At 36.6% G+C, this 72,089-nt stretch overlaps 1 protein-coding gene across 2 annotated transcripts; it reads left to right on the top strand.

Annotated features, from left to right (window-relative positions):
* The first annotated feature begins 33,060 nt into the window (after positions 1-33,060).
* CYP2C93 (cytochrome P450 family 2 subfamily C member 93) lies at positions 33,061-60,825 on the top strand. 2 transcript variants are annotated; one of them, NM_001245956.1, is given in 9 exon segments: positions 33,120-33,303; positions 34,538-34,700; positions 34,862-35,011; positions 37,242-37,402; positions 38,976-39,152; positions 50,577-50,718; positions 53,939-54,126; positions 57,197-57,338; positions 59,364-59,591. In NM_001245956.1, coding segments are annotated over 9 exon segments (1,473 nt in total). In that variant the 5' UTR covers positions 33,120-33,135; the 3' UTR covers positions 59,546-59,591.
* The last annotated feature ends 11,264 nt before the right edge of the window (positions 60,826-72,089 follow it).

Raw genomic sequence — 72,089 nt, 5'->3', positions numbered from 1 at the left:
CCATACAATAATAATGGGAGACTTTAACACCCCACTGTCAACATTAGACAGATCAACGAGACAGAAAGTTAACAAGGATATCCAGGAATTGAACTCATCTCTGCAGCAAGCAGACCTAATAGACATCTATAGAACTCTCCACCCCAAATCAACAGAATATACATTCTTCTCAGCACCACATCGTACTTACTCCAAAATTGACCACGTAATTGGAAGTAAAGCACTCCTCAGCAAATGTACAAGAACAGAAATTATAACAAACTGTCTCTCAGACCACAGTGCAATCAAACTAGAACTCAGGACTAAGAAACTCAATCAAAACCGCTCAACTACATGGAAACTGAACAACCTGCTCCTGAATGACTACTGGGTACATAACGAAATGAAGGCAGAAATAAAGATGTTCTTTGAAACCAATGAGAACAAAGATACAACATACCAGAATCTCTGGGACACATTTAAAGCAGTGTGTAGAGGGAAATTTATAGCACTAAATGCCCACAAGAGAAAGCAGGAAAGATCTAAAATTGACACTCTAACATCACAATTAAAAGAACTAGAGAAGCAAGAGCAAACACATTTGAAAGCTAGCAGAAGGCTAGAAATAACTAAGATCAGAGCAGAACTGAAGGAGATAGAGACACAAAAAACTCTCCAAAAAATCAATGAATCCAGGAGTTGGTTTTTTGAAAAGATCAACAAAATTGACAGACCACTAGCAAGACTAATAAAGAAGAAAAGAGAGAAGAATCAAATTGACGCAATTAAAAATGATAAAGGGGATATCACCACCGACCCCACAGAAATACAAACTACCATCAGAGAATACTATAAACACCTCTACGCAAATAAACTAGAAAATCTAGAAGAAATGGATAATTTCCTGGACACTTACACTCTTCCAAGACTAAACCAGGAAGAAGTTGAATCCCTGAATAGACCAATAGCAGGCTCTGAAATTGAGGCAATAATTAATAGCCTACCAACCAAAAAAAGTCCAGGACCAGATGGATTCACAGCTGAATTCTACCAGAGGTACAAGGAGGAGTTGGTACCATTCCTTCTGAAACTATTCCAATCAATAGAAAAAGAGGGAATCCTCCCTAACTCATTTTATGAGGCCAACATCATCCTGATACCAAAGCCTGGCAGAGACACAACAAAAAAAGAGAATTTTAGACCAATAACCCTGATGAACATCGATGCAAAAATCCTCAATAAAATACTGGCAAACCGGATTCAGCAACACATCAAAAAGCTTATCCACCATGATCAAGTGGGCTTCATCCCTGGGATGCAAGGCTGGTTCAACATTCGCAAATCAATAAACATAATCCAGCATATAAACAGAACCAAAGACAAGAACCACATGATTATCTCAATAGATGCAGAAAAGGCTTTTGACAAAATTCAACAGCCCTTCATGCTAAAAACGCTCAATAAATTCGGTATTGATGGAACGTACCTCAAAATAATAAGAGCTATTTATGACAAACCCACAGCCAATATCATACTGAATGGGCAAAAACTGGAAAAATTCCCTTTGAAAACTGGCACAAGACAGGGATGCCCTCTCTCACCACTCCTATTCAACATAGTGTTGGAAGTTCTGGCTAGGGCAATTAGGCAAGAGAAAGAAATCAAGGGTATTCAGTTAGGAAAAGAAGAAGTCAAACTGTCCCTGTTTGCAGATGACATGATTGTATATTTAGAAAACCCCATTGTCTCAGCCCAAAATCTCCTTAAGCTGATAAGCAACTTCAGCAAAGTCTCAGGATACAAAATTAATGTGCAAAAATCACAAGCATTCTTATACACCAGTAACAGACAAACAGAGAGCCAAATCAGGAATGAACTTCCATTCACAATTGCTTCAAAGAGAATCAAATACCTAGGAATCCAACTTACAAGGGATGTAAAGGACCTCTTCAAGGAGAACTACAAACCACTGCTCAGTGAAATCAAAGAGGACACAAACAAATGGAAGAACATACCATGCTCATGGATAGGAAGAATCAATATCGTGAAAATGGCCATACTGCCCAAGGTAATTTATAGATTCAATGCCATCCCCATCAAGCTACCAATGAGTTTCTTCACAGAATTGGAAAAAACTGCTTTAAAGTTCATATGGAACCAAAAAAGAGCCCGCATCTCCAAGACAATCCTAAGTCAAAAGAACAAAGCTGGAGGCATCACGCTACCTGACTTCAAACTATACTACAAGGCTACAGTAACCAAAACAGCATGGTACTGTTTTGGTACCATGCTGTTTTGGTACCAAAACAGAGATATAGACCAATGGAACAGAACAGAGTCCTCAGAAATAATACCACACATCTACAGCCATCTGATCTTTGACAAACCTGAGAGAAACAAGAAATGGGGAAAGGATTCCCTATTTAATAAATGGTGCTGGGAAAATTGGCTAGCCATAAGTAGAAAGCTGAAACTGGATCCTTTCCTTACTCCTTATACGAAAATTAATTCAAGATGGATTAGAGACTTAAATGTTAGACCTAATACCATAAAAATCCTAGAGGAAAACCTAGGTAGTACCATTCAGGACATAGGCATGGGCAAAGACTTCATGTCTAAAACACCAAAAGCAACGGCAGCAAAAGCCAAAATTGACAAATGGGATCTCATTAAATTAAAGAGCTTCTGCACAGCAAAAGAAACTACCATCAGAGTGAACAGGCAACCTACAGAATGGGAGAAAATTTTTGCAATCTACTCATCTGACAAAGGGCTAATATCCAGAACCTACAAAGAACTCAAACAAATTTACAAGAAAAAAACAAACAACCCCATCAAAAAGTGGGCAAAGGATATGAACAGACATTTCTCAAAAGAAGACATTCATACAACCAACAGACACATGGAAAAATGCTCATCATCACTGGCCATCAGAGAAATGCAAATCAAAACCACAATGAGATACCATCTCACACCAGTTAGAATGGCGATCATTAAAAAGTCAGGAAACAACAGGTGCTGGAGAGGATGTGGAGAAATAGGAACACTTTTACACTGTTGGTGGGATTGTAAACTAGTTCAACCATTATGGAAAACAGTATGGCGATTCCTCAAGGATCTAGAACTAGATGTACCATATGACCCAGCCATCCCATTACTGGGTATATACCCAAAGGATTATAAATTATGCTGCTATAAAGACACATGCACACGTATGTTTATTGCAGCACTATTCACAATAGCAAAGACTTGGAATCAACCCAAATGTCCATCAGTGACAGATTGGATTAAGAAAATGTGGCACATATACACCATGGAATACTATGCAGCCATCAAAAAGGATGAGTTTGCGTCCTTTGTAGGGACATGGATGCAGCTGGAAACCATCATTCTTAGCAAACTATCACAAGAACAGAAAACCAAACACCGCATGTTCTCACTCATAGGTGGGAACTGAACAATAAGATCACTTGGACTCAGGAAGGGGAACATCACACACAGGGGCCTATCATGGGGAGGGGGGAGGGGGGAGGGATTGCACTGGGAGTTATACCTGATGTAAATGAAGAGTTGATGGGTGCAGCACACCAACATGGCACAAGTATACATATGTAACAAACCTTCACGTTATGCACATGTACCCTACAACTTAAAGTATAATAATAATAAATTAATTAAAAAAAAAGAAATATATAATACTTTATTGTTAACTATAGTCACACTACCCTGCTGTGTAACAGAGCTTATTCTTCCTATGTTTGTATCCGTTAAGCAACCTCTTTTCATCCTGCTCCACACCCATACAAATTTCCCAACCTCTGGTATCTGTTATTTTACTTACTATCCCCATGAGATCAACTTTTTTTAACTTTCACATATGAGTGAGAACATGTGGTTTGGTCTTTCTGTCCCTGGATTATTCCACTTCATGTAATGTCCTCCAGTTCCTTCCATGGTGCTGCAAATGACATGATTTCATTCCTTTTTAAAGGTACATAGTATTCCATTCTTCAGATATTCCATTGTGTGTATTTTCTTTATCCATTCATCTGTTGATAGACCCAGGTTGATTTCATATTTTTGTTATTGTGAATAGTATTTCAATAAACACAGGAGCACATACTGATTTCATTTCCCTTGGATACATATTCAGTAGTTGGATTGCTGGATTATATGATAGTTCTATTTTTAGTTTTTTGAGAAATCTCCATACCATTTTCTATATGGCTGTACTAATTGATATTCTCATCAATAGCGTGTAGGAGTTCCCCTTTTTCCACCTCCTCACCAGTATGTTTTTTGTCCTTTTAATAATAGCCATTCTAACTAGGGTAAGATAGTACCTCACTGTGGTTTTGAGTTGCATTTTTCTGATGATTAGTGATATTGAACATTTTTTCATATGCCTGCTAGCCATTTGTATGTCTTTTTTTTTTTTTTTTAAGAAATGCTTATTCATATCTTTTGCCCAATTTTTGATGGGTTTTAAAAATGTTATTTGAGTTTCTTCTATAGTCTGGATACTAGTCCCTTGTTGGGTGAATAGTTTGCAAGTGTTTTTCCCAATTAAACAGATTATCTCTTTACTCTGTTGATTGTTTCCTTTGCCATGCAGAAGCTTTTTAGTTTAATATAGTCCCATTTGTCTTTTTGCTTTTGTTGCCTGTGTTTTACACGTTTTATCCATAAAATCTTTGTGTAGACTAATGTCCTGAATTTCACTATGTTTTCATCTAGTGCTTTCATAGTAATGGGTCTTATGTTTAAGTTCTTAATCCATTTTGAGTTGATATTTGTATATTGTGAGAGCTAGGGGTCCAGTTTTATTCTTCTGCATATAGATATTCATCTTTTGCACACCTTTATTAAGGGGTGTATCCTTTCCCGGATGTATATTCTTGTGCTTTTGTCAAAAATTAGTTAGCTTTAAATATGTGGATTAATTTCTGTGTTCTGTATTCTGTTCCTTAGTCTGTGTGTCTGTTTTCATACCAATACCATGCTGTTTTACATACTACAGCCTTATATATTTTGCAGTCAGGTAGTGTGATGCTTCTAGCTTTGTTTCTTTTGCTCAGGATTGCTTTGGCTATTGTGGCTCTTTTTTGACTCCATAGAATTTTAGGGTTTTTCTATTTCTGTGAAGAATGTCATTGGTATTTTGATAGCAATTGCAATTAATCCATAGATTATTTTGGCTATATGAGCATTTAAGCAACATTATTTTATCCAATTCCATGAGCACGGGATGTCTTTCCATTTGTTTCCTCTTTAATTTCTTTCATCAATATTTTGTAGTTTTCCTTGTAGAGGTCTTTCACCACCTTGTTAAATGTATTCCTATATATTTTATTTTTTGTATCTGTTGTAAATGGAACTGCCTTTTTTATTTCTTTCTCAGATACTTCATTAATGACTTATGGAAAAGGTACTGAGTTTTGCATGTTGATATTTTTTCCTGCAACTTTACTGAATACAGTTGTCAGATCTAAGTATATTTTTGTGGAGTCTTTAGATTTTCTAGCTATAACATCATGTCATTTGTGAGGAGGGACAATTTGCCTTTCTCTTTTCTAGTTTGAACGACTTTTATTTCTTTCTTTTGCCTGAATGCTCTGGCTAGGACTTTCAGTGCTATGTTTAATATAAGTGGAAAAAGTGAGTGTTTCTGTCTTTTTTCAGTTCTTAGAGGGAACTTCTGTATGATGTTAGCTGTACATTTGCCATATATGGATTTTATTATGTTATGTGCCTTCTATTCCTAATTTGTTGACACTTTTTATCATGAAGCAATGTTGAATTAAATTTTTTTTTTCTGCATCTATTGAGATGATTATTTGGTATTTGTCCTTCATTCTGTTGATGTGGTGTATCACATTTATTGATATGTGTATGTTAAATAATCTTGCATCCCTTAGTAAAATTTCACATGATTATTGCATGTTATCTTTTTGATGTGCTGTTGGATTAAGTTTGCTAGTAATTTGTTTTGAGTTTTTGCATCTGTGCTCATCAGGGATATTTGCCTCTAGATTTCTCTTTTTCAGTTGTGTCTTTTTCTTTTTTTTTTTGAAATGGAGTCTTGCTCTATCGCCCAGGCTGGAGTGCAATGGCACAGTCTCGGCAATCTCAGCTCACTGCAACCTCTGCCTCCCAAGATCAAGTGATTTTCCTGCCTCAGCCTCCTGAATAGCCAGGATTACAGGCATGCACCACCACACCCAGCTAATTTTCGTGTTTTTTTTTTTTTTTTTTTAGTAGAGATGGGGTTTCACCATGTTGGTCAGGCTGGTCTCTAACTCCTGACCTCATGATCTGCCTGCCTTGGCCTCCCAAAGTGCTGGGATTACAGGTGTGAGCCACCATGCCCGGCCTCGGTTGTGTCTTTTTCTTGCTTCAGTATCAGGGTAATGGTGGTCTTGGAGTTTGAATTAAGGTTGATTGTTTCCTCTTCAATTTTTTTGAAATAATTTGTGGAGAGTGGTGTTAGTTCATTGATTTTTTTTTTAAATGTAATTAAGCAGTAAAGCCATCTAGTCTTGAACTTTTCTTTGTTAAGAGTCATTTTCTTACTGATTATCTTCTAATATTGACATGTCCTTTCTATTTTCCAGTTGTCAAAAGTCTGTGACTCCATTTTCACTGTGTATCTTGGAATGAAGCCCATTCTGCTATTGCATGGATAGGAAGTTCTGATTGATGTGGGCAAGAAGTTCTCTGGAAGAGGCGGTTTTTGGAAGAGGAAATGATAGAAAAATTTAATAAAGTACTTGGTAGATGTGTATGTGCTTGTATGAGCATTGGTAGTGGGGGTGGGAAGAATGAGAGATAGAGACTTGTAGAGCTCCTTAAACAGCATGTGGCCTATCCATGTGGCTGTTCAGCTCCTATTTCCTTGCCTAAATTATTTCTCCTAGTTTCTGCCCCACTTCTATTAGGATTCATTTTCAACAATGGAAAGAGATGGATGGCTATCCAGCACTTCTCTCTCACAAACTTGTGGAGTTTGGGGTAGGGAAAAAGGAGCACTGTGGACTATGTTCAAGAGGAAGCCCACTGCCTGGTTGAGAAGTTGAGAAAAATTAGGGGTGGGTGACTCTTTACTCTGTGTCACTGACTTTAACAGACTTCATTCTTGTCTAACAACATCCTTGAAAACATATCAGGGGTAGCCAGGTCTTTCATAATAGGTGGTAGTTGTGAGTCCTTAAGTCAATGAGTGAAGTTTAAAGCAGAGAGCCAAGGGAGCTTTAGAGCACTTATGATTGTTGTGTTGTACACAATGACTGCACATACAATGTGAATTTAGAAAGATCATTTAATTTCATTCTATAAAAAACTGTCTATTTTTTTATTTTTTATTTGTTTCTGAGTACACAGGAGGATTTATTATACTGGTCTATTTCTTATTATGATTGAGATTTTCCATTATGAAGAGGAGAAAAACAAAAACAAACTTAAGATCCTCTGCTACTTCTTTTCTTCTTTCATTTTGTTTACCATTGCTTCTAGTGACACTCCGTTTTTATTTTTGTTTAATCTGGTTTGATTTGACTCAAATTTCATTTTTTAAAATTATACTTTTAGTTTGGGGATACACGTGCAGAACGTGCAGCCCTGTTACATAGGTATATATGTGCCATGGTGGTTTGCTGTACCCATCAACCCGTCACCTACATTAGGTATTCCTCCTAATGCTATCCATCCCCTACCTCCCACCCACTGATGGGCCCTAGTGTGTGATGTTCCCTTCCCTGCATCCATGTGTTATCATTGTCCAACTCCCGCTTATGAGTGAGAACATGTCGTGTTTAACTCTCTGTTCCTGTGTTAGTTCGCTGAGAATGATGGTTTCCAGCTTCATCCATGTCCTTGCAAAGTACATGAACTCATCCTTTTTTATGGCTGCCTAGTATTCCATGGTGTATATATGTCACATTTTCTTTATCCAGTATATCTTTGATGGTCATTTGGATTGGTTCCAAGTCTTTGCTATTGAGAATAGTGCCACAATAAACATATGTGTGCATATGTCTTTATAGTAGAATGATTTATAATCCTTTGGGTATATACCCAGTAATGGGATTGCTGGGTAAATGGTATTTCTGGTTCTACATCCTTGAGGAATTACCACACTGTTTTCCACAATGGTTGAACTAATTTACACTCCCACCAACAGTGTAAAAGTGTTCCTCTTTCTCCACATCCTTTCCAGCATCTGTTGTTTTCTGACTTTTTAAATGATCACCGTTCTAACGGGTATGAGATGGTATCTCATTGTGGTTTTGATTTGCATTTCTCTAACGACCAGTGATAATGAGCTTTTTTTCACCTGTTTGTTGGCTGCATAAAAGTGTTCTTTCGAGAAGTGTCTGTTCATATTCTTTGCCCATTTTTGATGGTGTTGTTTTTTTCTTGTAAATTTGTTTAAGTTCCTTGTAGATTCTGGATATTAGCCCTTTTTCAGATGGATAGATTGCAAAAATTTTCTCCCATTTCATAGGTTGCCTGTTCCCTCTGCTGATAGTTGCTTTTGCTGTGCAGAAGCTCTTTAGTTTAATTAGATTCTATTTGTCCCTTTTGGTTTTAGTTGTCATTGCTTTTGGTGTTTTAGTCATAAAGTCTATGCCCATGCCTATGTCCTGGATGATATTGCCTAGGTTTTCTTTTTGGTTTTTTATAGTTTTAGGTCTTACATTTAAGTATTTAATCTATCTTGAGTTAATTTTTGTATAAGGTGTAAGGAAGGGGTCCAGTTTCAGTTTTCTACATATGGCTAGCCAGTTTTCCCAACACCATTTATTAAATAGGGAATCCTTTCCCCATTGCTTGTTTTTGTCACGGCTGTCAAACATGAGATGGTTGTAGGTGTGTAGCATTATTTCTGAGGCCTCTGTTCTATTCCATCGGTCTTTATATCTGTTTTGGTACAAGTACTATGCTGTTTTGGTTACTGAAGCCTTGTAGTATAGTTTGAAGCCAGGTAGCATGATGACTCCAGCTGTTTTTTTTTTTTTTTTTTTTTTTTTTGCTAAGGATTGTCTTGGCTGTATGGGGTATTTTTTGGTTCAATATGAAATTTAAAGTAGTTTTTGGTAATTCTGTGAAGAAAGTCAGTGGTAGCTTGATGGGGATAGCATTGAATCTATAAATTACCTTGGGCAGTATGGCCATTTTCACAATATTGATTCTTCCTATTCATGAGCATGGAATGTTTTTCCATTTGTTTGTGTCCTCTCTTATTTCTCTGAGCAGTGGTTTGTAGTTCTCCTTGAAGAGGTCCTTCACATCCCTTGTGAGTTGGATTCCTAGGTATTTTATTCTCTTTGTAGCAATTGTGAATGGGAGTTCACTCATGATTTGGCTCTCTGTCTATTATTGGTGTATAGGAATGCTTGTGATTTTTGCACATTGGTTTTGTATACTGAGACTTTGCTGAAGTTGCTTATCATCTTAAGGAGATTTTGGGCTGAGATTATGGGGTTTTCTAAATATACAATCATGCCATCTGCAAACAGAGACAATTTGACTTCCTCTCTTCCTATTCAAATATGCTTTATTCCTTTCTCTTGCCTGATTGCCATGGCCAAAACTTCCAACACTATGTTGAATAGGAGTGGTGAGAGAGGGCATTCTTTTCTTGTGCCAGTTTTCAAAGGGAATGCTTTCAGTTTTTGCCCATTCTGTATGATAAAGGGAATATCACATTTATCATATATAAATATCTCTTATATTTTTGGGATACGTACTTTGGGATATGTTCCATCAATACTTAGTTTATTGAGAGTTGAAGTGGTGTTGAATTGTATCCAATGCCTTTTCTGCATCTATTGAAATAATCGTATGGTTTTTGTCATTGGTTCTGTTTATGTGATGGATTATGGTTATTGATTTGTGCATGTTGAACCATCCTTGCATTCCAAGGATGAATCCAACTTGATCATGGTGGATAAGCTTTTTGATGTGCTGCTGGATTCAGTTTGCCAGTAGTTTATTGAGGATTTTTGCATCAATATTCATCAGGAATATTGAACTGAAATATTTGTGTGTGTCCCTTCCAGGTTTTGGTATTAGGATGATGCTGGTTTTATGAAATGAATTAGGGAGGAGTCCCTCTCTTTCTATTGTTTGGAATAGTTTCAGAAGTAATGGTACCAGCTCTTCTTTGTATCTCTGGTAGAATTTGGCTGTGAATCTGCATGGTCCTGGGCTTTTTTGGTTAGTAGGTTATTAATTACTGCCTCAAATTTAGAACTTGTTATTGGTCTATTCAGGGATTCAACTTCTTACTGATTTAGTCTTCAGACAATATATGTGTACATGAATTTATCCATCTCTTCTAGATTTTCTAGTTTATTTGCATAGAGGTGTTTATAGTATTCTCTGATGGTAGTTTGTATTTCTGTGGGATCAGTGCTGATATCCCCTTTATCATTTTTTATGGTGTCTATTTGATTCTTCTCTCTTTTCTTCTTTATTAGTCTGACTAGTGGTCTATCTATTTTGTTAATGTTTTCAAAAAACTAGGCCCTGGATTCATTGATTTTTTTGAAGGGTTTTTTGTGTTTCTATTTCCTTCAGTCCTGCTCTGATCTTAGGTGTTTCTTATCTTCTGCTAGCTTTTAAATTTGTTTGCTCTTGCTTCTTTAGTTCTTTTAATTGTGATGTTAGGGTGTCCATTTTAGAACTTTCTCAGTTTCTCCTGTGGGTATTTAGTGCTATAAATTTCCCTCTAAACACTGCTTTAGCTGTTTCCCAGAGATTCTGGAACGTATCTTTGTTCTCATTGGTTTCAAATAACTTATGCATTTCTGTCTTAATTTCTTTATTTTCCCAGTAGTCATTCAGGAGCAGATTGTTCAGTTTCCTGTAGTTGTGTGATTTTGAGTGAGCTTATTAATCCTGAGATCCAATTTGATTGTGTGTGATCTGAAGGATGGTTTGTCATTATTTCTGTGTTTTGCATTTGCTGGAGTGTTTTACTTCTGATTATGTAGTCAATTTTAGAATAAGTGCAATGAGGTACTGAGAAGAACGTATATTCTATTGATTTTGGGTGGAGAGTTCTGTAGATGTCTCTTCGGTCTGCTTGGTCCAGAGCTGAGTTCAAGTCCTGAATATCCTTGTTAATTTTCTGTCTCACTGATCTAATATTGACAGTGGGATGTTAAAGTGTCCCACTATTATTGTGTGGGAGTCTAAGTCTCTCTGTTGGTGTCTAAGAACTTGCTAGAACTTGCTTTATGAATCTGGGTGCTCCTGTATTGGGTGCATATATATTTACAATAGCTCCTCTTGTTGCATTGATCCCTTCACCATTATGTAATGCCCTTCTTTGTTTCTTTGTGTCTTTGTTGGCTTAAAGACTGTTTTATCAGAGACTAGGATTGCAACCCCTGCTTTTTTTTTCTTTCAATTTGCTTGGTAAATATTCCTCTATCCCTTTATTTTGAGCCTATGTGTGTCTTTGCACATGAGATGGGACTCCTGAATACAGCACACTGATGGGTCTTTACTATCTGATTTGCCAGTCTTGTCTTTTAATTGGGGAATTTAATACATTTGCATTTAAGGTTAATATTGTTATGCATGAATTTGATCCTGTCATTATGATGCTTGCTGGTCATTTTGCCCATTAGTTGATGCAGTATCTTCATAGTGTCGATGGTCTTTACAATTTGATATGTTTTTGCAGTGGCTGGTACCAGTTGTTCCTATCCATATTTAGTGCTTCCTTCAGGTCTTGTAAGGCAGTCCTGGTGGTGCCAAAATCTCTCAGCATTTGCTTGTCTGTAAAGGACTTTATTTCTCCTTTGCTTATGAATCTCAGTTTGGCTGGATATGGGTTGAAAATTCTTTTCTTTAAGAATGTTGAATATTGGCCCCCTCTCTCTTCTGGCTTGTAGGATTTCTGTAGAGAGATCTGCTGTTAGTCTGAATGGCTTCCTTTTTGGGTAAACTGACCTTTCTCTCTAGTTGCTCTTAACATTTTTTCTTTCATTTCAACCATGGTGAATCTGATGATTATGTGTCTTGGGATTTCTCTTCTCCAGGAGTACTTTTGTCGTGTTCGGTGTATTTCCTGAATTTGAATGTTGGCCTGTCTTGCTGGGCTGGGGACATTCTCCTGGATATACTAAAGGGTATTTTCCTACTTGGCTTCATTCTCCTCATCACTTTCAGGTACACCAAACAAATGTAGTTTTGGTTTTTTCACATAGTCCCATATTTCTTGGAGCCTTTGTTCATTTTTTTTTCATTATTTTTTCTCTAATCTTGTCTTCATGTTTATTTTATTAAATTGATCTTCAATCTCTGATATCCTTTCTTCCACTTGATCGTTTCAGGTATTGATACTTGTGTTTGCTTCATGAAGTTCTCGTGCTGTGTTTTTCAGATGCATCAGGTCATTTGTGTTCTTCTCTAAACTGATTATTCTAGTTAGCAATTCCTCTAACCTTTTTTCATGGTTCTTAGCTTTGTTGCATTGGGTTAGAACATGCTCCTTTAGCTCAGAGGAGTTTGTTATTACCCACCTTCTGAGAGGTTACTTCTGTCAATTCATCAAACACATTCTCCATCCAGTTTTGTTCCCTTGCTTGAAAGGAATTGTGATCCTTTGGAGGAGAAGAGGCATTCTGGTTTTTGGAATTTTCAGCCTTTTTGAGGTTGTTTTTCTGCATCTTCATGGATTTAGTGTCTGAACCCACCTACAGATGGGGTTCTGAGTGGATGTCCTTTTTGTTGATATGTGCTATTCCTTTCTGTTTTTTAGTCTGTCAGCAGACTTTTCAGTGGAAAATTTTTAGACCTGGAGAGAGTGGTGTGACACATTTAAAGTGCTGAAGGATAAAAACTTTTACCCTAGCATACTATATCCACTTAATTCCTCCAACATGCAGAAAGAAATACTTTCTCAGAGAAACCAAAGCTAAGGGATTTGATTGACACCAGACTTGTCCTGCAAGAAATGCTCCAGAGAGTACTTCAATCAGAAAGAAAAGGATGTGGATGAGCAATAAGTAATCACCTGGTGATACAAAACTCACTGACAATAATAAGTATACAGAAAACCACAGAATATTATAACACTGTAACTTTTGTGTGTAAACTACTCTTATTATAAATGGAAAGATTAAATGGTAAAATGAGCAAACACAGTAATTACAAAAACTTTTAAAGACAGACTATACAAAAAGATATAAATAGAAACAACAAAAGTAAAGGAACAAAGTTAAGGCAAATAATTATTATTTCTTGTTGTCTCTCTGGATGTTTATTCAAACAAAGTTAAATTCTTATCACATTAAAAGAATAGGTTATACTATAGTATTTGGAATCCTCATGGTAACTTCAAACCAAAAAACATGCAACAGATACACAAAAAATAAAAATCAAGAAACTAAATCATATCACCAGAGAAAATCACTAAACGGAAAATAGGAAGGGAGAACAAAAGAAAGAGAAGACCGGAAAACAACAAGTTAACAACAAAATGCCATGAGTAAGTCTTCACTTATCAATAATAACACTGAATATAAATGAACTAAACTCTCCAATCAAAATATACAGAGTGGCTGAATGGATGGAAAAACAAGACCCATTGATCTGTTGCCTTGAAGAAATACATGTTGCTTATAAAGACTCATATAGAATGATAATAAAGGGATGAAAACAGATAATTCATCCCAATGGCAATCAAACAAAAGCACGAGTAGCTACACTTATATCAGACAACGTTGGTTTCAAGACAAAAACTATAAGAAGAGGCAAAGAAAGTCACTATATAATACCTCAACCGCACAAAGACACCTTAAAAAAAAAAGAAAACTACACACCAATATCTCTGATGAATATTGATGGAAAATCCTCAACAAAGTATTAGTAAATTTAATTCAAAAATACTATTGAAGGATTATTCATCAAGTCCAGGGACCCATGCAACTATTATGAGCCACAAAATTAACCAAATTTCCCTGTTAATTTTGTCTTTAACAGTAGCCATTTTATATCATTCCCACAGTTAATTACTTAATTCAAATATATTTTTCTAGAAGGTCTTCACAAACAAGTGAAATCCTGGAGCGTTGTGTCTTCAAAGAGGTACACAAAAAACTTTAAAAGGATTCTGACAAATGATTTTAAGTACAAGTTTTTAATAACTTTAATATTCACATCATTTAGACTAGACAAAAATCCCCAAAACTTTAATAAGGAGATTGTCTCATTTATAAAAATTCTAACCTAAACAAAAATAATAATAACCAAATAGCAAAGAATACTCTGTCAAATTTTCAGACTAAATTACCCAATGCTAAAATTATTAAGGTACATAATTTAAATAAACTCCATGGTCTGAGTTCAATTGCCTATAGTAACCCTTTTAATAAATAGTATTGCACACCTAAATTCAAAACACAAAATTTGTATTTAAAAAGATGGAGAATGTGATACATATACACCATGGAACACTATGAAGCTGTAAAAAAGAATGAGTTCATGTCCTTTGCAGGGACATGGATGAAGCTGGAAACTATCATTCTCAGCAAACTAACACAAGGACAGAAAACCAAACACGGCATGTTCTCATTCATAAGTAGGAGTTAAACAATGAGAATATATAGGCACAGGGAAGGGAATATCACACTTTGGGGCCTTTGGAGCTGTGGAGGGTAGGGGAGGGACAGCATTAGGAGAAATACCTAATGTACATGACAGGTTGATGGGTGCAGCAAACCACAATGGCACATGTATACCTATGTAACAAACCTGCACATTCTGTATGTGTATCCCAGAAGTTAAAGTATAATAAAAAGAAACAAATAAAAAGATGAAAATCCAGTGTTAAGCATAGATACATAGAGAGTTTAGAGGGCTTTCTGGTCCTTCTTTTTTTGTTATTATTATACTTTATGTTCTAGGGTACATGTGCACAATGTGCAGGTTTGTTACATATGTATACATGTGCCATGTTGGTGTGCCACACCCATTAACTGGTCATTTACATTAGGTGTATCTCCTAATGCTATCCTTCCCCCTCCCCCCACCCCACAACAGTCCCTGGTGTGTGATGTTCCCCTTCCTGTGTCCAAGTGTTCTCATTGTTCAATTCCCAAATATGAGAGAGCACATGCGGTGTTTGGTTTTCTGTTCTTGCAATAGCTTGCTGAGAATGATGGTTTCCAGCTACATCCATGTCCCTACAAAGGACAAGAACTCATCCTTTTTTTATGACTGCATAGTATTCCATGGTGTATATGTGTCACATTTTCTTTTTTTTTTTAAATTTATTTATTATTATTATACTTTAAGTTGTATTGTACATGTGCATAACGTGCAAGTTTGTTACATATGTATACTTGTGCCATGTTGGTGTGCTGCACCCATCAACTCATCATTTACATCAGGTATAACTCCCAATGCAATCCCTCCCCCCTCCCCCCTCCCCATGATAGGCCCCTGTGTGTGATGTTCCCCTTCCTGAGTCCAAGTGATCTTATTGTTCAGTTCCCACCTATGAGTGAGAACATGCGGTGTTTGGTTTTCTGTTCTTGTGATAGTTTGCTAAGAATGATGGTTTCCAGCTGCATCCATGTCCCTACAAAGGACGCAAACTCATCCTTTTTTATGGCTGCATAGTATTCCATGGTGTATATGTGCCACATTTTCTTAATCCAATCTGTCACTGATGGACATTTGGGTTGATTCCAAGTCTTTGCTATTGTGAATAGTGCCGCAATAAACATACGTGTGCATGTGTCTTTATAGCAGCATAATTTATAATCCTTTGGGTATATACCCAGTAATGGGATGGCTGGGTCATATGGTACATCTAGTTCTAGATCCTTGAGGAATCACCATACTGTTTTCCATAATGGTTGAACTAGTTTACAATCCCACCAACCGTGTAAAAGTGTTCCTATTTCTCCACATCCTCTCCAGCACCTGTTGTTTCCTGACTTTTTAATGATCGCCATTCTAACTGGTGTGAGATGGTATCTCATTGTGGTTTTGATTTGCATTTCTCTGATGGCCAGTGATGATGAGCATTTTTTCATGTGTCTGTTGGCTGTATGAATGTCTTCTTTTGAGAAATGTCTGTTCATATCCTTTGCCCACGTTTTCATGGGGTCGTTTGTTTTTTTCTTGTAAATTTGTTTGAGTTCTTTGTAGGTTCTGGATATTAGCCCTTTGTCAGATGAGTAGATTGCAAAAATTTTCTCCCATTCTGTAGGTTGCCTGTTCACTCTGATGGTAGTGTCTTTTGCTGTGCAGCAGCTCTTTAATTTAATGAGATCCCATTTGTCAATTTTGGCTTTTGCTGCCATTGCTTTTGGTGTTTTAGACATGAAGTCTTTGCCCATGCCTATGTCCTGAATGGTACTACCTAGGTTTTCCTCTAGGATTTTTATGGTATTAGGTCTAACATTTAAGTCTCTAATCCATCTTGAATTAATTTTCGTATAAGGAGTAAGGAAAGGATCCAGTTTCAGCTTTCTACTTATGGCTAGCCAATTTTCCCAGCACCATTTATTAAATAGGGAATCCTTTCCCCATTTCTTGTTTCTCTCAGGTTTGTCAAAGATCAGATGGCTGTAGATGTGTGGTATTATTTCTGAGGACTCTGTTCTGTTCCATTGGTCTATATCTCTGTTTTGGTACCAGTACCATGCTGTTTTGGTTACTGTAGCCTTGTAGTATAGTTTGAAGTCAGGTAGCGTGATGCCTCCAGCTTTGTTCTTTTGACTTAGGATTGTCTTGGAGATGCGGGCTCTTTTTTAGTTCCATATGAACTTTAAAGCAGTTTTTTTCCAATTCTGTGAAGAAACTCATTGGTAGCTTGATGGGGATGGCATTGAATCTATAAATTACCTTGGGCAGTATGGCCATTTTCACGATATTGATTCTTCCTATCCATGAGCATGGTATGTTCTTCCATTTGTTTGTGTCCTCTTTGATTTCACTGAGCAGTGGTTTGTAGTTCTCCTTGAAGAGGTCCTTTACATCCCTTGTAAGTTGGATTCCTAGGTATCTGATTCTCTTTGAAGCAATTGTGAATGGAAGTTCATTCCTGATTTGGCTCTCTGTTTGTCTGTTACTGGTGTATAAGAATGCTAGTGATTTTTGCACATTAATTTTGTATCCTGAGACTTTGCTGAAGTTGCTTATCAGCTTAAGGAGATTTTGGGCTGAGACAATGGGGTTTTCTAAATATACAATCATGTCATCTGCAAACAGGGACAGTTTGACTTCTTCTTTTCCTAACTGAATACCCTTGATTTCTTTCTCTTGCCTAATTGCCCTAGCCAGAACTTCCAACACTATGTTGAATAGGAGTGGTGAGAGAGGGCATCCCTGTCTTGTGCCAGTTTTCAAAGGGAATTTTTCCAGTTTTTGCCCATTCAGTATGATATTGGCTGTGGGTTTGTCATAAATAGCTGTTATTATTTTGAGGTACGTTCCATCAATACCGAATTTATTGAGCGTTTTTAGCATGAAGGGCTGTTGAATTTTGTCAAAAGCCTTTTCTGCATCTATTGAGATAATCATGTGGTTCTTGTCTTTGGTTCTGTTTATATGCTGGATTATGTTTATTGATTTGCGAATGTTGAACCAGCCTTGCATCCCAGGGATGAAGCCCACTTGATCATGGTGGATAAGCATTTTGATGTGTTGCTGAATCCGGTTTGCCAGTATTTTATTGAGGATTTTTGCATGGATGTTCATCAGGGATATTGGTCTAAAATTCTCTTTTTTTGTTGTGTCTCTGCCAGGCTTTGGTATCAGGATGATGTTGGCCTCATAAAATGAGTTAGGGAGGATTCCCTCTTTTTCTATTGATTGGAATAGTTTCAGAAGGAATGGTACCAACTCCTCCTTGTACCTCTGGTAGAATTCAGCTGTGAATCCATCTGGTCCTGGACTTTTTTTGGTTGGTAGGCTATTAATTATTGCCTCAATTTCAGAGCCTGCTATTGGTCTATTCAGGGATTCAACTTCTTCCTGGTTTAGTCTTGGAAGAGTGTAAGTGTCCAGGAAATTATCCATTTCTTCTAGATTTTCCAGTTTATTTGCGTAGAGGTGTTTATAGTATTCTCTGATGGTAGTTTGTATTTCTGTGGGGTCGGTGGTGATATCCCCTTTATCATTTTTAATTGTGTCGATTTGATTCTTCTCTCTTTTCTTCTTTATTAGTCTTGCTAGTGGTCTGTCAATTTTGTTGATCTTTTCAAAAAACCAACTCCTGGATTCATTGATTTTTTGGAGAGTTTTTTGTGTCTCTATCTCCTTCAGTTCTGCTCTGATCTTAGTTATTTCTAGCCTTCTGCTAGCTTTCGAATGTGTTTGCTCTTGCTTCTCTAGTTCTTTTAATTGTGATGTTAGAGTGTCAATTTTAGATCTTTCCTGCTTTCTCTTGTGGGCATTTAGTGCTATAAATTTCCCTCTACACACTGCTTTAAATGTGTCCCAGAGATTCTGGTATGTTGTATCTTTGTTCTCATTGGTTTCAAAGAACATCTTTATTTCTGCCTTCATTTCGTTATGTACCCAGTAGTCATTCAGGAGCAGGTTATTCAGTTTCCATGTAGTTGAGCGGTTTTGATTGAGTTTCTTAGTCCTGAGTTCTAGTTTGATTGCACTGTGGTCTGAGAGACAGTTTGTTATAATTTCTGTTCTTGTACATTTGCTGAGGAGTGCTTTACTTCCAATTATGTGGTCGATTTTGGAGTAAGTACGATGTGGTGCTGAGAAGAATGTATATTCTGTTGATTTGGGGTGGAGAGTTCTATAGATGTCTATTAGGTCTGCTTGCTGCAGAGATGAGTTCAATTCCTGGATATCCTTGTTAACTTTCTGTCTCGTTGATCTGTCTAATGTTGACAGTGGAGTGTTGAAGTCTCCCATTATTATTGTATGGGAGTCTAAGTCTCTTTGTAAGTCTCTAAGGACTTGCTTGATGAATCTGGGTGCTCCTGTATTGGGTGCATATATATTTAGGATAGTTAGCTCTTCCTGTTGAATTGATCCCTTTACCATTATGTAATGGCCTTCTTTGTCTCTTTTGATCTTTGATGGTTTAAAGGCTGTTTTATCAGAGACTAGTATTGCAACTCCCGCTTTTTTTTGTTCTCCATTTGCTTGGTAAATCTTCCTCCATCCCTTTATTTTGAGCCTATGTATGTCTCTGCGTGTGAGATGGGTCTCCTGAATACAGCAGACTGATGGGTCTTGACTCTTTATCCAGTTTGCCAGTCTGTGTCTTTTCATTGGAGCATTTAGTCCATTTACATTTAAGGTTAAGATTGTTATGTGTGAACTTGATCCTGCCATTATGATATTAACTGGTTATTTTGCTCGTTAGTTGATGCAGTTTCTTCCTAGCCTCGATGATCTTTACATTTTGGCATGTTTTTGCAATGGCTGGTACCGGTTGTTCCTTTCCATGTTTAGTGCTTCCTTCAGGGTCTCTTGTAAGGCAGGCCTAGTGGTGACAAAATCTCTAAGCATTTGCTTATCTGTAAAGGATTTTATTTCTCCTTCACTTATGAAACTTAGTTTGGCTGGATATGAAATTCTGGGTTTAAAATTCTTTTCTTTAAGAATGTTGAATATTGGCCCCCACTGTCTTCTGGCTTGGAGAGTTTCTGCCGAGAGATCTGCTGTTAGTCTGATGGGCTTCCCTTTGTGGGTAACCCGACCTTTCTCTCTGGCTGCCCTTAAGATTTTTTCCTTCATTTCAACTTTGGTGAATCTGGCAATTATGTGTCTTGGAGTTGCTCTTCTCGAGGAGTATCTTTGTGGCGTTCTCTGTTTTTCCTGGATTTGAATGTTGGCCTGCCCTACTAGGTTGGGGAAGTTCTCCTGGATGATATCCTGAAGAGTGTTTTCCAACTTGGTTCCATTTTCCCCCTCACTCTCAGGCACCCCAATCAGACATAGATTTGGTCTTTTTACATAATCCCATACTTCTTGCAGGCTTTGTTCATTTCTTTTTCTTCTTTCTTCTTTTGGTTTCTCTTCTCGCTTCATTTCATTCATTTGATCCTCAATCACTGATACTCTTTCTTCCAGTTGATCGAGTCGGTTACTGAAGCTTGTGCATTTGTCACGTATTTCTCGTGTCATGGTTTTCATCTCTTTCATTTCGTTTATGACCTTCTCTGCATTAATTACTCTAGCCATTAATTCTTCCACTTTTTTTTTAAGATTTTTAGTTTCTTTGCGCTGGGTACGTAATTCTTCCTTTAGCTCTGAGAAATTTGATGGACTGAAGCCTTCTTCTCTCATCTCGTCAAAGTCATTCTCCGTCCAGCTTTGATCCGTTGCTGGCGATGAGCTGCGCTCCTTTGCCGGGGGAGATGCGCTCTTATTTTTGGAATTTCCAGCTTTTCTGCCCTGCTTTTTCCCCATCTTTGTGGTTTTATCTGCCTCTGGTCTTTGATGATAGTGATGTACTGATGGGGTTTTGGTGTAGGTGTCCTTCCTGTTTGATAGTTTTCCTTCTAACAGTCAGGACCCTCAGCTGTAGGTCTGTTGGAGATTGCTTGAGGTCCACTCCAGACCCTGTTTGCCTGGGTATCAGCAGCAGAGGCTGCAGAAGATAGAATATTTCTAAACAGCGAGTGTACCTGTCTGATTCTTGCTTTGGAAGCTTCCTCTCAGGGGTGTACTCCACCCTGTGAGGTGTGGGGTGTCAGACTGCCCCTAGTGGGGGATGTCTCCCAGTTAGGCTACTCAGGGGTCAGGGACCCACTTAAGCAGGGAGTCTGTCCCTTCTCAGATCTCAACCTCCGTGTTGGGAGATCCACTGCTCTCTTCAAAGTTGTCAGACAGAGTCGTTTGCATCTTCAGAGGTTTCGGCTGTGTTTGTTATTGCCCTGTCCCCAGAGGTGGAGTCTACAGAGACAGGCAGGTTTCCTTGAGCTGCTGTGAGCTCCACCCACTTCGAGCTTCCCAGCAGCTTTGTTTACCTACTTAAGCCTCAGCAATGGCGGGTGCCCCTCCCCCAGCCTCGCTGCTGCCTTGCCGGTAGATCACAGACTGCTGTGCTAGCAATGAGGGAGGCTCCGTGGGTGTGGGACCCTCCCGGCCAGGTGTGGGATATGATCTCCTGGTGTGCCTGTTTGCTTAAAGCGCAGTATTGGGGTGGGAGTTACCTGATTTTCCAGGTGTTGTGTGTCTCAGTTCCCCTGGCTAGGAAAAGGGATTCCCTTCCCCCTTGCGCTTCCCAGGTGAGGCAGTGCCTCGCCCTGCTTCAGCTCTCGCTGGTCAGGCTGCAGCAGCTGACCAGCACCGATCGTCCGGCACTCCCCAGTGAGATGAACCCAGTACCTCAGTTGAAAATGCAGAAATCACCAGTCTTCTGTGTCGCTCGCGCTGGGAGTTGGAGACTGGAGCTGTTCCTATTCGGCCATCTTGCTCCGCCCCTCTATGTGTCACATTTTCTTAATCCAGTCTGTCATTGATGGACATTTGGGTTGGTTCCAAGTCTTTGCTATTGTGAATAGTGCCATAATAAACATATGTGTGCGTGTGTCTTTATAGTAGCATAATTTATAATCCTTTGGGTATATACCCAGTAATGGGATGGCTGGGTCATATGGTATTTCTAGTTCTAAATCCTTGAGGAATCGCCACACTGTCTTCCACAATGGTTGAACTAGTTTACAGTCCCACCAATAGTGTAAAAGCATTCCTGTTTCTCCACATCCTCTCCAGCATCTGTTGTCTTCTGACTTCCTAGGTATTTTATTCTCTTTGAAGCAATTGTGAATGGGAGTTCACTGAGACCCATCTCATGTGCAGAGACACATAGGCTCAAAATAAAGGGATGGAGGAAGATTTACCAAGCAAATGAAAAAAAAAAAAAAGGCAGGGGTTGCAATCCTAGTCTCTGATAAAACAGACTTTAAACCATCAAAGATCAAAAGAGACAAAGAGGGCCATTACATAATGGTAAAGGGATCAATGCAACAAGAAGAGCTAACTATCCTAAATATATATGCACCCAATACAGGAGCACCCAGATTTATAAAGCAAGTCCTTAGAGACTTACAAAGAGACTTAGACTCTCATACAATAATAATGGGAGACTTTAACACCCCACTGTCAACATTAGACACATCAACCAGACAGAAAGTTAACAAGGATATCCAGGAATTGAAATCAACTCTGCACCAAGTGAACCTAATAGACATCTACGGAACTTTCCACCCCAAATCAACAGAATATACATTCTTCTCAGCACCACATCGCACTTATTCCAAAATTGACCACATAGTTGGAAGTAAAGCACTCCTCAGCAAATGTAAAAGAACAGAAATTATAACAAACTGTCTCTCAGACCACAGTGCAATCAAACTAGAACTCAGGATTAAGAAACTCAATCAAAACCTCTCAACTACATAGAAACTGAACAACCTGCTCCTGAATGACTACTGGGTACATAACGAAATGAAGGTGGAAATAAAGATGTTCTTTGAAACCAATGAGAACAAAGATACAACATACCTTCTGGTCCTTCTTGAGTCCTTAAAACTTCCATTATTATACTATTTAAAAAACTGCACTTTGTTACTCATGATAAAAAAACAAATAATTTAAGTGTGTACATATATGTATATATATACACACACACATACACATATATAATATACATATACACACATATGTATATATTTGTGTAGTTACTGTTCTAAATTACTAAAATAATTAATGACTAATTTAGTTGGTCAAATCCACAATCTTAAAAAGACAACTAAAACTTCACATACATTTCTACTACCCTAATGGGCCATTTTGATATTTTTAGAGCTATTCATTCAATTATTATTTTCAATGCATGTTTTCTAGCTACTTAAAAATTTCCCCATACAAAAAGATTAATACTATAGCAGTAACTAAAAGGTTGCTAAAAACACATTTCCCTCATAGTACATTTTGAACAATATCTTTCAATAAAAGTTATAAAATATTACAAACACAATAATATTAGATAAGGTTGACTAAATCAATTAGATTGCATTAGTAAAACTAACACAGAATAATGGCAATTAGATCTACTTCCAACAAAAAACAAGTTAACCCTTTATAAAATGGTCACTAAAAGGCCTTTGCCGCTAGTAATAAATCCTCATATATCATTCATACTTGCACTCTAATATCACTAAATTTTATGAGACTCTAATACATTATACCAAAATATATTTTCCCTGGTAAAAAATCTTTTCACAATTTACTAACTAAATATGATCAAACCTATCACAATCTAAAACCTAAAATTTGGGTCTTCTAAAACAGCATCAAACAAAGACCTTTTCTGACCAGACTACAACAAAACGTTGAGATCTCAAACCTTAGGTTTGTAATCTCACAACTCAAAATGGTCATCCAGACTCTTAAAACTATACACTTATTACAAATCTAAAGGTAAATGTTTTTCAGATAACATCCTAGATGTAGACAGTGATCCCAAAATAACACATCAAGATTTCTCTAACATCACAGAGACTCTTACTTCTTTTTTCTTACTTATGTGTCTATAAAAATTAAAACTAAAATAGAGGATCTTATGTACACTCATAAGATATACTTTCATGCATAAAACGTTTCACAATCAACCTTATACACAATAAACTTATGGCTTAATAAATAAAAATAAAAGGGCCATTGTGGGCAAAAACATTGAATAGTACCTTTGATATTCCATAATCAGTCAAAAAACAAAACACTGGACCACTCCTCTTAACCAATAACACTGTTTTAAAAAATTGACAAAATCGTAGGCCCTGTGGCTCACACCTGTAATCTCAACACTTTGGGATGCCGAGGCGGGTGGATCAGGAAGTCAGGAGATGGAGACCATCCTGGCCAACATGGTGAAACCCCGTCTTTACTAAAAATACAAAAAGTAGCTGGGTGTGGTGGTACACGCCTGTAATCCCCACTACTCAGGAGGCTGAGGCAGGAGAATCGCTTGAACCTCGGAGGCGGAGGTTTCAGTGAGCCAAGATCACGCCACTGCACTCCAGCCTGGCAACAATGCAAGACTCCATCTCAAAAAAAAAAAATTGACAAAATGCATTCCCTACTCTAGATAGACATCATTTGTTAGATCCCTTTTCCATAGTTACTTGAAATATATAAAACAATAATTAAAAATGTATCCCTCATAATAGGCTCTTTAACAAATTATACCACAAAGGCTATGATGACATAACGACTTCTTTAAATTCCCTTACTAGAGTCATACAAAATAACAAAATGACTCTAAATTACTGAAGTGACTGAACACAAAAACTTTCCAATTATTAACACTTCTTGATTCACATAAATATGACAAATATTATAAAAATTCAATGATAAAACTAGGGCTATTTAGTTAAAAATGGACTCTTTAGCTAACTCATTCTTTAATCTATTTTGTTTTAATTAGTTTGGTTCATAAAAATCCTGACCAAAAAAAGACTTCAAACTATTAAAATTATTCTCCTAATAGTCATAATGATAGTCTTCTTGATATACTGTATTCTCTCAGAAGGTTTAAAATTTACATACAGCCATTCATAAAACGTCAAATAATCTCCCACTAAAACACAAAAACTTAAATATAATATAGTCATAAAATCACTAAAACTCATACTAAGACAAAAAGCAAAATAATAATGAAACATCAAAGTTCTAAATTTATGTCATTCTCTCATCTAAATCAAAACCAAACCCAAAATAGTTTTTAAACAAAATTATGGGGCCAATTTTTCTGATGCTTATTTATTTAATTAGTTAGTTTTCTTTCTATTTTTAATTTTATTTTCAGGATGTACACAGGCAATTTTGTAACATGAGTAAATTGTGTGTGTAACATGAGTAACATCAGTAAACTGAGGCTTAATGTGCAAATGATGCTATCATCCAGGTAGTGAGTATAGTACCCATTAAGAAGCCTTCCAATCCATGTGCCCTTTCCACTCTCAAGCAATCCCCAGTATCTGTTGTTTCTGTCTTTGTGCCCATGTGTAATCAATATGTAGCTCCCACTTAAAAGCAAGAAATACAGTATTTGGTTTTCTGTTCCTGCATTAGTTCACTTAGGATAATGGCCTCTAGCTGCATTCATGTTGCTGCAAAGATATGATTTCTTTTCTTTTTTATGGATGTGCAGCATTCTATTATGCACTTGTATTACATTTTCTTTATGCAGTCCATCATTGATGGGCATCTTGGTTGATTACATGTCTTTGCTATTGTGAATAGTGCTGCAATGAACATACATGTGTGTTTTTGGCAGAATAATTTATTTTCCTTTGGGTATATACTCATTAATTGAATTGCTGAGTTAAATGGCATTTCTATTTTAAGTTCATTGAGTAATTTCCACACTGATTTCTACAGTGGCTGAACTAGTTTATATTCCCATGAACAGTGTATAAATGTTTCCTTTTGTCCACATCTTCACCAGCATATCTTGGTTTTGACTTCTTAATAGTAGCCATTTTGACAAGTGTGAGATGGTGTTATTGCAAGTAATGATGAGAATTTTTTCATATATTTATTGGCTGCATCTACATCTTCTCTTGATAAGTGTCTGTTCATGTCCTTTGCCCTTTTTAAATGAGGTTATTTGTTTTCTGTTTGTTGAATTTTTTAAGTACCTTATAGATTTTGGATAATAGAACATTTCTGCATGTATATTTTTGACTATATTTTTCTATGAATTGTCTGTTTACTTATAGTTTCTTTTTCTGTGCATAAGCTCCTTAATTGCTTTCCATTGTTAATTTTGTTTATTGTTGCAATTGCTTTTGGAGACTTAGTCAAAAATTATTTGCTAAGGTCAAAGTCCAGAATGGTATTTTCTAGGTTTTCTTCTAGGGTGTTTTTGTTTTAGGTTTAATGTGTAAGTATTTAATCCATCTTGAGCTAATTTTTGTGTATGGTGAAAGGAAGGGAGACAGTTTCAATCTTCTGCATATGGCTAGTCAGTTATCCCAGCACACTGTATTCAATAGGGAGTTCTTTTCTGACTGTTATTGTTGACTTTGTTGAAGATGCAAAACTCACTGGTATTGTAAGTACACAGAAAATCACAGGATATTATAACAGTGTAACTGTGGTGTGTAAAACTACTGTTATCCTAAGTAGAAGACTAAATGATAAACCAATAAAAAATAATGACTATGAAAACTTTTCAAGACACATAGAACACAATACGATACAAATAGCAACAACAATAAGTTTAAAAATGGAGAAAAGCATTTCAGACATAGTTTTTATTGAGTTTTGCTTGCTTGTTCATTGTTCATAACACTGTTTATATAAACAGTGTTAAGTTGTTATCAGCTTAAAATAAAGGGTTATAAGATAGTATTTGCAAGCTTCATAATAACCTCAAACCAAAAAACATACAACAGTAATGCAAAACATGAAAAGCAAGAAACTAAATCGTATCACCAGAGAAATTCACCCTCATTAAAAGGATGATAGAAAGGAAAAAAGAAAGGAAGAGAAAACCACAAAACAATCAGAAAACAAATAACAAAATGGCAGAAGTATATCTTTACTTATCAAAAATAAAACCTAATGTAAATGTACTAAACTCTCTAGTTAAAAGATATAAATTGGCTGAATGGGTGACAGAACAAGATTCATTGATCTGTTGTGTACCATAAACACACTTCACCCTATAAAGATATTGAAAATATCAGATCTGGTTACTTCAGATAGGCTAAAAGTAAAGGAATGCAAAAAGATATTCCATGCCATTGGAACACAAAAAAGAGCAGAAGTAGCTCTATTTATATCTGACAAAATATATTTTAAGATAAAAGCTGTAAGAAGAAACAGAGACACTATATAATGATAAAGTGGAAAGTTCAAAAACAGGATATATCAATTTTAAATATATATGCTTTAAAGAGTGCATCACCTAGATATATAAAGCGAATATGATTAAACCTAACGAGAGTGATAAGCTTTAGTACAGTAATTTCTGGAGTCTTCAATACCCTGCTTTAAGTATTGGACAGATCTTCCAGATAGAAAATCAACAAAGAAACATCAGACTTAATCTGCACTGTAGACAAAATGGATCTAATAGATACTTACAGATTTGATCCAATGACTCCAGGAAACACATTCCTTTCCTTGACACATGGATTATTCTCAAGGATAGACCATATGTTAGGTCACAGGACAAGTTTTAAAACATTCAAAAAATTGAAATAATATACAACATCTTCTCTGGCCACAGTGAAATAAAACTGGAAAGCAATAAAAAGAGGAATTTTGGAAACTACACAAATACATGTAAATTAAACAATGTCCTACTGAATGACCACTGGGTCAATGAAGAACCCACTGCTGGGTCCACATTCCCCCAAAAGGAAATCAGTATATTGGAGTGATAGCTGCACTTCCGTGTTTCTCACAGCACTGTTCGCAAGAGATAAGATTTTGAAACAATCCAAGTGTCCATCAACAGATGAACATATAAACAAAATGTGGTATTAATACATATACACCATGGAGTACTATTGAGCCATAAAAAAGAATAAGATCCTGTCATTTGAAACAACATAGATGAAACTGGAGATCATTATGTTAATCAAAATAAGCCAGAGACAGAAGACAAATATGGCATGTTCTCACTTATTTGTGGGTTCTAAATATCAAAGCAATTAAACTCAGTGATGTAGAGAGGAAATGGATGGTTACCAGAGGCTGGGAGATGTAGTGGGAAGGTGGGGTGGATCTGGCGCAGTTAATGGGTTCCACGAAATAGAAGAAGTAAGACCTACTAGTGGACAGCAGAACAGGGTGAATATAGTCATTAATAATTTAATTATACATTTAAAAATAATTAAAAGAGTATAACTGGATTGTAACACAAAGGATAAATGCTTGATGAAATGGAGAGCCCATTCTTCATGTTGTGATTATTACACATTGTATGCCTGTATCAAAACATCTCATGTTGCCCATAAATAAATATACCTACTATATACCCACATAAATAAAATAAAATAAAGTAAATATAATCCAAAATAAAGAGGTGACTTCTACTTTAGATATTCCAAAAAATAACCTAAAGTCTTATTCCTACATTAGAACAGAATAGAGAATTCATAAATAAAGCCACATATCCATGGCCAGCAGATCTTGGACAAAGTTGTCAAAGATATACACTGTAGGAAGGACATCCTATTTAATAAATGGTACTGGGAAAGCTGGCTTGCTATTTGCAGATGAATGAAATTGGACCCGTCTTTCACTGTATATAAAAATTAATTAAAGATGGATTAAATACTTAAATGTAAGACCTGAAACCATAAAAATCCTAAAAGAAAACCTAGGAAAACCTCTCTGACATTGGCCTAGGCAAAGAATTCATGACTAAGACCTCAAAAGCAAATGCAACAATAGTTCAAGACAAATGGAATTTTGTCCAATTTTTAATGGGGCTATTTGTTTTGTCTTTTGAGTTGAGTTCCTTGTAGACTTTGGATATTAGCTTTTTTTGGATTCACAATTTGCAAATACTTTATCCCATTCTGTAGGCTGTTAACTCTTACTTATTTGCTGTGCAGAAGCTTTTTTGTTTGTCCCACTTTTCTTAAGCATTGTTTTGCAAAAATAAGAATCTAGATGTCGACCTTACACTGTTTACAAAAGTTAACTGAAATTTGTTTATAGAGATAATGTAACACACAAACTATAAAATTCCGAGAAGATGACATAAGAGAAAATCTAGATGACCTTGGCCTCACAATGGTTTTTTAAATACAACAACAAATGCACAATACATGAAAGAAAAAACAATTATCTGGACTTCATTAAAATTAAAAACTTCTACTCTATGAAAGACACTTTTACGGGAATGAGAAGTTAAGTTCAATGAGAATAAATAATTCCCAAAAATATATCTTGTAAAATATTATTATCCAAATTATTCAAAGATGTTTTAAAGCTCAACAATAAGAAATTGGTGATTTCTTACAAAACAAAAATATGCTTACCGTATGATCCAGCTGGTGTGCTTTTGACATTTGCTAAATGAGTTGAAAAATTATGTCCACAAAAAACTTGCACATGGACATTCACGGGACCTTTATTCATTGTTGCCAAAATTGGAAGCAACCAAGATGTTCAATAGATGAACAGACAAACAAATGTGGTACATCAGTATAAGGAAATACTATTTTATTATTATTTAGTAGTAAAAAGAAATAAGCTTTTGAGGTATGACAAGATATGGAGAAATCTTATGCATATTAGTAAATGAATGATACCAACCTGAAAAGGCTACATGCTGTGTTATTCCAACTATATAATAATCTAGTAAAGGCAAAACTATGGCAACACTAAAATGTTCACTTGTTACCAAAGACTAGCAGGGAAAGGCCTAAAGAATAGGCAGAGGCCGGGTGGGGTGGCTCACTCCTGTAATCCCAGCACTTTGGGAGGCTGAGGCGGGTGGATCACGAGATCAGGAGATCGAGACCATCCTGGCGAACACGGTGAAACCCCGTCTCTACTAAAAATAACAAAAAATTAGTCAAGCGTGGTGGCGGGCACCTGTAGTCCCAGCTACTTGGGAGGCTGAGGCAGGAGAACGGCGTGAACCCGGGAGGCAGAGCTTGCAGTGAGCCGAGATCACGCCGCTGCACTCCAGCCTGGGCGACAGAGCGAGACTCTGTCTCAAAAAAAAAAAAAAAAAAATTGGCAGAGCACTGAGATTTTTAGGCAGTGAAACGATTCTGTATGATGCTATGGTGGTGGATATATGGCATTATACACTAGTCAAAATATATAGAATGTACAACACAAAGAGTGAATCCTTTGTAAACTATGAACTTTGGTTGATGATTATATCTGATTGTTGATTTATTAACCATAATTAATTAACCTCAATAATAAGGTTGTTGATTGTGGGAGACTATGTGTTGGTGCTGGGAAGGAGTTAGTGGGAACTGTATACTTTCCACTTAGTGTTGCTGGAAACTTAAAGCCGCTGTAAAAATTAACTATATTAATTTCTTTAAAAACCCTCGAATTCACCACTCCAGCAAAGCTGAGATTAGCATCATTCTGTGACTGTAGATGGCTTAATATCGATACCCTATTGATCATTTGGACTGAGGTGGGGATTCTGTAGGATGAGATGTGAGACATCACTGAAGCAGCAAGGAGGGAAACTTGGATTCTAATGAAAAATCTTGTATTGATGCATTAATGACACTCTAAGTCACTGAGTCACCAAGTGCTAATTTCTAAACAAAACACACACACACACAAAATTTAGATTAGTTGGTCTCAGAGACCCCTTTTGTCTCTAAATTGTCTATATTTCTTTCATTCTATTAAAGAAACTGTCAAGGCAGGAGCCTTACCTTAGCCAAAGAAAGGAGGAGCACAGCAAGGACAACTATCTCTTGAGGAATAAATTTATTGCTCTAAGCTAGTTTGGTTCTTTTAGAGTTTATAGCTACATGAGTCAGGCAGTAAATTACTGCTTCTCTTCGCCCTGGATAAAGGGCTCATGAGGACCTGGACTCATGATTTAAAGGTAATAAAACCAAACTCTTCTGACCCACATTTTACTCAACTGGTGCTGGAATTATTAACTAAATTAATGTTTGTTTTGAAAGTCACTAATTAGATCAGTCCTGAAATACTGAATTTCAGTAGTTCTTGGTAATATAGTTGGAATGAATTTTTAGGATAGAGAGAAGGCAGCAAGATGCAGCAGTTGTTGGTTCCAGCTCCAGCTTGTCCACATGTATTCTTTGTGTCCTTGGCCAAAGTACTGAATCTCCATGGCCCAGTTTCTCCTCTCTAAAGTGGGAATAATTGAAAGAATAGAAATATATGTGATCAGCGTGAAAATTCTCTGTAAATTTTTCATTATCTCTGTAAACATAATCAATAAAACGCTGTATATGTGGGTCTTAAATTTTTATTAATTAAAAAGCTGGAAATTACTGCACTAGTCAATGTAAAATCAGTATTATGATATCTTTTCAGAACATGGCTTTGCACACACACTTTGTCATTGGTGATCTAGTAACATGTATAAATCTAGTTGTATTTAGATCTTCATGACCACTGAATATCAGTTTCCATTCAAGTCTGCACATAGTGATAGTTTTGTGCTCTGGGTCCATTCAATGATTTTTCTACCTCCCATCATCTATTGAATCCACAGCTGTTGTTCTGTGTATCACTTTCTCTTCCTTGCTGTGCATTATTGCATTCTATTATTTTTTACAATGACAGACCAAAAACAACAGAAGCAGCCATGTCTGGAGGTGACTGAGAGGTGGAGAAGCCACAGATTTTCAAGTTCTCTCCAATAAATTATCTGAAATTGACCTTTTCCTCAATAATGCTGACAACTTTCACTATATGGTGATGCAGAGGAGAGGACTCTAATTTTTAATCCTTCTTTTGAGCATCTCTGGTCCTCTTATTCTTCTAGACAAATGAGCCTCTATTTAATGTGAAGCCTGTTGCTTTCTGAAGAGAGTCAACGTGGTGTATCTTTAGAGTAACTAATATCTAGGGGTTTGTTTTGTTTTTCTAAAATTGTTCTTGAGCCAGCTCTGGTGTAAGTGATAATACACCCCAATGGGCATTAGAAGATCTCTGCTCATATGCCAGTTTTACCACCTATCAGCTGTGTGGCACTGACAGGTGTCCTGTCCTCCCAGAGTTTCTCTTTCCTCATTTGAAAAATTAAAAAATGATAATCTTTGTCTTGCAGTTCTTAACTTAATGATGAAAGGCATGTAAATTTATTAGTTAATAATTTGATTTATTAGCTAATTATTAGCTAATAATTTGGTCATTAAAGATGTATGAGTAATTTTTGCTATTTCATGTCTAAAGCGATGTATTTTTTTCTTTTTTTTCTTGTTTTTGTTTTTCTTTATTATTATTATTATTATACTTTAAGTTCTAGGGTATGTGTGCATAATGTGCAAGTTTGTTACATATGTATACTTGTGTCATGTTGGTGTGCTGCACCCATCAACTCGTCAGCACCCATCAACTCGTCATTTACATCAGGTATAACTCCCAATGCAATTCCTCCCCCCTCCCCCCTCCCCATAATAGGCCCCAGTGTGATGTTCCCCTTCCCGGTCCAAGTGATCTCATTGTTCAGTTCCCACCTATGAGTGAGAACATGGGGTGTTTGGTTTTCTGTTCTTGCGATAGTTTGCTGAGAATGATGGTTTCCAGTTGCATCCATGTCCCTACAAAGGACACAAACTCATCCTTTTTTATGGCTGCATAGTATTCCATGGTGTATATGTGCCACATTTTCTTAATCCAGTCTGTCACTGATGGACATTTGGGTTGATTCCACGTCTTTGCTATTGTGAATAGTGCCACAATAAACATAACGTGTGCATGTATCTTTATAGCAGCATGATTTATAATCCTTTGAGTATATACCCATTAATGGGATGGCTGGATCATATGGTATTTCTAGTTCTAGATCCTTGAGAAATCGCCATACTGTTTTCCACAATGGTTGAACTAGTTTACAATCCCACCAACAGTGTAAAAATTGTTCCTATTTCTCCACATCCTCTCCAGCACCTGTTGTTTCCTGACTTTTTAATGATTTAGAGTGATGTATTTTTAGTCAATTATATTAAATATCTGAAAGGCTTTCATTATCAAAGTTTCCTATTATTTGAAGTAGGATTAAGATACATTTTTCTTTATATGAGGCATAGAATACACTGATTTCTCTCAAAGTCATAAATTCCCAACTGGTCATTAATGTGAGAATACTGACTTTTGAGTGATTTTCTAGCATCCAGTCTAAATGACTTCAGTGTTTCTCCATCATCTTTGCACATTGAAACAACCAGGGTCTTTTATGTTTTTAATTATCACTACCTTGACTCCAATCCAATGCAATTAAACCACAGTGTCCTAGGTGGACACTGGAAAGAAAAAGACAACAAGACTAAAAAATATTTTTAATTGCTCGATGAGCCAAAGTCCATTCAGAAAATAGCATAATGTGTATCTAGGTGATTGGTCACCTTACATGTTAACGAGGCATGCCTGAATTAGCGGGGAGAGATATAAAAGGCTTGCAGTGCAAGCTGCCAGTTGTCTTAGTAAGAAGAGAAGGCTTCAATGGATCCTTTTGTGGTCCTGGTGCTCTGTCTCTCCTGTTTGCTTCTCTTTTCACTCTGGAGACAGAGCTCTGGGAGAGGGAAGCTCCCTCCTGGCCCCACTCCTCTCCCTATTATTGGAAATATCCTACAGTTAGATATTAGGAATATCAGCAAATCTTTCAGCAATGTAAGTATGCTTTATATTCCTCCAGTGACTTGAAAAGAGTAAGTTCTTTGACTTCTATTTTTAAATAAAATATATTCCTGGTACCACACTATTAAAATGGATCACTGTAAAGCAAAATACTCCCTGCAAACTTTGCTATTTCTCTTGTCTTTTCCATTCTGTCATTGTGGGAAATAGTGGGATGAGTTAGTGCATTTTGTGAGTGGAGAAACATTTTGGTCAGTATACGGTAGAATCAAATCAATATAGTGGAAAAAGTTTGGAGTGATGGTTCTCTTTTTTGCTTCATACCACTTTGCTCTAATTTTTGGCTGAAGGTAAATTGTAAGGAAAGTGTATGAGTTTAAAGATGTCATCCAATAAGTCATCTATTCTATTAATCATATGTTTTATTCAGAATTGCTATGAAAATTGAAGTTTCTCTGAAGAATAAACTAATGCTTAATGTGAAGGCAACAGCTATGGGTTCAGGATCAACATAAGTAGATGAAAGAAAGACATATTCAGTCAGGGACCAATTGGTGGTAACAGAGTTCTTTTGAATTCTGCATAAAGCTGCCATCTGTGGCTAAGGTTGCTGGAGGATGGAAGACATTGTTCTTCCAGCAGATGCTGAATGTCCTGTTTCTGTCTCTGTGGTGCTTACTTTTTCTGTATTGGCAGTAGTAGCAGTTAGAAACTTGACTTGGCATTAGAATCACCTGGAGTGCCTTATAAAATATGGATTACTAGTGTTCATCACAGGACTGCTGAGTCAGAATCCTTACTGTTGGAGCCTTCCAGGTGACACTAAAATTGTCAGCTGGGTATTGGTCTCAAGGTGGACACGGGGGACTGATAAATTGCTCAGGCATCAGAGTTTAAATTAGCAGAAGTTCCAGTTTGGAGCTTCTATAGACTACCTGTGGGACTCTGAAAATGAATTTGGAGTTCTCCTGACCTCCGTTTCTTTATTTATAAAACAGGGTGAATAAATGTGCTGAATGTGTTAAAGTGAGGATGAACCGTGACTTGTGTACCAATTGCCTGGGTCATTACACGGCATGTCACAGGCCATCTAAAATGGCAGCTATAACAATCACTATCACATTTATGTATAAAATTCAGAAATATCAAATCTGTGTGTAATAAATATAAACATTAAACTATACAATGATAATATCAGTCTGAATCATACATAATATTTGAACCAAACAGCCACTTATTTTGCTGCTATTTGCATCTCCTTTCCCAGTTCTCAAAACTCTACGGCCCTGTGTTCACTGTGTATTTTGGCCTAAAGCCCACTGTGGTTTTGCATGGATATGAAGCTCTGAAGGAAGCCCTGATTGATCATGGAGAGGAGTTTTCCGAGAGAGGTGCTTTGCCACTAATTGAAAGAAGTCAGAAAGGGCATGGTAGGTGTGCAGGTGCCTGTGTCAGCATTGGTAATTAGGGTTAGGAGGATGAAAAGCAGAGACTTGAAGGCAGAGCTTAGCCCATCTGAATGGCTGTTGAGTTTCATCTTCATCTTCTTTACCTGAGAATCCCCTCCTAGTTTCTGTTCTTTTTTTGTTAGGAATCATTTTCAGCACTGGAAAGAGATGGAAAGAGATGCGGCGTTTCTCTCTTTTGACCTTGCGAAATTTTGGGATGGGTAAGAGAAGCATTGAGGACTGCGTTCAAAAGGAAGCCCGCTGTATTGTGGAGGAGTTGAGAAAAACCAATGGTGAGTGACTCTACTCTGCATCACTGACCTTAACAGTCAGCTCTCTTTACTAAGGATGTTCTTGGTACATTTCAAGGATGGTCAGATCTTCATTGAGCATCCTGGTTGTCAGCCCCCGAGTGGTGGAGGGAGGTTTAAAGCAGAGAGAAAAGGGAGCTTGTGTGTGTCTTTGTGGGTGTACAGGCATGATAATGCACACAGTGTGGGTATAAAAGGTCATTTAATCCTGTTTTCTCCTCAATTTTGTTTCCTTGTTTTCAAATTAGAAATCATAAATGCAGGTCTTCAGTTCATTTTTGAAAAGCATTAAACAGCAATGTTTCCCCTATAGCATAAACCTGGGTTCCAGCTTTCAGAACATTTCACCAGAAAATACTTGGCTAGTGAACATGGTGGGAATTACCCCCATCACACCCTTATGGACCGTGAACCAAGTGACATGTGCTTTCATTTAACTGAACTTTATTCATATGGTCAAACTCACTGACATGTCTGGGGATTTCTCCCAGGTCCATGCCTATAGTTTTGGCCAGTGGTGATACTATGTATGGTTTTACCTGTTTAATTGTATCTCAGTGCAGTTCTCAGTTGTTATTTCTCAGGAAATACGATATTATTTGGAAAATATCAGGATTAATTATTTTTTATTAACCATTACTTATTATAGCAATTTATAAATTTTGAGTAAGCATATGCTATGGTATGTTTCAGCAAAATATATAAATACCAATTTATAAATGATCTGTTTAACTATTGTGAATAACTCTTTATTCTGTTTTTCTTAAATGTAATTAGGCTCTGCTTTCAGTTTTGCTTATCTTTTCCTCTTGTTTATTGGATTTTAGCTTGGACATTTATGGTAATTCCTTTCTTCCCCGTGCCAACTCTACTTACCTATGAAGGGCTTGTCACAGTGAATCTGAATATCAGCCAGGATTCCAAATTAACTTTTAAAAAATTATCTCTTCTAAGCGCAGTGAATGGAAAGACTGAAAATCAAATTTTACCTCAGTAAACACATAAACACATGCACACATACAATCCTCAAGGCTTCTGAAATTACCCTCCATGCCCTCAGCTACAATAAAACTTTTTCTGAAAGCTTAGAACACTGTTATGTTTACAGGAACCCAGCTTGAAAGCAGCTAACTCAACAGGTTTCCTGTTGTTTAATGTCCTTCCATTTATTTAGAACACTTTCAATTTACTTCACCTTATTTAGGATATATAGATGTGAATTTGGGAACTCCTTACATATAAAGTTTATTCATCACTTGATTACAACAATTTCACTTAGAGAACCCCCCCTACTAAAAAAGAAAACCTTTCTTATAATTTATTTACCCATAAAATGATATACTTACTCTAACATATGGTGAAAATTTAAAAATTTATTAAAACATGCTTATCTTGATGGCTATATGGAACAATGTCCCAGAATCTTCAAGAGTGGTTTTGTCCAAATGAATTAAATTTGGAGCATGACTGGGAATAATAAACAATAGTTCCTAAGAAATGAAATTCATTGTTTTAAACATTGAAATAAGAAATAAAAAGTCTCCATTATCAATTTACTTTTACTTTTTGTTTGCCTTACTGGGATTTATATCGAAATAAAAAGTTTTCATTTTATTTTTTGGATAAGAAAATCACTTTCATGTTTATAGTTCATTTATATTAGTTTTTCTTCTCGTATAACATGGACATATTCTGCTTTTTACATTTTTTTTTTCTTTAACCACGTGAATTCACCCACAGTCTCTCTAACTTTAGTTCCTCTTTACTAATGTAACACAATTCTTTTAGCTATTTATTATGTATAAAAAGTTTCTAGGTCCTCAACTTTTCTCTCCCTTTGTGCTTTATTGTCCACAGGCTTTCCAGACAGATGTGATTCTGCTTGAAAAACGCAATTAGAGTTTTTAGAACGTCTTCTTTTAATTCCAAAATAGCAGACACCTTGGGTTATAAGGGTTTAAATAAAGGCAGTGGGTGTGAATTGCCACATATGAAATGCCAGTCTTTAACGATCTAGGTTGTTATGCTCCACTCAGATTTCAGGTAAAACTGATGCGCTGATTTCACACATGCTGATTTTTATTTTTGGGGTGCAAGAGGAATTTGTCAGGAATTGCTTACAATTTCTAAATTTCCTTTACATCTTAACAAATGCATATTTTAAAGTTATTTATATTTTAATTGAATTTTAAAGTTGTTTCCAATCCTTTAGCCTCACCCTGTGATTCCACTTTCATCCTGGGCTGTGCTCCCTGCAATGTGATCTGCTCCATCGTTTTCCAAAATCGATTTCAGTATGAAGATAAGAATTTTCTTACCTTAATGGAAAGATTCAACGAGAACTTCAGGATTGCAAGCACCCCATGGATCCAGGTGAGGCCAGGATTTTATCTTCCCAAAAAATCACTGTCTTTTCTTTTAAGTCCAAAATTCTGTGTGAACTAATCCTTGAAGTGCATGTTTGATCGCCACAGTCCTCAAGTAAACATCTGGGAAAGATGACTGAGCCTTTCATTTTACACAAAGAAACTTAATGCCTGAATATTGGCCTGGCTTTCAAGTCTGTTAGCTTCCCGACTCGTGGCTTTCCTACTAAACCCCAAAGCCGTGTTTCTGTACTTTGATGACCACCCAAAAACATGCCCATGTCATTCCATGGACATCTGGGCCTTTTCTGAAGGCTTCCATTACTCACTAGTTTCGTCCTCCAGTTCACACTTAGAGACCTCTTCACCATACTACTTGGCAGAAATATCCTAATTTGGGAAGGGAATATCTCCTTCAAGAAGAAAGAATAAGCCAGGCGCGGTGGCTCACGCCTGTAATCCCAGCATTTTGGGAGGCCGAGGCAGGCGGATCGCGAGGTCAGGAAATCGAGACCATCCTGGCTAACAAGGTGAAACCCCGTTTCTACTAAAAATACAAAAATTAGCCGGGCGCAGTGGCGGGCGCCTGTCGTGCTAACTACTCAGGAGGAGGCTGAGGCAGGAGAATGGTGTGAGCCCAGGAGGGAGAGCTTGCAGTGAGCCGAGATTGCACCACTGCACTCCAGCCTGGGCAACAGAGCGAGACTCTGTCTCAAGAAAAAAAAAAAAAAAAAAAAAAAATATATATATATATATATATATGTGTGTGTGTGTGTGTGTGTGTGTATATGTATGTGTGTATATATGTGTGTGTGTATATATATGTGTGTGTGTGTGTATATATATATATATAGATAGATATAGGTGACCCTAGAAGCTACCAGAAAACACTGAGTAGGGCAGGGGTGTTTGGTGCTCCATTTGGGATCCTGGCTGATGAGGTAACTGGATTAGGAATGACAAAATAATTGGCTTTATAGTGTATGAACCAGAAACAAACATCCCAATTTTACCCTGTGCTGAGCTAGCATGCCCTAGGCTCTGCCTGAATAATAGCTGTGTGATCCTACGGAAGTCACTTAACTGCTTAGGTGTACAGTTGGGATTCAAGGTATCTTTGAGTGCCTCCAATTTCTAAAATACTTGTTCCATTTTTGAGGCTGCTATGTAGAAATGAAAATAGCAGGGACTATCTTTGTGCTCCAGTCACGTTGACCAAACTCCCTTAACATTGGTGTCATCTACAAAATGTGAATCATAGTACTTTATACCGTCTTATATTTCAAGGTTGTAGGCAAGAATTGTTGTAAAAATGAGAAAATTGACATAAAGATACTTTTATTCAATAAAAATAATGTATTATATAGAAAATAACTCTCATTTTCTATTCTCTGGTCAGAATTTTCTCCCTCAAATCTTTCTGTGAGTAGAGAGAACTGCTGTACATTCACAATAAAAATTTACCCATTAAGATCTATACCATATATTATTCATATTTATAGCTATAATTTCTAATCAGGACTTGGTATATGGTACATATGTCTTTATGATGTGTTTATATTTAATAATTTTTTTTTTAGGTTTGCAATATTTTTCCTTTTCTCATCGATTACTTCCCAGGGACTCACAACAAATTCCTTAAAAATGGTGCTTTTACAAAAAGTTATATTTTGGAGAAAGTAAAAGAACACCAAGAATCACTGGACATTAACAATCCTCGGGACTTTATTGATTGCTTCCTGATTAAAATGGAGCAGGTAAGATGTTTGCAACAGATCAGCATTTTGATTTCTTTTCCATTTCGTGCTTCATTAAATCCTTCTCTAATTATTAGGAATGTTTAAATGGTCAGACCCATAATGCTTGATTAGCATTTTAAGAATATATAGTATTTATGTGTCTGCAGTAAACATCATGGAAAACATAAGATTATCAAATGGCTAGAATACATTGACATTCTTCTTCAAATAAAAATAATCTACCAGAGGAGAATAGAATGGACACTGCAGCCAAAGGGAAGCAATTACAAATGAGGTAGCAAATATAAAATATTACCATAAATTGAATATGGGCATTATCATTACACATAATGTATGTGAGAATGGAAAAGAATGGCTTAACCAAGGTGGACTTCCTGAATGTCCCATAGATTGAAATATACCTTAAATTATTCACAGTAAGGAACAGGGGAGAGGTTTCAGATGGGTTGAGTAGTTTGTGGAGAGGTATATGGTAAGAAAGAGTAGGTGGATGGAACAGAGAAACCTGAATTTGGTGCAACCTAAAGTGAATTTGCACCAATAAGGAGTTAGAGGTTGGTGTCTCTCAGGTAACCTGTAAGCATGAATCCTGTTGTCACTGCACTGTTTATTGAACAAACTCTTTTTGTTCCTACTGAATTGTCTTGGCAATCTTACCAAACACCAATGGATTATAAAGGGGAAAGTTTGTTTGTGGGCTCCCAATTCTTCCCAATTGATCTATTTCTGTCCTTATGCCGGTAATACATCATTTTGAAATCTTAATTACTATAGCTGAATTACTATACTGAATTACTATAGATAAATTACTATAGCTACATCTTAAATGCAATAGTTTGATACCATAGTATCAAGTTTTAAAATCAAGAAATGAGAGTCCTCAAAGTTTGTTCTTTTATTTTTTTAATTTTTATTTGTATTTTTACTTTTCTTTTGAGATGGAGTCTCGCTCTATTGCCAGCCTGGAGTGCAGTGGCATAATCCTGGCTCATTGCAACTTCTGACTCCCAGGTTCAAGTGCCTTTCCTGCCTCAGCCTCCCGAGTAGCTGGGACTACAGATGCACACCACCACGCCCAGCTAATATTTGTATTTTTAGTAGAAACAGGATTTCACCACGTTGGCCAGGATGGTCTCAATCTCTTGACGTTGTGATTGGCCTGCCTCTGCCTCCCAGAGTGCTGGGATTACAGGCATGTGCCACCACACCCGGCCAAGTTTGTTCTTCTGAAGACTATTTGGTTTATTTCGGGTTCGTTGAGTCTCCACATGAATTTTAAGATAAGCTTGTTCATTTCCCCAAAGAATTCAGTTGGGATTTTGACAAGAATTGCATTAAATCTGTAGATTGATTCAATGAATTATGACATTTAAAGATTGAGGTGGAATTCACAATCCCTACATTATCCAATTTAAAGTGTATACTTTATTGGTATTTAATGTAATCACAATGTTGTGCAATTAACAGCTCTCTTTACTTTCAAAACTTATCACTCTGTAAAAATATACTATAGTCATTAAATGATCACATCTCATTCCCACCTCATCATGTAGTAAATAGTAATCTGCTTTCTGTCTCTATGGATTTCTCTATTGCTAGCATATGTGACCTTTGTTTCTGACTTCTTTCACTTACCATAATGACATGGAGGCTCCAAAAAGTTGTAGCATGTGTCAGCATTTTTGTTTTTTTGTGGCTAATATTCCATTATACATGTACACATAACAATTTGTTTATTATTCATCTGTTGGTGTATATTTGTGTTATTTTCATCTTATGGCTTTTATAAATAATGCTGCTATGTATATTTGTTATAAGTTTCTTCATGGACATACTTTCATTTTCCTTGGGTATAGTCCTAGGAGTGTTAATTCTGGGTCATGTGGTAATTTTATGTCTAATTTTTTGAGAAGCAATTAACATTTGTAAACTGAATGCACCATTTTACAATTCCACTGGCAATATTTGAGGGTTCCTATTTTTCCATCTGTTAATATTTTTTAATTTTACAGTATTTTGTGTCAGTGAAAAGTGGAATTTCATTGTGATTTTGACTTATATATACTTAATGACCAATGAAAAATGAACATCTTTTCATATATTTTTTCCTATTTTCATATGTCCTTTATAGAAATGTTATTCAAATCCTTTGTGCATTCTTTAATTGAGTTGCTTATCATTTTATTGTTGAACTGTAAGAATTATTTGTGCATTCTGAACATTAAATCCCTATGTATGTATGATAAGAAAAATAGTTTCTTCCATTCTGTAGGTTGTGATTTCACATTCTTAATTATGTTCTTTGATGTACAAACATTTTAGTTTTATTATTTTATTTATTTTGTTTGTTTCCTTTTTTCTCTATTTTTTGATTTGATGTACAAAAGCATTTTACTTTTCTAAAGTCCAGTTTATCTATTTAATCTTTCATTACTTTAGTGTCAAATCTATGAATTCATTGCCAAATCTGAAGGCATTAATATTTACCCCTATGTTTTATTCTAAGAATTTTATAGTTTTAACTCATATTTGAGTTTTTCATCCACTTTCAGTTATATTTTGCATATGGAATGAAGTAGGAGTCTAACTTCATTCTTTTGCATTTGGTTATCAAATTGTTGCAGCACTGTTTGTTGAAGAAACTCTTCCTTTAGACTGAATGGTCTTGGGATGCTTGTTGAAAATGAACTGGCTATTGATGTTTACAGTTATGTTTGGGATTTAAATTTTATTCCATTGTTCTTCTCTTTCCTTGTGCCAGTACCACACTATTTTCATTTTTACATTTATGTTTGGGATTTTACCTTTTAGATGTTTACATTTATGTTGGGATTTAAATTTTATTCCATTAATCTTGTCTTTCCTTATGCCAGTACCACACTGCTTTCACTAATATAGCTTTGTTTTGAAGTTTTCAAGTTGGAAATTGATTCTATTCCCTGTAGTTGCATATAAATTCTGGATTGATTTTCCCATTTCTGCAAAACAGGCCATTAGAATTTTAATAGTGATTACACTGAATCTTTACATTACTTTGGGGAGCATTGCCATCTTAACAATCTTATGTCTTTCAACCCTAGAGTATGAGTTTTTTTATTATTTAGATATTTTTATATTGTTTTAGGCAACGTTTGATTATTTTCAGTGTGAGAATCTTTCACCTCCTTGTTTATAGATTTTTAGAGCTTTCATTCCTTTGCATGCTATTGCAAATGTAATTATTTCCTTGATTTCATTTTCAGATTGTTCATTGCTGGGGCACAGCTGAGTTTTGCATTGATCTTATACTCTGAGATTTTGCGTAAAACATTTATGATATGGTTTGTCTGTGTCCCCACCCAAATCTCATCTTGAATTATAGTTCCCATATTCCCCGCATGTGGTGGGAGGGACCTGGAAGGAGGTAACTGAATCATGGGAGCAGTTTCCCCCATGATATTTCCATGATAGTGAGTAAGTTCTCTTGAGATCTCATGGTGTTATAAGGGGTTTCCCCCTTTGCTCAGCTCTCATTCTTCTCCTTCCTGCTGCCTTGGGAAGAAGGACATAAACATATCCTCTTGCTTTCCCTTCCACCATGACTGTAAGTTTCCTGAGGCATCCCTAGCCAATTAAACCTCTTTTCTTTATAAATTACCAAGTCTCAGATATGTTTTTATTAGCAGCATGAGAATGGACTAATATAACTTATTAGCTCTAGTTTTTTGGTGTGAATTGTATGGACTTATCTTTATATAGAATCCTGTTATCTTTAAATAGAAATAGTTTTACATCTTCCTTTGTTATCTAAATGCCTTTTATATCTTTTGGTTGCCTAATTGTTCTGGTTTGGACTTTAAGTACTACGCTGAATAGTAGTGGTGAAAGTGTATACATTTTTTTTTTCCTCCCTGATTTTAGGGCATAAGCTTTTAGACTTTCACAATTTAGTATGAAGTACCTTTGGAGTTTTTATAAATATATTTTATTATGATAATGAATTTTCCTTGTGTCCATAGTTTTTGGGTGATTTTACCCTGAAGAGTGTTGAATTTTGTCCTATGCTTTTTCTGCTTCTCTTGAGATAATCATATTGTTTCTTTCCTTTCATGCTAATAATGTGATGTATTAAAGTGATTGATTTTCTTGTTGAACCACTCTTGCATTTCTGGTATAGATTCTACTTTGTCATGATGTATATAAGCCTTAAACATTTTTGAAAAGTGTGTCAAAATATGCATAACATACAAGTTGCTATATCAGACATTTTAAATGCATAATTTAGGGACATTAAGTACATTCACATTGTTTTACAACCATCACCTCTATTTCCAGAATTACTTCATCTTGCAAAATAGAAACTCTATACCCAATGTACAATTTCTCCCTCCTCCCAGCCCCTAGCAACCATTCTAACAAACCAAAACATCCTGTTTTCTGTGTCTATGAATTTAACTGTTTTAGGTACTTCATAAAAATACAATCATACGATATTTGTCTTTTGTGACTGGACTTTTTCACATAGCATGATAACTGCATAGTTCATTCATGCTACCACTCTACCATAAAAAGAATAAAATAATGTCTTTTGTGGCAACTTGGATGGAATTGGAGGCTGTTATACCAAGTGAAGTAACTCAAGAATGAAAAATCAAATACTGCATGTTCTCACTTATAATATGTCTTATTTTTTCATTCACTCTTAAGTTAATGGGCACTTAAATTTACTCCATATCTTTGCAATTGTAAATTGTGTTGCAATAAACAGGCATGTGCAGGTGTCTTTTTGATATAATGACTTCTTTTCCTTTGGGTAGATAACCAAGAGTGGGGTTCCTGGATTGAATAATAGATCTACTTTTGGTTGTCTGAGAAATTTCTATACTGTTTTCCATAGAGGTTATACTATTCTACATTCCCACCAGCAGTGTATAAGTGTTCCTTTTCTCTGTACCCACACCAACGTCTATTGTTTTTTTGACTTTTTAATAATGGTCATTCTGACTAGGGTAAATGTGGTGCCTCATTGTCATTTTGATTTGCATTTCCCTGGTTACTGGTGATGTTGAACTTCAAAAAAATTAATATGTTTGTTTGCCATTTGTATATCTTCTATTGAGAAATATCTGCTCATGCCATTTGCCCAGTTTTTTTTTCTTTCTTTTTTTTTTTTTTTTCCTGAGACAGTGTATATTCTGTTGCCCAGGCTGAAGTACAGTGGTTTGCTCACAGCTCACTGCAGCCTCAATCTTTGGGGCTCAAATGATCCTTCCACTCCCTCAGCTTCCTGAGCAGCTCAGACTACAGCCATGTGCCACTATGTCCCACTAAATTTTTTCTTTTTTCTTTTTGTAGATATAAAGGTTCACCATATTGCCCAGGCTGGTCTCGAACTCCTGGGCTCACGTGCTCCTTCTGCCTTGGCATCCCAACATTCTGGGATGATAGGAGTGAGCTGCTGTGACTTGCCTGTCTACTTTTTCTTGGGATTATTTGTTTTTTTTTTCTTGTTGATTTGTTTGAGTTCCTTGTAGATTTTGGATATTAGATTTTTGTTGGAGGTATAGTTTACAGATATTTTTTTCTATTCTACAAGTTGTCTAGTTATTCTGCTCATAGTTGCTTTTGCTGTGTGGAAGTTCTTTTAGTTAATTAAGTCCCATTGTCAATTGTTGTTATTGTTGAAATTGCTTAAATTATTAGCCTAGGCCAATGTCTGGAAGAGTTTTTCATAGGTTTTCATCCAGAATTTTTATGGTCTCAAGTCTTAGATTTGAGATTTTAATCCATCTTGAGTTAATTTTTGTTTATGGTAAGAGATAGGCATTCGATTTCATTCTTCTACATGTTCCCCTGGGTAACAGAAGCCAACTACAAATCTCATAGCTACCACTGATGCTGGCTGTCTTTTGCAAGTACCGCCTACTGGCCAGAGGCCAATACACACAGCCCATTACAACATCTGCTGACACAATAGCACAGCTTTTGGGAAGGAAAAATATTTTGTGTGACCTCAGCTAACACCATTATTCACATCACCCCAGCTGGACAGGAAGTCTTGAGCCTGTTCACATGCCTAGTACATTACTACTACAGCTGACATATGAGAAAACCACCACACTAAGGCTATTTATTACCAAGGAAACCTCACAGAGTGTCTATTAGTCCTCTGCCAACCTCATCAGAGGTTGTGCTTGCACCTGCTGCTAGGGGACCAGGGGACAGGTCAGCTTGGTCCTGCTCTGCCCAACATTGCTCTTCTCTGGAGCTAAGAACAGAGCCAAGCCACTGCACATCCCACAGATCTGTCCACAGCTTGAGGCATCAGAGTGCTTCTCCAGTTGGCTGACAACAGATGTCAGTGACCGATTCTCTGCAGAAAGGAGAACCAAAATTACAAGTGAATAATCATAGCCCAGATGGAGTAAGGGGAGAGTAATGGAACCTAGCAGAGAGATCATTGGAAGGATCTACAACATACACAAAGAGAAAGTAATAAGAAGCTGGCGGATATCAAACTGTGAGAGGATTTGTAATCCATAGAAGGGTAAATAAGAAATAATAAGGATTATAAAAGATTACTATAAACAATTGTACACCAATAAATTAGATGACCTAAATAAAGAGAGGCTTTAGTGGTAATGTCCCTGCTCTCATTTTTGAGTTTAGTTATTGGTGTCTTCTCTTTTTCTTTTTATTTGGTCTGTCTTGCTAGACATTTGTCAATTTTGTTGATCTTTTCAGAGAACCAATATTTGGTGTCATTGTTTGTTGTATTGCCAGAATCTATTGGACTTAATTATCTTTTTTCATTTATCTCTGCTTCCATTTATTGTCTTTGAGTTTAGTTTGATATTCTTTTGCTAGTTCCTAGGTTGTAATGTTGATTCAAGCACTTGTTTCTTTTTAAATGTAGATGTCTACTGCTGTAAATTTTCTTCCAAGAACTTCTTTTGTTGTGTATCATTATTTTGATAATTTAGTGTTTATTTTCATTTATCTCTCAATATTTTCTAATTTCCCTAATAATTTTTTTTCTTTAACACACTGGTTGTTAAACACCATGTTGTTTGATATTTAATTTTCTTCCTGTTACTGATTTCTAAGTCCATTATGTTGTGGCTTGAGAAGATATTTTGTATGATTTTGGTCTTAAAAATTATTCAAAAGTGTTTATTCTCTACCTGGATAAAGTTGCACTTGAGAAGTTGTATATACTACTGTTGTTGAATAAAATATTCTCTATATGTTTGTCAGGTATAGTAATATCTAGTGTTGTTGAAGTCTTCTGTTTCCCATTAATCTTTTGTCTAGATGTTTTATTAGTGAAAATTTGGTACTGAAATTTCTCACTATTTTTGTGTGAAATCTATTTGTCCCTTCAATGCTGCCAAATTTTGTGTCACATATTTTAGACGTGTATTGATTGGTGCACACACATTAATAATTTTATATCTTTGTGATGAATTCATCCTTGATTCCAACAGAAAATACCTTTATTTGCTTATCTTAAGAATTTTAGCATAAAATCTTTTTGTGGTATTAATATAGCCATTCCATCTTGCTTCAGCCAAAATTTGCATGGAAAATAGTTTTCTATTTTTTGCTTTCAGGATTATTGTTTCTTTTGGTATAAGGTGAGCCTCTTATAGACAGCATATAACTTTCTATTAAAGAGCCCATTCCTTCCAGACCTGTATTTTAAATGGCAAATTCAGTCATGCTATGTGCCCTTAGTATTTCCATTTACAATGAAAGTGATAAGCTACATCAAAGGACTTATTTCTGCTATAATGCTATTTTAAATTTTTTTTGTATCTTTATTTTTCCCTCAATTTCTACAATATTGCCCTATTTTTGTCTGATCATTTTTTATCTACTGAAACTTTTGATTCCTTCTTGACTTCTTTCCTGGTATATTTTGTTTCTTTTGTAGTAGTTTCCCTGAAAATTTCTGTTATATCATTCCTTGCACATCATTTTCTTCAGCTCTCTGAGGAAATGTTAGATATTTAAAGGTTTTTTTAGTAAGTCCAATGTCTGGGCTTCCTCTGGGATGGTTTCTGTCAAATTCCTTTTTTAGTTGCTAATGCACTATATTACTTGATTCTTTATATGCTACGTAATTTTTGTTGAGAAGTAGACATTTCACATATTGTAAGGCATTAAACCTGAAAATAAGATGTTTTCATCGTCTAGCCATTGCTGATGTTGCTTGATGAATGCTTCAGTCATCAATTTGTTTAGTGACTTTTCCAAAATATTATTGCAAAGACTGTATTTTTTGTCTTATGTGATCACTTAAGTCATTGTACTGTTATTTCTACAGTCAGGTAATGATCTGACAAAGGTTTTCTTAAGTCCCTGGATTAAGCATCAAAAGGACAAAAAATAAAAGAGAAAAGTTTTTTCTCTTTAATTCATCACATGTAATGTCACTGGGGAAGTCGCTTGAGCCCATGGGGATTGAAACATTGGCCAGCCTCTGTACTATTTCATCAACAATCAAACGATACAACCCCGATTTTTGAAGGAAAATGTTTCTGTTGTCCAGTTTGGAACCAAGAAACTGCACTGGCCACACAGTACACTGTTCCCCAAATTGCCATGTAACAGCTATAAGGGATGTTAGCCTCTATGAAAGATGCCAAATTTACTGAAACTTACCAGTTGCTTTCTTTATCCCTTACTTCCCTGGGTGCTACAATTGTTTGACTAGGCTTTAGAGTCCCAAAATAATTTCTTCAGACAGATTATGCAGGGTCAATGGTTGCTTTAGTGCAGCCATTGATTCCTGAACTTCCCAGTAATTGTGACATTACCCCAGTAATGCCACCATAAGAATATTAGCATTTCAATCTATGAAATAAATATCCTTCCATGTATTTAGATTTTCTTAATTTCTTCAAACATTGTTTTGTATAGTCTAGCTTAATTATTATAGGCTATGTGCATATTACCTGAAAATCTCCAAATTCACTTCAACAGAATTGACATATTAATATTAGTTTATGAGCATAATGCTTTTCTTACTAACAGTAATTTTTTTGAGACACAATCTGGCTCTGTTGCCAGGCTGGAGTGCAGTGGTATGATCTTGGTTCCCTGCAGCTTCTGCCTCTTGGGTTCAAGTGATTACCCTTCCTCAGCCTCCTGAGTAGCTGGGATTACAGGTGCCTGCCACCATGCCTGGGTATTTAAAAAAAATGTAGAAATGGGGTTTCACCATATTGGCCAGGCTGATCTTGAACTCCTGACCTTGAGTGATCCACCTGCCTCAGCCTCCTAAAATGCTGTGATTACAGGCGTGAGCCACTGTGCCTGGCTGTGACTTAAAAGTAACTTTACCTTCATGAGTTTAGAAAACCATGAAGCTGTTGGTACCAAGGGAGATGACTATCTTTGTCTAGCAAGTATAGGTTTTGAGAGTATTTGTTTTATCTTAATGGTGTTTATTACATAATATTAGACATGTCACATGTCACCTGTAGATTATAAAAATATTATCAAAGTAAGGCTGGCCTAGGGATTGGTTAGAAAGTAATATATTGGTATATTTATGATTCCCTGTACTCAATATTAAAGACTGCCTCTTTATTGTCAATTCTGTGTCATATCATCTCAGTCCTAAAAGAAACTACTTATCTTTGCCAATTACTTTCTCTATCTTGACTTTCAACTAATGAGCACTTCATTCAGTTAGTCCCTTAGCCTTGGCATCTATCTGCATTATCCCTACTGTTTTCTTCTTTACCCTTTATGGGCAGGTGGTGCCTCAAAACTCTGTCTTAATGATTGCCATTTCTCTTCACTTTTTATATTCCTATTCGTTTCTGAACTTGTTCCCTAGAAAAAGTTGCAGGTTGCCTTCTATCTGGATTATAATTTTGCTGTCCTAATCTTGTCTTTGTGAATTGTGTCCCTTTCACTATATTTCATTCTAGGTTTTGTCATCACATTAGTGTTTACACACAATTTTAGCTTCATAATGAGTCTCTAGGCAATATTGAGCCTATGTAAATTTTTGACAGAAGAAGACAATTGCAAACTCATGATTCAGGCTTGTAACACCTTCCATGATATGGACCTAAATTACCTATTTCTATTAACTAAAATTATATTCATTTACTAATAAGAAAAAATAGTAAATAATGGCTTAACTAAACAGTGGATTCCTTTATCTCAAATACAAATAGTTTTATGGTGGGTCAAACTAGAAATAATATGGTATTCCTGAAGCATCATAGAGCCAAGTGTTTTAGATTATTTTCACCATATTTAGTATTGAAGCTGTATTAACCCATTCTTGCATTGCTATAAAGAAATATCCGATACTGGATCATTTATAAAGAGAAGAGTTTTAACAGACTTATGGTTTCATAGATTGTACAGGAAGCATGGCAGCATCTGCTTGGCTTCTGGGGAGGCCTCAGGAAGCTTACAATTATGGCAGAAGGTGAAGGGGAAGCAGACATGTCTTACATAGCTGGAACAGAGAGAAAAAGGGGAGGTGCCACACAGTTTTAAACAACCAGATCTTATGTCAACTCACTCACTATTGTGACATAGTACCAAGCAAGAAATCTGCCTCCATGATCCAATCACTTCCCACCAGGTCCTACCTTCAACACTGGGGATTACAATTCAACATGACATTTGGGTAGGAATGCAGATCCAAATCATATAAGAAGCCTTCATTTTTATGATTTAAGTAGTCATGTCCCAAGATGATGTTTATCCTAACACCTCCTTCACATCTGTCTCTTGAGTAAGAAGGAGTAAATAGAAGACTCATACTATGGTTTGCATGTATCCCCTCAAGTTCATGTGTAAAAACTGAATGCCAGTTTATTAGGTGGAGCCTAATAAAATTGTTTGGCCTTCTCTGGCTCACTCACTTACCCTTCCGTGCCTTTCTACCTTTTGCCATGTAATGACACAGCATGAAGGCCATTGCCAGAGGCCAGTGCAATGCTCCTGACCTTCCCAGGCTTCAGAACCATGAGAAACAAATTTATTTTCTTTATAAAGTTCCTAGTCTGTAATATTCTGTTATATAACACAAATTGTACAAAGACAGTGCACCAAAATGCTTCTGCATATATATATTTGGAAAAATAATATGATGTGTGGCTAACCTAAGCAGCAAAGAGTTTCATGAATGGAATTCATGGGCAAGCTGGGAAAACAGGGCAGGAAATGAAGTTTGGGTCAACTGATACACTGTTTCTGCCATACCATATACCATACCATACCATACCATACCATACCATACCATACCATACCATACCATACCATACCTACCATACCATTGTTTTGTCTAATACTGTACTCTCCAGTCTCTTTTTTTGTCTAATTTTATGACATGAGTTTCAAAAAATCCAGTGTAATTAAATATGCTGGCACATAATTTGTCAGATAATTGCATGAAATTATTTCTAGGAAAAGGACAACCAACAGTCTGAATTCACTATTGAAAACTTGGTTAGCACTGTATTTGACCTGTTTGTTGCTGGAACACACACAACAAGCACCACTCTGAGATATGGACTCCTGCTCCTGCTGAAGCACCCAGAGGTCACAGGTAGGACCACAGATGATGAACAAAGTGAGTTTCAGAACAATGCTGAGAAGATGGTGCCAGTGTCCTCCACCCTGTTTCTCTTAAAGAAGCTTCATTTTTTAAACTTCTCTGTCACTAGCTGTAATCAGTCTAAATTTAATGACATGATTAAGAAAGACATCTTTGCACAATGGAGGAGGAGACTGAGAGCAGTAAAACAGTGTGGCAGTAGCAAAAGCAATAGAGCTCTGGTGGTGTCAGGATTTCAGTGGAGGTAATTAGTGGTAAGCAGAGCCAGCATAAATTGTCCTGAGACTGAATGTTGGTTTTATTACAGAAGTCCACTTTGAACAGTAGGTACATTATTGAAGATATCCTTTTCTCATTCTTTTTTTTTTTTTAATTCCATGCTCTAATGCTAGGGTAGGAAAATGAAAACTCTCTTTCCTGAAGCAAAAGTGGAAATCCTATCATTTTAGTGAGACTTCCTGAGGTAAATTTCAGTCTAGGAAGTAATCTAAAAAGTTAGACTAATAAAAAAGGTGTTTTGGGCCGGGTGCAGTGGCTCACACTTGTAATCCCAGCACTTTGGGAGGCTGAGGTGAGCGGATCGCTTGAGGTTGGGAGTTTGAGACCAGAAACCCAGTCTCTACTAAAAATACAAAATTAGCTGGGCATGGTGGCGCATGTCTGTAATCCCAGCTATTCGGGACACTGAGATAGGGGAATCACTTGAACCCGGGAGGCGGAGGTTGCGGTGAGCCAAGATTGTGCCATTGCACTCCAACCTGGGCAACAAGAGCGAAACTCCATCTCAAAAAATAAAATAAAATAAAATAAAAAATAAAAAAAATAAAAAAAAGGAAAGGTGTTTTCATTTAGGCAGAGGATGCACTTAAGGAATTTTATTATTCCAGAAGTATGTTTCATAAAACTGGTGTTTGCCAAAATAGGAATTTTTTGAAGGAGGGTTAATAATTTTATCTTTTGCAAGCAACTTTTATTTAGAATTTACCTCTAGAGTAAATTCCACCTTTCTTTAGAATTTATATTTAAAGAGTTTCGGTTTTGCAGCAGATAACATACTTTTTGTCCCTGTGTCAGGATGTCACTGAAATTTCAATAACCTAATTAGAAATCAGAATTAGCCTTTTAATAAAAAGTGAGAGGAACAGGCAACAGCCAACTAGTCTTTGACAAATTTCTGAAACACAGCGAGCAGTTAGAGGGGTGATAATGAACTCAGCACAGAGGATGAAGTTGTAACTTAACTTCAATATCAGAAGTTAACTGATAAATGTTAGAAGAGGACAATTTATCACAAGGAAACACTAATCTGTATCACTACAATACCATAGGGTTCAGTATAAGAGGTATCGAGGGTCAGAAAAGGTAGGGAATGAGGTTGAAGAAGGAGGCTCTCTCACCCAGGTTTCCTCCACAGCTCCTTTTTTCAGGTAACTGATGTTCCCCCACAGGAAAAGGGAGGCTCATTCTCTAGAGTAACTGAGCCTAATAAGCTCTGTACTCAGGGACGCTAGGCAGCGACAGGAAAGTGTGAGGTGTAGGGCTCAAAAGAAAGGTACAGAAAGGGTTTCCTCCTTGAATTCAGGGACTCAAATTGTTCACCCTCTTCCTTCTTGAAATTTATCAGCCAGATGTATTCTTCAGAGAGGAAACAACTCTCCAAATACAAAGGTCTAGGAAAGACCTCTGTATTTTGGTATCTGAATATCACCTCATCCACAAATGTTCACTAGAAGGAATGAAACAAAAACATCCACTCCAAGACAGAGGGTCATGGAATTTCAGAACACCAGGATTAAAGGGAAAATCAAAACCTTTCAGAGAGATATATCAGGTCATATATAAATGATTAACATTCAGACAGTATCAGAATTCTCAAGCATAAATATTACCTTGTATATTAATAGAAAAAGGCTATTTTGAGACTTGAATGTTTGCCACAAACTTTACCCTTTCTTTAATAATAGAGATTGTGTTCCATCCAAGTGTCAGAAACCATGTCAGAAGTCATGATCTCCAGGAATTAGGAAATCTCATGTAGGAGAATGAGAGTGTCAGTGAGGCTGCTGGGCACCAGGCCTAGAAAACAAGCACTTCAGAATGGACCAGGTGGATAACACAGGTGTGGGAGGAGACATCAAGGACCAAAGAGAGGAGAGCAATAGTCTGAGATTTCTCTATGATTTGTAAATTATTACTAGGAGGTTGAAACATCTGCCTGAGCATTTGGAAACAATTCTAACTTGAAAATGGAAAACTATGATTTATGTAAAAAGACACTGTTAAATCCAAGAAAGTACCAAGTACAAAATGTAATCATATTATCCTTGTCTTACCAAGAAAGAGTAAATATGTAGTAGAAATATGTAAAGAATGAATATTGATATAACCAGAAATTATGGCCTAAGGTATTCTGGTAAATAGAGGGAGGAGAATTGTGTGTGTGTTTATGTGTATATGTGTGTGTGTGTGTATATCAGTTTGTGGATGTGTGTCTATATATGGGGTGAAGACAGAGATGAAAATTATTATCTCCCATACCAGTAAACCATTAAATATTGTCTAAAAATTGTTAAGGAAAACAATAGAAACAGAGAGTCATTATTTAGAAATATAAATATAAATTTCAGAAGAAAGTGCTAGCATGCTCAGAGTGGCCACATTTGGGAAGTGTAAGAATGAAGAGAGTACCACAGCTAATTGCACACCTCCTTCCTACACAAACACACAAAAACACATACATATATATATATAAATTCATTCAAAATTACAGTTTTGAATTCTTCAAAATTCAAACTGAATTGTTTGAATTTCAAATTCAATTTGAATTGTTCAAAATTAAACTGTTCAAAATTAGTTTAATTTTGAACCCCATATATTATGTTGGTATATATGTAATACTGAATTTCTGTTTTTCTTTTTGTGAGCACTGTAATTTCTTGACTTATGTTGTTTATTTTTGAAATAACTTATTATGTTTTTATGAATTGTCATGTATACTAATTTATAGGAGCATGCTTATGCATTGTGATGCTTACTTTGTAGGAGACTGGTATGTATCCATACTCTGGCAATTCTCTATATGGTTCTGGGCATGTAATCATGTTTGTAATGCTGTTGGGACCTCTACCTGATGGTTTATGAGCCATTCACTGCTATGACAAATGTGCCACATATCTTCTTTTTTCATCAGCTCTTACTTGTGTCTTATCAGCTAAAGTCCAGGAAGAGATTGACCGTGTAATTGGCAGACACAGGAGCCCCTGCATGCAGGACAGAAGCCACATGCCTTACATGGATGCTGTATTGCATGAGATCCAGAGATACATTGACCTTATCCCCAATGGCTTGCTTCATACAGTGACCTCTGACATTAAATTCAGAAACTACCTCATCCCTAAGGTAAGCTTGTTTCTCCTACATTGTACTTCTGTGCTTTTGAAATTCTCAAATTCCCAGTGTGGTTCCAATCCTCTACCAACACAAGATGAGAGAAGTACAAAGCTTATACATGTGGTGGCTTGATGGACTTTCTGCTATTTCTTTTGGGACTATAAAGATTTATAAAATTGTATAATATATATCTTTAATATTGTTTGGGCTACTCTGTGTTTATACTTTCAAATAATTGTTGACAATATTGGTGTCAATTTCCCAAACACTGTTTTGGGATTTTTATCAGGATTACATTAAATCTACAGTTCAATTTGGAAAGACCATCTTAATGTGTTGAAACTTTCAATTCATGAATATGATTATGCTCTCAATTTATTGGCTTTCTTCTATTTTCTCAGTAATGTTTTGTTTTCAGTGCACTGACTTGCAACTCTTCTGCTGAATTTTTCCTAGATAAATAATGTTTTGTTGTTTTTATAAATAAAGTGCCTTTTTCATTTCTTTGTACCCAGTATTTGGAAATATATTTTATCATTCTGATGACATTATACCTAGCACCTTTGCTAAATTTACTAATCATCACAAACTACTAATCATTTTTTGTCTGCAGATGCATTTGGAATTTCCATGTACCTTATTCTGCTACCTGGGTTAATATTTATTTTATTTATTTACTATTTTCCAATTCTTGTGTCCTTAATTTATCTTTATTGCATTATTGCACTGGCTAGGATATTCAGAATAGTGTTAAACAGAACAGAATAGTGTTGAACAGAATTGATGATAGAAGTCATCCTTGTTTCATTTCTGATCTGCAGGGAGGGGTGGAGGTTTAATGTTTCACTATTGAGAATGGTGCTTTCAGTAGATTTTGGTAGATATTCCTTATCAGATTAGGGAAGTTTTCCCTCTTGTCTTATTTGTATATACATTTTTGTGATGAACATGTGTACAATTTTATGAAATTGATTCCCTGAATGTGTTTGTATGATTTTATATATTGGCCTCACTATCTTCACTAAATATACATAAGTATAAATGAGCAATTGGATTTAATCTTCTACATACTGTTCAGGACTTCTGTATTTTTATTTACAAGAGAGTTGGTCTCCAGTTCTTCTCCCTCAAAATTTTCTTTTCAGGGTTTTAAAATCAAGGTAATGTTGGGTGCACAAAACTTCTTGAAAATGATTCCGTAATGTGGGTCTGTTTTTGTTGTCTTCCCTTTCTTCCACTTTCTTTTTGTGATCACTCAGTTGTACCCTTGAAATACTTAAAACTTATGGCTAACTACCAGATATTATATATGAAGAAATGCAGAATTTCAGTGGATGTTTATCTTCTTCCAGAGTAGATTCATTCCTCTCCCATAGGCAGTCAGAATAACTTACCTCCTGTCCTGATTCAGAAATGATGTGAACACAGTTGAAAATTCACTGCAGATATTAGCTTAGCTCTCTGAGGGTCTACTATCACTGGAACCTTGGGACAAAATTTTGTCTTTTTAGCTCTGTAATGCCTTCTATCATATAGTTTCTGTATTGGTTTATAGTTACAATGCCATAAGCTTACTCTATTCCACTTATTATTATCATTAAATTAAAAATAATATAACTAAAAGTTGTCTTTTCATGGGAAAAACAATGATATTGGTAAGCTTGTCTGGAAAAGACAGAATTGGCAACTTACTAGGAAGTTTTGGCGCTTGCTCTAATCACCAATTTGTTATAACGGTTCGGACTTGAATTGTCTCTGTGTTCACTAAAGCACACAACCAAGAGAGACTTCCATTTCTCAATATTAGGATCTATCTATACCTCAATACTTCAGCATATATGTCCCAAGAACAAAAATTTTATTCTACATAATAATAACAGTACTCACAACCAGGAGTTATTAATATAATAACATTATATTAATTAATATACAGCCTGTATTTAAATTTATCAACTTTTCTAGACTATTTTATGGCTTTTTTTCTTTTGAAATTTGCTATCCAGGCAAGGAACAGCACATAATTCAGCTATCACATGTTTGTAATCTCTTGTAATCAAGAACAGTCCCTTTCCCTTCTTTGTTTCCTTTCAGTATCTTGACTTTTTGAAGAGTCTCAGCCAGTAATCATTTAACCATCAGCCTGTTCCTCAGATGGCTTTGTGTGACTGTTTCATAGAGCTAGATTCTGGTTGTGATTTTGGCAAGAAAATTACATAGTATCCCACTGAATGTTATTGGTCAGGTGGGGGCATATAATATTACATATGCCATTGTAGGTTATTCTAAGTCTCTCATTTAATAAGGTGGTGATTGCTAGAGCTCTTTATTGCAGAGGTTCTGCTTTTTTTGTAGGTCATTAATAAAAATCTGTGACAGTACTTTAAGACTGTGTGAAAACACTGCTTCCAAAATCTCACACCCAGTAGTTTTAGCTTTAATTGATGATCCTTGCCTGACCTGATGATTCTGACCTGAATTGTTAAAAAATAATGATTTTTAAAATTTCATTGTTCCTTCTGTGGATTTAAGTTAGAGTTAATCTGGAATGAATAGCTTCTGCATATTTTTGAATAAAGACAAACAAACTTCATGTTAATGATAAACCCTCAATGGTGTTTACTTCTTACTGTATTTATTGCTGTCATCCTAGAAGATATAATTTTAAAGTAGATTAAATTTTTACTTACAGAAGTCCTATTAACAGATACTCTGGAAATTTCCAGCATCAACAGAGACTCCCATTTTAAGTCATACTCAACATATGAGATGTGTGAAAACTGAAATGATGAACTAGAGCAGGAAGTGAGGATACACACCTTTGCCCAAGCTTGATGATAGGGAGAACAAATTCAGAAGCTTGCACCCAAGTGCCCAAGTACTTAAATTTTCAGATATGATTGGGAAGCCCTTTAACAACATTCTGCCACTGGCCTTAAACCCATTTCTGTTTATTACTGTATCTGGGTCGACCTTAGTTTCCTCATCTAAAGGTAAATGCTATTGGACTATGTGATGTCCACTATTTCTTTTCAACTCTGGACTTCTTTATAACTCATATTATCTGTTCTGTTACTTCCAGGGCACAAACATAGTGCCATCACTGACTTCAGTGCTTTACGATGACAAAGAATTCCCCAACCCAGAGGTATTTGACCCTGGCCACTTTCTGGATGAGAGTGGCAACTTTAAGAAAAGTGAAAACTTCATGCCCTTCTCAGCAGGTAATGGAAATTCATTCCCATCTGTACTTTAGGGAACAAGGTAATTTGGGGGAATCTATTGGAACATATGTGGCATCTACTCTGGGGCTGGTAGAATTGCTCTTTGTCCATGATTAGGAGCATGACTTCCAATCCTTGTGTGCTCCACCCTCATAATACAACCTCATTATTGGGATAGATTAGTGGGGCTTTGGGGAGTTAACCCCTTTCTTCCCAGTTGAGAACACTGAAGTGTAGGTTGGTTGAATTCTGTCACTAGATACATCACTGAGGTACCCAAGAGCTCCACATAGGAGGTGAGACTCATTTAGACTTTCATCACCTGCCATGAGGAAGATATCTAAGTCTACAACTCCACTGACTATCTTCCACATGGTGTCCCTCACCCCATAGGCTGAACTCTGAGGATACAAGAAATAACCATAAGCACAGAATGGACTATAAAGAGTCTCACTGCCAAGTTAGGGAAGCAGATCATTGTACTTCAGTAGAACTAGGGCCATGAGAGAGGAAATCGCAAGCTTCTGGGTGATAGACAATAGAGGGAGAACCTGCGTGCTTTTTGCTCCTCATGCCTCACAGTGAGGCATAAAATGAGCTAAGCAACATTCTAATAACAGAAATGATGTCTGAGCTGCCTCAAAGGAGACAGAGAAAATGTAAGAGAAGGTATAGCATTTTCCTTTTCCTTTTTACTTTTTTTTGTGTGACAGAGTCTCACTCTGTCACTCAGACTGGAGTGCAGTGGTACAATCTCAGCTCATTGCAACCTCCACCTCCTGGGTTCAGGCAATTTTCATGCCTTAGCCTCCTAAATAGCTGGGACTGCAGGTGCATACCACCATGCCTGGCTAATTTTTTTGTAGTTTTAGTACAGACAGGGTTTCAACATGTTGGCCAGGCTGGCCTTGAACTCCTGGCCTCAAGTGTTCCACCTGCCTCTGCCTCCCAAAGTGCTGGAACTACAGGCATGAGCCGCAGCACCCAGCTGGCATTTTCAAGGAGGTAATAAATGACAGGGCAAGACATTTGCTCTAAATAAAGGATGTCAGAACCTTTGCCAAAACCGTGGGGTTACAGAAACATTGGGAATGTAGTAGGATACTTTGCTGTGATTCCAGACCATCTTGCACTTCCTCCAATCATGATCATGTATCTTGGATGCTGAATTTTCACACCTGCATTTTGTGTGGTGAGTCTCTGGCCATGGAATCTCCTTCTTTTATCCTGTGACCTTTGATGTCTGCTTTATATTTGTCACTGTAGATACCAAGTCGACAAGGTCAGAGACCTCTCTTCAAGAATTCACATTTTTGCACAATAGAAAAATAAATAAATAGGGAATAATGATTATATGTGATCCATGCTTCAATGAAAACATTAATATGACATTGTGGAAACCTAGACAGTGTAAGATATTATTACTTGAGGGGATTGTAAAGAGTGTAAAGAGGAAATGAAATTTGACCTGTGTTCTGAGTGCAGCATAACAAAGGTACACCTTGACCAGAAGGAACAATATGATGTAAAACTTGAACTTCATGGTGTGTTGCAGATTGATAAAGTATGTGTATGGCTAAAGCTGAGAGTAGAGGGTGTGAAGGGTTGGAGGAAAGATCATGGAATATCAGGCTTGGAACAGGAAACAAGTGTTTCTATAAAGACTGATGGAAACTCAAAATATCAAAACAGCTGTTATAATGTGGGAATGCCTAATGAAGTGCTTGTTATGGAGCTGACACTCAATGAATATTTGTTGAATGGAGGGTGCCTATTAAGATCAGAAGCTAGAAAGATAGCAAGTATGTTCATTCTTTATTCATTTGTCCATACAAACATCCATACATCCATCTGTTTCATGCATTCACCCACTCATCCATCCATCCATCCTTCCGTTCATCTATCTATCCACTCAATCATTTATCAGATATTTACTACATATTCTATTTGTGCAAGTCATAAACAGATTGTCATAGTCAGAGTTACACACAAGGAGTAACTACAATCTCTGTTTATTATTTTCAGGAAAACGGATTTGTGTTGGAGAAGGACTTGCCCGCATGGAGCTATTTTTATTCCTGACTACCATTTTACAGAACTTTAACCTGAAATCTCTTACTGATTTAAAGGCCCTCAATGCCACTCCCACTGCCAAAGGACTTGTTTCTATGCTACCTTCATACCAGATCTGCTTCACTCCTGTCTGAAGAAGGTTAAGTCACCTGGCTACTGATCTTTTGTCACCTGCAAGTCTTTTTTAATTTTTTTTTTAAATCAGGGAGAGTTCCAATATTAGGGATATCTTTTCTGACCTCTAATCACATTTTCCCATTCCCTGAAGATGCATTGAACATCCGATCTTCATTAAGGAGACTTGCTTGGGTCATTGCACAAATATATCTGTTATTATTAATATTCTGTATTACTTTTATTGACTGCTACACATACTAATAATTTGTGCTGAGTTTTTAATGTTTTCGTTATAAAACAGAGAAAAATGATTACCATATCATAATTCAGATTCATTTCTTCTGTGAATATTCTAAATGAAAAGTGTTACTAATTGCTAGCTTATTCTCAGCTTTTTCCTCTTTTGTCCATAATGCAAGAAAGAAATGAAACAGAGTATCAGCCATGCTGTCCCTCATAATGATAAGCATAGAGAGGGACAAAGGGAAAGAGGGTGGGGAAGCTTTCTTGGCTGCGTGTTATCTAGAGTTTCTCAAGGTTTGGATTTGAGAAAGAAGGTCTGTCAAAGAGCAAAACTAACCTTTAGGGAAATATTAAAAGGATAAGTGATAGGTAGGAATGAACATTAAGTGTCAGAACTCATGCCCTTACTTAGGTGTTACTGTCCACACTAAATACAAATTTGAAATATTATTTTTACTTCATGTTTCCAACTTAGAATTAAGTATAAATATATGCTCTCAAATTGCTACTCATGTGTTCTGAATGTTATTCTTCTCTCCCCAAACAAGAACAAAATCTCCGCAAAGCCTCAGTAGATTATATTATTTTTCTAATTTATACCTCATTGTTTCACACTTATCATTAATGTGATGATAATTTGATTCTATGGCCCTGAAGTGATTAGCCTCATTTTATCTCCAAAATATACACAATTGAACATCTAACACACATCAAATTCTAGTCTTCCATTCCCATTCCTTCTATCTTCAAGTTTATGAAATGAGAATGGACATCAGTGATTACTCTTTGTGAGCTTATCTTCCAGAGGAAGTCACTTTGTCATGCATTTTAAGCTATTATGTAAGTGTACTGATGTACATATATGTATATATGTATCTATACACATATGACTACATAAATATATATTCACTCATTGTATATATTATATACACACAAATACATATGCTATTAAATGTGGTTCTTTATAAAATTGGGCTCATACTACACATATTTTCTACAACTTGATGTTTTTCTAGTAAACAATATACCAGGAACCACCCCAATATAATAAAAACATGGAAAAATGATTCTAATGAACACATTGGAAAAGAAAATGGAAATGGTTATTAAACATGAAAATAACTTAAAAACAAAAAAGTATATATTATATATCTTTTAAACATTCTTGAGTGGAAAATGAAAATATGTTCATGTAAGCATTGGTCAAGGTGTGGACAAACAGGCACTCTTGTACATTTATACAGAAGGCCAACTTCTCAATGAGGCATACATTGAGTACCTTACTGAAATTTGTAATCTTCCCTTCATCACCACCTTTCCCCATCAGTCAACTTTTGGTTCCCTTTACATTTCTTTTTGGAATTTTGCATGTTTTGTGTTAATCTTTCTTATAAACCTAGGAGGTATGTAAAATTTGTGTTAGTTTCCATGAGTACTATAACAAATTAGAACGAACTTAGTAGTAAAAGAATGCAAATGACTTTCTTACAGTTCTGAAGTTTGAAGGTCCAATATCAGTTTCACTGGGCTAAGATCAAGGTGTTGAGTAAGGCTGTTTCCTTCTGAAGGTTCAGGGGGGAATTTATTTCCCCGCATTTTTTTTTTTTTTTTTTTTTTTTTTTTTGCTTCTAGAGGCTGCCAACATTCCTCATCTCATGAGTCCTTTGCTTGGGGTATCACATCTTCTACTATCCACTCTTATCCTCTTATTTCCCTCTTAGAAGGATCAATGTGATTACATTGGGCCCACTTGGATAATCTAGTGTAATTTGCCCATGTCATATCCTTAGCATAATACATTTGGAGTGTTTCTTTTACCATGAAAAGTAATACATTTATAGGTACACAGGTTGCTAGGATTAGGATATTTTGTGAGGAGATGAGGTTATTAATCAGCCTACCACACTACAGTTACACCCATTTTATCACCAAATAACTGAGATGATGTTTTGTTATGAGTCTTGCTCAAGGTCAAACAGATTTTAAGTGCAGAGACCAGAATGGAACCAATGCTATCTGACTGAAAAGTGGAGTTGCTAATCACTTTGCTATTAACTCTTTTTCCTCCCAATTTTGTGCTAAGATAAAATACACATAAATAAAATTCACTATCTTAAACATTTTTAAGTGTACAGTGTTTTTATGGTTTGGCTGTGTTTCCCCATCCAAATCTCATGTTGAATTGTAATCCCCACGTGTAGAGGGAAGGAGGTGATTGGATCATGGGGGCGGTTTCTCCCATGCAGTTACATGATCGGGAGTGAGTTCTCATGAGGTCTAATGGCTTTATAAGCATCTGGCATTTCCCCTGTTTGCACTTCTCTCTCCTGCGACCATGTGAAGAAGGTCCTTGCTTCCCTTTCGCCTTCTGCCATGATTGTACGTTTCCTGCAGCCTCCTCAGCCATATGGAACTTAGCTAATTAAATCTTTTTTGTTTGTAAATTACCCAGTCTCTGGTATTTCTTTATAACAGTGTGAAATTGGACTAATACAAGGGCAGTGGTATTAAATATATTCTAATTTCTAATGTTATTCAACCACCATGCTCATTCATCTCTGTAACTTTTTTTATCTTATAAAACTGAAACTTTATACCCATTGAATAATAACTCCCATTTCCCTGTCCCCCAGCTTCTAGCAATCATTTTACTTTCTATCTCTATGATTTTAACTATTCTAAGTTCCTCATGTAAGTGAAATCATACAGTATTTCTCTTTTGGTAACTGGTTTATTTCATTTATCATAATGTCCTCAAGATTCATCCATGTTGTGTGCTGTTAACTCTTATTGTGTTTATTCTTTATTGATTATTTTCTTTCAATACAATACATGTTTCATGTTCAGCTGGCACAGGATTGACGCCTAGTGGAACCCAACTGAGTGATCTGTGCAGTGTGGTGTTTTCCAACTGGCCAAGGTGTCTGCAGGGCCCACAGAATTTTCCAAGCAAGAAGATATTTGGGTACTTGGAGAAACTTCATCCTGCTGGAGGTCTGGATTAGTGGTAAACTCTTGTGATTCTAAAGCGTTCCATAGCAGAACCCACTGATGATGACAAACTGAACCTTGGTGTCCCTGGATTAGTGGGAGGTGGTGAAAGGATTCTGTGATAGTTCAGGTGTTCACAGCTCTCTTGCTTTTGGCAGAATTTCTCAGGTAGTCAAATAAGTATTTTTTTTTAAAGAATTTAAAATTTTAAAGAGAATTACCATGTCACTTAGCAATTCTACTTCTGGATACATATCCGAAAGAAATGAAAGTAACTTATCATAGAGCTATATCTGCACCCATGTTCATAGCAGCACTATTCACAATATCCAAAAAGTAGAAACATCACAAGTGACCATTGAGGAAGTAATGTGGTGCAAATATACAATGGAAGATTATTCATCCTTAAAAGAAAGTAAATTTTGACACATGCTATACCATGAATGAAATTTAAAGATATTCATGCAAAGGGAAATAAGACAATCACAATCATACAAAATACTGTGTGACTGGCTTATCTAAGGTACCCAGAATACACAAGTTCATAGATACAGAAATTTTCTATGGGTTGTTATATGGGTGGTTGTTAGGAATAGGAGGAAATTGAGGACGGGTAGTTACTGTTTAATGATACAAAGTTCAGTTTTGCAAGATGAAAAGAGTTCTTCAGACAGTGATGTTGGTTACATAATAATTTGAATGTAATTACAGGTGCTAAAATATACACCCTAAATGATTAATATATTTAATTTTATGTTACATATATGTTACCACAGTTAATAAAATGTCATTCATGTCTGAAAAAAAGCACTACTTACATTATCCAGACATTAAAATAGAATCAGAATACTTAGTGTTTATTGAACAAAGCTACCCTGAAAATTATATTAAAATGAAGATGCAAAAGAGTGTAAAAGAAACCATTCATAGAGCATGTGCTGGTGAAAAGCTGTGCCCTCAAATACCTTACTCCTTGCAATTCCTTTTTATAGGCATCACCTCCAGAATCTACTTGATGTGGATGACTCTGACTTCGATGAACTGTTTTCCTGTGAGTAATTTCTCCAGTTTAGACAGAGCTATCCATGGGAAGGTGAGTCTGATCAAACTACTTGACCATGATCAGAACAATCTGCCTCCCCATTTCATCATCAAACTGTAATTTTAAAAGCCCCACTTTAATTTAAAAAGCCCCACTTTCTGTCCATCCCCATAGCTCCTCCCTCGCCCACCAAAATGAGTCACTAGGGGCAGTGGTGGGCAGATGATTTCAGATATCCTGATCTCAATTCCCTGATCTCAGTACGTCTGCAAATTCTTTTTTTTTTTTCAACTTTTATTTTAAGTTCTGGGGTACATGTACAGGATATGCAGGTTTGTTACATAAGTAAACATGTGCCATAGTAGTTTGCTGCAAAGATCATCGCATCACCTAGGTATTAAGCCCAACATCCATTAGTTATTCCTCTTGAAGCTCTGCCTCCCCTGGCTCCCTGCTCTGGGAGGCCCCAGTGTGGGTTGTTTCCCTCTATGTGTCCATGTGTTCTCATCATCCAGCTAATACTTATAAGTGAGAACATGTGGTATTTTGTTTTCTGTTCCTGCATTAGTTTGCTAAGGATGATACCTTCCAACTCCATCTGTGCCCCTGCAGAGGACATGATCTTATTCCTTTTTCTGGCTGCATAGTATTCCATGGTGTATATGCATCACATTTTCTTTATCCAGTTTACCATTGATGGGCATTTAGGTTGATTCCATATCTTTGCTATTGTGAGTAGTGCTGCAATAAACATATACATGCATATATCTTTATAATAGAATGATATATATTCCTTTGATATATAATAGAATTATATATATATATATCTACTAATGGGATTGCTAGGTCAAATGATATTTCTGCCTCTAGGTCTTTGAAAAATCACAACACTGTCTTTCACAATGCAACCACTGTGAAACTAATTTACACTCCCACCAAGAGTGTAAAAGTTTTCGTTTTTCTCCACAACCTTGCCAGCATCTGTTGATTTTTGACTTTTTAATAATAGCCGTTCTGACTGGCATGACATGGTATGTCATGTATATCATTGTGGTTTTGATTTGCATTTCTCTAATAACACATTTATTATTAAGGAACTTTTCTTCACATATTTGTTGGCCGCATGTGTATCATATTTTAAGAAATGTCTGTTCATGTTCTTCACCGCTTTTTAACAGTGTTGTTTGCGTTTTAAATTTGTTTAAGTTACATGTGGCTTCTGGATATAAGATCTTTGTCAAATAGATTGCAAAAATTGTCTCCCCTTCTGTAGGTTGTCTGTTCACTCTGATGATGGTTCCATTTGCTGTGTGGAAGCTCTTAAGTTGCATTAAATCCCAGTTGTCAATTTCTGCTTTTGTTGTAATTGCTTTTGGAGATTTCATCATGAAATCTTTGCCTGTACCTATGTCTTCAATGGTATTGCCTATATTTTCTTCTAGGGTTTTTATTTTAAAATTATACTTTAAGTTCTGGGGTACATGTGCAGAATGTACAGGTTTGTTATATAGGTATACACATGCCATGGTGGTTTGCTGCACCCATCAACCCGTCATCTATGTTAAGTATTTCTCCTAAAGCTCTCCCTCCCCTAGCCCTCCCTGTGTGTGATGTTCCCCTCCCTGTGTCCATGTGTTCTCATTGTTCAACTCCCACTTATGAGTGAGAACATGTGGTGTTTGGTTTTCTGTTCCTGTGTTAGTTTGCTGAGAATGATGGCTTCCAGCTTCATCCATGTCCCTGCAAAGTACATGAACTTATCTTTTTTTGTGGCTGCATAGTATTCCATGGCAATATGTGACACTTTTTCTTTATCCAGTCTATCATTGATGGGCATTTGGGTTGGTTCCAAGTCTTTGCTATTGTGAATAGTGCCCCAATAAACATACATATGTGTGTGTGTGTGTCTTTATAGGAGAATGATTTATAATCCTTTGGGTATATACCCAGTAATGAGATTACTGGGTCAAATGGTATTTCTATGACCAGTGATGATGAGCTTTTTTTCATATGTTTGTTGGCTGCATAAATGTCTTCTTTTGAGAAGTCTCTGTTCACATCTTTCACCTATTTTTCATGGGTTGTTTGTTTTTTCCTTGTAAATTTGTTTAAGTTCCTTGTAGATTCTGGATATTAGCCCTTTGTCAGATGGATACATTGAAAAAATTAGGTAAGTTGCCTGTTCACTCTCCCATTGGGTAAGTTGCCTGTTCACTCTGATGATAGTTTCTTTTGCTATAGAGAAGCTCTTTAGTTTTATTAGACTCCATTTGTCAATTTTGGCTTTTGTTGCCATTGATTTTGGTGTTTTGTCATGAAGTCCTTGCCCGTGCCTATGTCCTGAGTGGTATTGCCTAGGTTTTCTTCTGGGGTTTTTATGGTTTTAGGTCTTAAGTTTAAGTGTTTTATCCATCTTGAGTTAATTTTTATATAAGATGTATGGAAGGGGTCCAGTTTCAGTTTTCTGCATATGGCTAGCCAGTTTTCCCAACACTACTTATTAAATAGGGTATCCTTTTCCAATGCTTGTTTTTGTCAGGTTTGTCAAAGATCAGATGGTTGTAGATGTGTGGTATTATTTGTGAGGCCTCTGTTCTGTTCCATTGGTCTATGTATCTGTATTGGTACCAGTATCATGCTGTTTTGGTTACTGTAGCCTTGTAGTATAGTTTGAAGCCAGGTAGCGTGATGCCTCCAGCTTTCTTCATTTTGCTTAGGATTGTCTTGACTATGCGGGCCAAGAGATAAATTTCATATGGAATTTAAAGTAGTTTTTTCCCAATTCTGTGAAGAAGGTCAATTGTTTTTTTTTTTTAATTTATTTATTATTATTATACTTTAAGTTGTAGGGTACATGTGCATAACGTGCAGGTTTGTTACATATGTATACTTGTGCCATGTTGCTGTGCTGCACCCATCAACTCATCATTTACATCAGGTATAACTCCTAATGCAATCCCTCCCCCCTCCCCCCTCCCCATGATAGGCCCCGGTGTGTGATGTTCCCCTTCCTGAGTCCGAGTGATCTCATTGTTCAGTTCCCACCTATGAATGAGAACATGCGGTGTTTGGTTTTCTGTTCTTGTGATAGTTTGCTAAGAATGATGGATTCCAGCTGCATCCAAGTCCCTACAAAGGACTCAAACTCATCCTTTTTTATGGCTGCATAGTATTCCATGGTGTATATGTGCCACATTTTCTTAATCCAATCTGTCACTGATGGACATTTGGGTTGATTCCAAGTCTTTGCTATTGTGAATAGTGCTGCAATAAACATACGTGTGCATGTGTCTTTATAGCAGCATAATTTATAATCCTTTGGGTATATACCCAGTAATGGGATGGCTGGGTCATATGGTACATCTAGTTCTAGATCCTTGAGGAATCGCCATACTGTTTTCCATAATGGTTGAACTAGTTTACAATCCCACCAACAGTGTAAAAGTGTTCCTATTTCTCCACATCCTCTCCAGCACCTGTTGTTTCCTGACTTTTTAATGATTGCCATTCTAACTGGTGTGAGATGGTATCTCATTGTGGTTTTGATTTGCATTTCTCTGATGGCCAGCGATGATGAGCATTTTTTCATGTGTCTGTTGGCTGTATGAATGTCTTCTTTTGAAAAATGTCTGTTCATATCCTTTGCCCACTTTTTGATGGGGTTGTTTGTTTTTTTCTTGTAAATTTGTTTGAGTTCTTTGTAGGTTCTGGATATTAGCCCTTTGTCAGATGAGTAGATTGCAAACATTTTCTCCCATTCTGTAGGTTGCCTGTTCACTCTGATGGTAGTGTCTTTTGCTGTGCAGAAGCTCTTTAGTTTAATGAGATCCCATTTGTCAATTTTGGCTTTTGCTGCCGTTGCTTTTGGTGTTTTAGACATGAAATCTTTGCCCATGCCTATGTCCTGAATGGTACCACCTAGGTTTTCCTCCAGGATTTTTATGGTATTAGGTCTAACATTTAAGTCTCTAATCCATCTTGAATTAATTTTTGTATAAGGTTTAAGGAAAGGATCCAGTTTCAGCTTTCTACTTATGGCTAGCCAATTTTCCCAGCACCATTTATTAAATAGGGAATCCTTTCCCCATTTCTTGTTTCTCTCAGGTTTGTCAAAGATCAAATGGCTGTAGATGTGTGGTATTATTTCTGAGGACTCTGTTCTGTTCCATTGGTCTATATTTCTGTTTTGGTACCAGTAGCATGCTGTTTTGGTTACTGTAGCCTTGTAGTATAGTTTGAAGTCAGGTAGCGTGATGCCTCCAGCTTTGTTCTTTTGACTTAGGATTGTCTTGGAGATGCGGGCTCTTTTTTGGTTCCATATGAACTTTAAAGCAGTTTTTTCCAATTCTGTGAAGAAACTCATTGGTAGCTTGATGGGGATGGCATTGAATCTATAAATTACCTTAGGCAGTATGGCCATTTTCACGATATTGATTCTTCCTATCCATGAGCATGGTATGTTCTTCCATTTGTTTGTGTTCTCTTTTATTTCACTGAGCAGTGGTTTGTAGTTCTCCTTGAAGAGGTCCTTTACATCCCTTGTAAGTTGGATTCCTAGGTATTTGATTCTGTTTGAAGCAATTGTGAATGGAAGTTCACTCCTGATTTGGCTCTCTGTTTGTCAGTTACTGGTGTATAAGAATGCTTGTGATTTTTGCACATTAATTTTGTATCCTGAGACTTTGCTGAAGTTGCTTATCAGCTTAAGGAGATTTTGGGCTGAGACAATGGGGTTTTCTAAATATACAATCATGTCATCTGCAAACAGGGACAATTTGACCTCTTCTTTTCCTAATTGAATACCCTTGATTTCTTTCTCTTGCCTGATTGCCCTAGCCAGAACTTCCAACACTATGTTGAATAGGAGTGGTGAGAGAGGGCATCCCTGTCTTGTGCCAGTTTTCAAAGGGAATTTTTCCAGTTTTTGCCCATTCAGTATGATATTGGCTGTGGGTTTGTCATAAATAGCTCTTATTATTTTGAGGTACGTTGCATCAATACCGAATTTATTGAGCGTTTTTAGCATGAAGGGCTGTTGAATTTTGTCAAAAGCCTTTTCTGCATCAATTGAGATAATCATGTGGTTCTTGTCTTTGGTTCTGTTTATATGCTGGATTATGTTTATTGATTTGCGAATGTTGAACCAGCCTTGCATCCCAGGGATGAAGCCCACTTGATCATGGTGGATAAGCTTTTTGATGTGTTGCTGAATCCGGTTTGCCAGTATTTTATTGAGGATTTTTGCATCGATGTTCATCAGGGATATTGGTCTAAAATTCTCTTTTTTTGTTGTGTCCTTGCCAGGCTTTGGTATCAGGATGATATTGGCCTCATAAAATGAGTTAGGGAGGATTCCCTCTTTTCTTATTGATTGGAATAGTTTCAGAAGGAATGGTACCAACTCCTCCTTGTACCTCTGGTAGAATTCAGCTGTGAATCCATCTGGTCCTGGACTTTTTTTGGTTGGTAGGCTATTAATTGTTGCCTCAATTTCAGAGCCTGCTATTGGTCTATTCAGGGATTCAACTTCTTCCTGGTTTAGTCTTGGAAGAGTGTAAGTGTCCAGGAAATTATCCATTTCTTCTAGATTTTCCAGTTTATTTGCGTAGAGGTGTTTATAGTATTCTCTGATGGTAGTTTGTATTTCTGTGGGGTCGGTGGTGATATCCCCTTTATCATTTTTTATTGCGTCAATTTGATTCTTCTCTCTTTTCTTCTTTATTAGTCTGGCTAGTGGTCTGTTAATTTTGTTGATCTTTTCAAAAAACCAACTCCTGGATTCATTGATTTTTGGAGGGTTTTTTTGTGTCTCTATCTCCTTCAGTTCTGCTCTGATCTTAGTTATTTCTTGCCTTCTGCTAGCTTTCGAATGTGTTTGCTCTTGCTTCTCTAGTTCTTTTAACTGCGATGTTAGAGTGTCAATTTTAGATCTTTCCTGCTTTCTCTTGTGGGCATTTAGTGCTATAAATTTCCCTCTACACACTGCTTTAAATGTGTCCCAGAGATTCTGGTATGTTGTATCTTTGTTCTCATTGGTTTCAAAGAACATCTTTATTTCTGCCTTCATTTCGTTATGTACCCAGTAGTCATTCAGGAGCAGGTTGTTCAGTTTCCATGTAGTTGAGCGGTTTTGATTGAGTTTCTTAGTCCTGAGTTCTAGTTTGATTGCACTGTGGTCTGAGAGACAGTTTGTTATAATTTCTGTTCTTGTATATTTGCTGAGGAGTGCTTTACTTCCAATTACGTGGTCAATTTTGGAGTAAGTACGATGTGGTGCTGAGAAGAATGTATATTCTGTTGATTTGGGGTGGAGAGTTCTATAGATGTCTATTAGGTCTGCTTGCTGCAGAGATGAGTTCAATTCCTGGATATCCTTGTTAACTTTCTGTCTCATTGATCTGTCTAATGTTGACAGTGGAGTGTTGAAGTCTCCCATTATTATTGTATGGGAGTCTAAGTCTCTTTGTAAGTCTCTAAGGACTTGCTTTATGAATCTGGGTGCTCCTGTATTGGGTGCATATATATTTAGGATAGTTAGCTCTTCCTGTTGAATTGATCCCTTTACCATTATGTAATGGCCTTGTCTCTTTGGATCTTTGATGGTTTAAAGTCTGTTTTATCAGAGACTAGTATTGCAACCCCTGCTTTTTTTTGTTCTCCATTTGCTTGGTAAATCTTCCTCCATCCTTTTATTTTGAGCCTATGTATGTCTCTGCGTGTGAGATGGGTCTCCTGAATACAGCAGACTGATGGGTCTTGACTCTTGATCCAGTTTGCCAGTCTGTGTCTTTTAATTGGAGCATTTAGTCCATTTACATTTAAGGTTAAGATTGTTATGTGTGAACTTGATCCTGCCATTATGATATTAACTGGTTATTTTGCTCGTTAGTTGATGCAGTTTCTTCCTAGCCTCGATGGTCTTTACATTTTGGCATGTTTTTGCAATGGCTGGTACCGGTTGTTCCTTTCCATGTTTAGTGCTTCCTTCAGGGTCTCTTGTAAGGCAGGCCTAGTGGTGACAAAATCTCTAAGCATTTGCTTATCTGTAAAGGATTTTATTTCTCCTGCACTTATGAAACTTAGTTTGGCTGGATATGAAATTCTGGGTTTAAAATTCTTTTCTTTAAGAATGTTGAATATTGGCCCCCACTCTCTTCTGGCTTGGAGAGTTTCTGCTGAGAGATCTGCTGTTAGTCTGATGGGCTTCCCTTTGTGGGTAACCCGACCTTTCTCTCTGGCTGCCCTTAAGATTTTTTCCTTCATTTCAACTTTGGTGAATCTGGCAATTATGTGTCTTGGAGTTGCTCTTCTCGAGGAGTATCTTTGTGGCATTCTCTGTATTTCCTGGATTTGAATGTTGGCCTGCCCTACTAGGTTGGGGAAGTTCTCCTGGATGATATCCTGAAGAGTGTTTTCCAACTTGGTTCCATTTTCCCCCTCACTTTCAGGCACCCCAATCAGACGTAGATTTGGTCTTTTTACATAATCCCATACTTCTTGCAGGCTTTGTTCATTTCTTTTTCTTCTTTTTTCTTTTGGTTTCTCTTCTCACTTCATTTCATTCATTTGATCCTCAATCGCTGATACTCTTTCTTCCAGTTGATCGAGTCGGTTACTGAAGCTTGTGCATTTGTCACGTATTTCTCGTGTCATGGTTTTCATCTCTTTCATTTCATTTAGGACCTTCTCTGCATTAATTACTCTAGCCATCAAATCTTCCACTTTTTTTTCAAGATTTTTAGTTTCTTTGCGCTGGGTATGTAATTCCTCCTTTAGCTCTGAGAAATTTGATGGACTGAAGCCTTCTTCTCTCATCTCGTCAAAGTCATTCTCCGTCCAGCTTTAATCCGTTGCTGGCGATGAGCTGCGCTCCTTTGCCAGGGGAGATGAGCTCTTATTTTTTGAATTTCCAGCTTTTCTGCCCTGCTTTTTCCCCATCTTTGTGGTTTTATCTGCCTCTGGTCTTTGATGATGGTGATGTACTGATGGGGTTTTGGTGTAGGTGTCCTTCCTGTTTGATAGTTTTCCTTCTAACAGTCAGGACCCTCAGCTGTAGGTCTGTTGGAGATTGCTTGAGGTCCACTCCAGACCCTGTTTGCCTGGGTATCAGCAGCAGAGGCTGCAGAAGATAGAATCTTTCTGAACAGCGAGTGTACCTGTCTGATTCTTGCTTTGGAAGCTTCCTCTCAGGGGTGTACTCCACCCTGTGAGGTGTGGGGTGTCAGACTGCCCCTAGTGGGGGATGTCTCCCAGTTAGGCTACTCAGGGGTCAGGGACCCACTTGA

The sequence above is a fragment of the Macaca mulatta genome, chromosome 9 (genome assembly GCF_049350105.2).
Source record: "Macaca mulatta isolate MMU2019108-1 chromosome 9, T2T-MMU8v2.0, whole genome shotgun sequence".
In the NCBI taxonomy this organism is placed as follows: Eukaryota; Metazoa; Chordata; class Mammalia; order Primates; family Cercopithecidae; genus Macaca; species Macaca mulatta.
The sequence above is the reverse complement of the archived record's forward strand: the minus strand, read 5'-3'. Positions and strand labels throughout refer to the sequence as shown.

Bases quoted from the DNA above. Each gene is read 5' to 3' on its own strand.
- CYP2C93 (XM_077944841.1), top strand. From the start codon at position 33,136: ATGGATCCTTTTGTGGTCCTGGTGCTCTGTCTCTCCTGTTTGCTTCTC. The intron at 33,304-34,537 runs GTAAGTATGCTT...CTCCTTTCCCAG, and splicing joins TCAGCAAATCTTTCAGCAAT to TTCTCAAAACTCTACGGCCC. The intron at 54,127-57,196 runs GTAAGCTTGTTT...TGTTACTTCCAG, and splicing joins GAAACTACCTCATCCCTAAG to GGCACAAACATAGTGCCATC.